Here is a 72,089-nt window from a genome sequence, read left to right as displayed (position 1 = left end):
TCTCCATTTTCACAGTCTCTATATCCCTTAGGACCATTTCATTGGCTTTCTTCAAAGTATCCAGCTCTGCCCCTAGCGATGCTCTTGTGGCATACAGCGTGGCCCTCAGTTCCTCATGCTGTTCTGTGGGGACATACTGGGTACTCAGCCGTTCCTGTAGCACTCGCTGCTTCTCCTTGGCTGCTTGCAGACTTGCATGTAGCTCTTGCAGCTGGCTCTGCCATAAGTGCGTTGCCTGTGTGTGCTGCTGCAGGGAGACACATTGTACTGTATCCTCTCTGCATTCTGCAGTGCTTCCTGCACCTCTAGCTTTTCCTGGATCAATTGCTTCTCCACTTTTCCTGCTTGGTGGAGCTTCTTATCACCTTTACTGATTTGGTCAGTCAAGTCTGAATTTTTCTGCGTCAGTCTTACATTCTCCTTCTTTACAGTCTCTAAATCCCTCAGGGCATTCTCATGGGTTTCCTTCAACATACCCAGCTCTGTGTTTAGACTGTGGCCCTCCTGGCGTGAGAGCTCCAGCTCTGTTTTGAGCGCGCTAGCTTCTTGGTGAGAAACTTCTAAGTCTTTGATGAAGTTTTGCACATCTCTCTGGGACATCTGATAGCATAGTCTCCAGTCAGGACTTGTTCTCTCTGATTCCATGTTAGCAATTGCGGTGTTGGCCTTATTCAAACTTGTCGTCAGCTCCTCCAACTCACTCCGCAAGAGATGCTCTGTTTTCTTTAATGCCGCATACTCTTGTATAGCTGGGAGTATACACCTCTGTACCTCGGCATTAGCTTCTCGCTCCCTATTCAATTGTTTCTGCAAGACATCATAATCACGCTGGGCAGTTTGGAGTGCAGAAATTAAGGCCTCTTTTCCCTGGATCAAGGATTCAGCTTCCCTTTGCTCCTCCTTTTCCTTTGCCACCGTTCCTGTGACAATTCTGCCCATCACTCCGGTCTGCAGCACATCTCGGTGGCTTGCTGACGCCTGTTGTCCTGATATCGCAGGCTCAAGTGGTTCGGTCACTTCCTCTGTGACTTGAGAAATATTTTTATTTTTCTTCTTTCTCTTTGTTTTATTAGTTCCAGAGACATCAGTGGTACTGGGCACACACACACTGGACACTTTTGCAGCTTTCATCTGCGGGTACGTCTCTCTTCTCGGGCCACATATGCGTCGCCATCATGATCATCATATGGCCTGAAGGGACACTGTTTTGTATGGTTATGTACATTGCAAAACTGACACTTGACAGCGGCCATTTTAAAACCCCATTTTTTGTTTGCTTTTTTTTCACACCCGACGAGGCAGACTTTGCACAACACACGTAAGTTGTACGAGCTTTACAATCTTTGAACCTTCTGGGTTCTTCTTAGGGCAACATCTTTGCCAAAATTCATTTTCACTTTCTTTTTTTTTTACCAGACAGGGCAAACTTTCCTCACAGCACTTGCTAGCTGCAAATTCACTCACTTCAGCAAAAGGCATTAGCTTTACACAGCAATCCTTTCATACCCAACGGGGCAAAATTTACACTCAGCGCTTGCTAGCTGTAACTTCCATGCTTCAGCAAAAAATCATTTTTTTTTTCCGCTTGAGTTCAGTGTCTCAACACATCTTCATCTACTGACCCCCAGAGGCATAGCATCCCACTTCTGACACCACCTGTGGCAGGACGGCCTCGCGGCGGGGTCAGTAAGACACTAGACACGATGGGAAACGGTAAACTATAGTGGTTTATTATCCACAGCAAAATAATTACGGGTGCACTGTCCCTTTAAGAAACTACTTTCTTGAAAATTAAAGCCTACACTGGCAACCAACTTTATTCTTACTTGGCTTGCTCCGCGAATTTCAGAAGATCCCAGTGATGTGCGGTTTTGTGTCGTTTTCTCCCGGGGTATATAGCGTTATTTTCGCGGCTGTGATTTAAGCATTTTATTCCTGCTGGCTGCAATACTGCAATGCCGTGTAAAAATGCATGGGGGCGTTTGCGAGCTGTTGTCTTTAAAGCCGTCCCCTATAACCCCTAACATACAGTACATTTTTATTCATAGTGTACATGTGCAGGGGGTCTCGGGAGCTGAACCGCATTGGTTTCAGGTCGGGGGACCCCCTGCTCCCCGAGATACGGCCCCCTTTATGAGGTGCCGGTAACCCTCTGCGTTTAAAGGGCCCGATCACGTGACCGCGGCCTGTAAAGCAAACAGAGGGATACTGGCACCCCCACGATTTGTAAATACCAACATCCTGACAAATACACTTTTTATTCACAAGTAACGAAGGAAGTTTTTAATATTGATGACTTTATTCTATGTACCTCTACACATATTGTATACCTATTGGAATGTGCGTGTGGGTATCAATATGTAGGCAGAACCAAACGCAGCCTTAAAGTTCGGATTCAGGAACATGTCAGAAATATTAAAAATGGTTTTGAAAAACATAGTGTATCTAGACACTTCCTGATACACCATAATAAAGACCCGTCAAGTCTCACTTTTAAGGGGATTCAGTTGATTCCTGTAAATAGAAGAGGAGGGGACAGAGTTAAAACATTGTCTTCTAAAGAGACATATTGGATACATAAGTTAGATACTATGTCCCCTAAGGGGTTAAATGAGGATGTGGATATTTGGGCACTTTATTGAATCTTTAGCTCACCACCCCTCTGTACCTAGGGGATGTATCATTTATCTCTGTATCTCTGTTTTCCTTTCTTTATCCTACGCTTTTTTCTAGTTACATCTTTTTATGCAAGTAATGATGGTGTCTATTTTAAGTCGACTAATATTGTGTTTCTTTTATTCCAGCATGTTTTTAATTATTTATGCTAGGTTTTGTCTATATGTAAGTTTATATTAAATAGGTATTGTTTTGTTTTTGTTTTTTTGTTAATAAAGTTGTTGTTTTAAAAGTAAACTACACATCTTCCCTATCACGCAGACCATTACCTATTATAGATGATTGGTCTATCCCTAATTGGTTGACAAATAAGGTATCTATGTGAGGTATTTAAGACCTCTGGGTAATGGCCTAATTATTCCCTGAAGAAGTAGTTAATTCTACGAAACTAGTTGGATGTAACATTCTATTGCCTTATATCTGCTTACATTGGCCTTTGTCTATGTGTTGGCCTGTCCTGTTTTTATTTCATCCTGTGTGCTGTTTTGAACACTTGTGAGAGACTCTGTAAGACTGTTCAAACTTCCCTATTGAATCCACCACTGCTGTGAAGACAGCAGCAAGCTGCGTTTTAACCTCTGTGCAGAGGATACACCTGCCGAGGTACAGGAGCAGCTTCATATCGGCTTGGAAGCAGGAGCGATTTCACCGAGCCCCAGTACCAGCTGCTGAACCTGGCTGCATGAAGGGAAATCCCCTTGGGAGTGAAAAGACTGACGTCCTGCCCCAGAATCAACTGAGCTGCAGCAGCAGAGGGAAGCAAGCACCTGAATCTACAGCTAACAGCCGAGTGGTAAACAGTGTGATACACACTACATGCCTTTTACCAACCTTTTTTCATGTACGCAGATATATTACCCCCTTTTTAATTCTATAATATATTGTTGAATTTGCTTCACTATTTGGCGTTGTGCGCTGTTTTCTTTTGTTTCCATTCGCTGGGAGAATGATCCTGCTCAGAGGCCGTGAAATGGCAGAGGATTGTGGAATGCCTGCAGCTCCCGACCGCCAATATTGTTACGCTGTACCGTGAATGTCATGCGGAGGCCAATGCCCAAGCCCTGATCCTGGCCTTGACTAATGGCACTAAGGATGATGCCATTGAACTGTTGGCACAATTCCATGCCCTGAAGCAAGAGGAGGGGGAGGACTTATCTGCTTTTATCCAACGACTACAGCTGGCCCTTTGGACGCTGACATCCAAGAAAGTCATTCTGTTATCTACAATAGACACCCAGGAGGATTCACAGTATCCTTCTAGAACACCTGACTGCACCCTGTCCAGCTGGATTTCAAACAAGAGCTGGGTAAAATATACCCTGTGACTGACTTGAAACACCTGGCCCATGTGAACGCGGTGTCCTTACAAGAGTCTGACCCGGTGCTACAATTCTAGTTTGGGGATTCATCCATTCTGGCAGAATGGAAGAAACACCTTCATATTAGGCTGATGAAAGGAAGGAAGTATTCTCCACCAGTGAGCTGGACGTGAGCTGTACTAAAAGTGCTCACCACACCATTCGATTGATACCACTCCCTTCCGTGAACGATCTAGGCAAATAGCCCCTAGGGATATGGACATTGTCCCGGATATCTTGAAAGCCATGAAGGCCGCTGGCATCATAGTCGAATCCAGTAGCCCCTATGCCTCACCCATAGTGGTTGTGTGGAAGAAAAGGGTCTGTACATCTATGTGTAGACTACCGCACTTTCAACTGCCGGATGTCCCGGATCAATATACCCTACCCAAGATTGAAGAGTTCCTCAGCGCATTGTCAGGAAGTCTGTGGTTCAGCGTACTGGATCTGCGGTCTGGGTACTACCAGGTCCCCATGAGCCCGTAGGATTAAGAGAAAATGGCATTCATCTGCTAGCTAGAATTCTATCAGTTCACCCGGATGCCCCAAGGCATCTGTGGAGCCCCTTCCACTTTTAAACAACTGATGGAAAAAACCATTGGTGACATGAACCCGAGAATGCCTAGTCTTCTTGGATGACATTATCGTCATTGGGTGAATGTTGGAAGAACATGAGGAGCGCCTCCTAATGGTCCTGGAACGGTTACAGCAGGATGGCTTGAAGCTGTCCCTCGTTAAGTGCAAATTCTGCCGGTCCTTAGTCACTTACATGGGTCTCATTGTGTCTGCAGAAGGAGTGACAACTGATCCTACCCCAGTAGAAGCAGTGGTAAACTGGCCCTGTCTAGAGAACGTGGTGGAGCTCCGCTCTTTTTAGGATTCTGCGGATACCACAGGAGATTTGTCGAAGGGTACTGTATGCGTGCATCTCCAAAGCTCTGAATAGCTTACTGAAGATCTATCTGGAGGCTCTCATCAGAAAGCTATGAACCCAAAAGCATCCTTTGGCGCAAAGTGGAACCCTGCCTGCGAGGAGTCGTTCCTGAAACTGAAGAAGAGCCTTACTGAAGCTCCTGTTTTGGCCTATGTCAACCAAGACCAACCATATGTGTTACACATGGATGTCAGTTTTGATTGATTAGGTGCGGTGCTACACCAGAAATACCCCACAGGACTCAGGCCTGTTGCGTATGTGAGTCACAGCTTGACGTTGAGTGAGAAGAACTACCCGGTACATAAATTGGAGTTCCTGGCTCTGAAGTGGGCCGCCGTGGACAAGCTACACGACTACCTCTATGAGGTATCGTTTGAAGTAAGGGCGGACAACAATCCCCTTACCTACATCTTACCCTCCGCCACATTTGATGCCACTGGCCACAGATAGTTGGCTGCACTGTCCAACTTCAGTTTCACGCTAAAATATAAGCCTGCTCCAAAGAACATTGGGGCCAATGCTCTGTCCAGAAGGCTGAGACTAAATCCAGTCCCAGAGGATGAAGAATGTGAAGAAATCCCTGGAAAGTGGCCTTGTCTGAACTTCGAGTGGTGAATTCTCTGGGATGTCGATCTGATGTGCTTCCGGCTGCATACTGTTATCCGGAGGCCTTGTCCATGGCACAGGGATTTGTAATTCGATAGAAAGATATCATTGAGGCTCAAATGGAAGTTCAAAAAAGAAATTCCACGTTGATTAAGGTTGCCCCTGGAAATATGATTGCTATCCTCATGAAGGAATGGGACAAATTTCAACTGGACAATGGCCTGCTATACCGAGTAGTCCCCTATCATAACCAACCGGATAGGAGACAGCTTGTGCTTCCCAGAAAACGGCAATATTCAGTGTTGAGGTCGTTGCATGGCGACCGTGGGCATCTGGGTATGGACAAAACATTCGTACTCCTAAGGGACTGGTTCTACTGGCCAAAAATGAGTCTGTGGAACAACATTGCCGAAGATGCTTGAGTTGCATTCAGAGAAAAATACTGCCTACACAAGCAGCCCCAATGGGCCATCTGAAAAGTTATGGTCCCATGACTTAGTGCTTATGGACTTCCTGTGTATAGAGCCAGATTCCAGATGCATTGGGAATGTGCTGGTGGTAACCGGTGACTATACCCGATATGCGCTGGCTTTCCCCACTAAAGATCAGAAGGCCATAAATGGTGGCTAAAGTGTTGTGGGAAAGGTACTTTATTCACTGCGGATTGCCTAATTGGATGCACTTGGACCAGGACCGCGACTTTGAGCAGACTCATCAAGAAGCTATTGAAGTTGCTAAAGATCAAGAAATCGCAGACGACTCTGTACCACCCTGAAGGTGATGCCTTGCCTGAATGGTTTAATCGGACTCTGCTTGATATGCTGGATACCTTACGAGACGTAGAGAAGGTCAGTTGGAGCAAGCATGTAGAACACCTGGTGCATGCCTACAATTGCAGCCGGCACGAGTCCATGGGCTTCTCCCCATAGTTCATGACATGCGGCAGAGAAGTAAGGCTACCGGTTGACATACGTCTGGGAATCTCTACTGATGGAGTGCCATCTCCAAAGAGCATATCAGTTAGCAGACAGGACCACTGCTAACCTGAATCAAAATAATAAAATATGATACGACTGCAAGGTAAGCTATCGGGAGCTTCGCCCGGGGGACTAGGTCCTTCTGAGAAATTCGGGAGTGCCAGAAAAACACAAACTGGCTGGCCGATGGAGAGATAGCCCTTTCGCGGTGGATTCCCACCTACCTGGGATTCCCGTATTCTGAATAAAGGATTCAGAAGGCTGGATAAAAGTTTGGCATAGGAACCATTCACTACCCATCTCGACAATGCTGGGATCCCCAGGGGTGGAGGCGCTGCACCCCACATCCCCAAGCTCCCGATCCGCTGTGGCACAGGACTTCTGTGAGCCTGCAGGTTAGGACCATAATGTAGCAACATGCAAATCTCCCTGAGGGGGGAGGGGGGAATAGGTGTTATACTTTTTACATTATAATACAGTAAAACTGTAATTCAGCATTTTAAAAAAAAATGCTTCAAGTATTTTCTCATAGTACAGAACTGATTTATTTAAAAAAACATACACTGGCGACACACTTTATTCGAGCTTGGCTAGTCCCACGAATTCGGGTATACCCGGGTGTATTGAGGTTTGTGACTGTTTTCTGCCTGAGTGCATTGAGTTATTTTCCGGCAGGGATTGAAGCATTTTATTCCCGCTGGCTGCAATACTGCACAGTACATATATATATACTGCATTACAATTCATGAATTTATGCCATCTGGTAGACACGCGAAGCATTGCAGCCTATTAAATCCTAATCATTATCATTTAACAGATCAGCCGCCCATCATCCAGGCATGAACCCAGGCTGGGAAGGCAAATGCAACGGGGCTTGTCAGAGGTGAGGAGCGGCGCATTCCAGGTATCTGCTAGGTACATACCGGGTATTTGCTCGAATAAAGTGTGTCGGTGCAGTACATGTAGGATATTGCTTGGTCTGCAGCTTTAAATGGGTCGCTATTTCATCTCATGGGACTTCTGGGAACTATTGTGTGATTAACGATTTTTTTATACACGTGTGCCCATATTTATTCAGTGGGGCTATTCAGACACCGTATGGCCCATGAACTTAAATGGGTGTTAAGGTGTATTCTAGGGGCAGATGTCTTATGGAATAGCACTGCTAACTAAATACAAACAAATAAACAAATGTTGTATACATTCTCACATAATGTGTAACATTATGGTAACAAATATTTTATCAGCCATTGATTCTTTGACATCTGTAATTAACATAGTAAAATATTTATTATAATATATCTATTAATGTAATAATTAGGCATTTACCAAGTAATTAAATATATACAATTTTTGGACCGAAGAAAGATTAGTGAATATGGCTCCATGAGAGCATATCTCCTCTACCCTGATAACTGTATCCACTCCCGCTAACAAGACCTCACCCAAGCTATGCCACACCTATGGAATTCCCTACTCCACCCTTTATACAGTAAAACATGACCTGAGATCTTACTTCGTCAAGGAAACTTTATTTATCCCCCTGAAATCGTCAATCTTCTACCTCCTGGCTCTACCATAATAACAGTCATCTGCAGTAAAGCTATGCGAATTCCAGCTGCTTACTTCATAGCAAGTGACTCTCAGAAGCACACCAACTTTTTTCTCACCCTGTATGTTTCCTCTCCTCCTTTCTTATTGAGCAGGGCTCTCATACCTACTGTACCAGTGCATGTTGATATTTTATTATTGTTTTGTGACACCATTACTCTGCTTTTCGGAATATTTTGGCAAGTTATGTATAAATCGTTTTAAAATTTGCATTATACTTAACATACTGAAACTGTTATGATAAGAGCATAACATATTAAGTATTTTAATCTGGCACATCAGAGGTTAATGTTAATCACAAATTGACTTAAACATGTACTAATTGTTTTTTATGGGGGGTCACTGACCCTGCCTGGTTCTGTGTAGATCTAAGAATAGGGTTATCTTGGTCAATGCCTGGGTTTTCAAATGGGGGGGGGGGGAGGGAGGGATACAAATATGGCATCACAATTCTTCATTTACTTTAGTAATAAACAAAAGCCTTTTCGTATAACTTAAAAGGGATGCCTTTGGTGTTCTGCAGAATACCACGGGGTGTGGCCAAAAAGACATTCCAGACGTGTAGATTTACTAAATATAAAGATATCAGGTATCTAACAACAATAATTACAGATGGAGTCAGAGCATGCCAAACACTTCATTTTTATGAGGTTCCAAAGGACAGATATCCACTTGTCACTCAAATTTAGGTGTAAGCCAGTCAAAAATAGTCTCTTTATATGCTTCAAACTGTATTATAGTAATACAGATATGGGACATTTTATATGTCCAGGCAGATTTTTAAAAGTCTTTTTTCCCCCATTATGTCGTAAAAATGTAATGGGCTGCAGATTCATGAGAGCGAGGGTTGTGGATATGCCCAGAGGGTGGGATTATGTTGTTTCAATGGAAAGCGTTTTAAAATAAAGACCCTGCAATTGAGATATAGGGGTCTATGCACTAAGCAGCGTTACATTGCATTCGCCAGGGTTTGAATTCGCCATGTTTTTGGCGTGTTAACCTCGCTGTATGCAGGAAGGGCCTAATCCCTGGCGAATGAATGCGCCACCAACATTTGAAATAATGGCGAGTAACCTGTGACAAGTCAGCTGCCTGTCGAGAAGCTGCCGAGAAGCCGTCCCCTGCCGAGATGTGTCTGCAGCAGAGAGAGATCTGACACTCTCTCTGCGCAAACATCGGCACATTAAAAATTATTGTAAATACATTTTTATTCATAGTGTACATGTGCAGGGGGTCTCCGGAGCTGGACCACATTGGTTTCAGGTCCGGGGACCCCTGCTTCCCGAGATACAGGCCCCTTTATGAGGTGCCGGTATCCCTCTGCATTTAAAGGTCCCGATCACGTGACCGCGGAATGTAAACAAAGCAGAGGGATACCGACACCCCCTAAAGGGGCCTGTATCTCTGGAAGCAGGGGGTCCCCGGACCTAAAACCAAAGCGGTTCAGCTCCGGAGACCCTCTGCACATCTACAGTATAAATAAAACACACATATCAATAAACACTCATTCCTTACCTTTGCGGCTATGTGCTATGGTAACGAAGCAGCATGAATGTATTTTTTAATAATAGTGTACAGTGAGCAGGGGGTCCCCTGAGGTGAACCACATTGCTTTGTGGACCAGGGACCCCCTGCTTCCCGAGTTACAGGCCCCGGTATATGTCATCGGGTGGCAGTGTAGCCGCCATCTTTATAGCGTCCCATACGCGCCGTGCCCGGTATAAATATGGCGGCGACACTGGCACCAATGCCCCAAACCGGGGCCTGTAACTCGGGAAGCAGGGGGTCCCTGAGCCAGAAATAAATGCGGTTCAGCTCAGGAGGCCCCCTGCTCCCGCACAATATTATTAAAATACATAAATGCTGCTTCATTACCATAGCGGATAGCCGCTAAGGCAATGAAGGGGTTAAGGCATAATAGCATGTTTATTGGGGACAATTGCCCCCAATAAACATTGCAATACACAACATACAATACAGTAATGGGCAAAATTACTATTATCCACAAATGGATAATAGTGCATTTGTCCATTTAAAATAAATAAAAAACAATAAATACATTAAATACATAGAGCACTCACCCTTGTCCGGCTGCCACGATGAAGTCCATCCTCATCTTCATCCTGCTAATGCCCCATCTGCTGCTGCAAAACAGAAACAAGAATAAAAACATAACCCCTTAATCACCATAGCGGTTATTAACCGCTACAGTCATTAAGGGGTTAACCCACCCTCATCCACCACTCGGGAGGCCTACATACCCTCCCCCACTAACCCCCCACCCGTGAGGCCTAACCACCCTCACCCACTACCCACAAGGTAGGCCTACCCACATACACGGGGCCAATACCCCCTCCCCCCACCCCAACACATACAGTACAATAATGTGCCAAATAACTATTATCCAGATATGGATAATAGATTATTTGCCCATTATTAAACACATTAACTAGCATAGTAAAATAAAGAAACTTCTACTGACCTCATCAATAAGAAGCCCCCTCGCCAGCATAATCCTTGTTGTCCGTTGCCAACAAAATACATAGCCAATACATTGCAATTACATTCAGATATCAATTAACCCCTTAATCACCTTATCGGATAATAACCGCAAAGGTAATTAAGGGGTTAAGGCACCCTGGCCCGATACCCACCCTTCACACATTCATTTGTACAGTGGCTTCATCATGCAAAAAAAAAAAAAAAAAATTAAAAAAAAAAAAAAAAAAAAAAAAAAAAAATATATATATATATATATATATATATATAAATACACATGATGAAACTATATACAAATAAATGTTTCAGGGTTAACAAAAACATGCTCTAATAAAAATACTACTTCTCCATATCATCCACAGTCAAATACAATCTTATTTCCTAAACAAATCAAATGTCATCTTCCAATCTAAAGCATCAAATGCCAATCAAAAGCCTCAAATGCCACTCAAAACATTGCATTTACATTGTATACATGATGCATACAATCTATGCACCATGCACATGCTGCAAATCAATGTTAACAATACAATATTCCAAAGAAAATACCATTACATCAAAAGAAGTATACTATTTAATCCAAGCAAGTCACCATAAATCAATTTGCATTAATTAATCACATCCCAAAACAATTACAATACCATCCATACCAATTACACAATAAACTATTGCAACCGTTAAAGAGATTTATTGGTGATTACAACAACCAGTGGGATGGTTTGTGGAGCATTTTCAAGACACATTGGCATATTCTAATGAACGACTCCGATCTTAGACAGGTGCTCCAGGAGAGACCGACCAGACCTGTAGAAGGGCGAGAAACATCAAAGACAGATTAGTTCACAGCCGTTTTTCAATACAGCAACAGAGAACATGGTTAGGTGATAGGCGACCGATGGGGTCTTACCCATGCGGTCGCTGTAAAGCATGCCCATTTATGAAGACAACCAAAAGTTTCACAGATCATTTGGAGACCAATGTATTTACTATCAAAGATTATATCAATTGTCTCACAGTTGGGGTGATATATCTTATCACCTGCAGATGTGGCGTGCGATATGTGGGCAAGACACATCGGGCATTGAAGGTGAGGATCCTTGAACATCTGGGATCCATTAGAAACACCTTGGATACCCCAGTCACATGCCACATCCATGCTGAACACAACGGTGATCCCCAGTATCTCACATTCTGCGGCATAGAGCATCTACCATGGGGGCCACGTAAAGGGGACTGGGATAAGCGTCTGATGCAACGTGAGTGCAGATGGATATTCACGCTTCAGACGCTTTCCCCTACAGGACTCAATGAGGGGTATATCTACTCCCCCTTTTTGTGATATTCCCATCCTCCCAATCCCCTCCACTGCCAGGCGTGAATCCTAATGTCATTACCACCACGGTCACTATTACATTTCCCGTGTCCCACTGAGTCTGACCATCAGGCGCTTTTGGGCTAATAGTATTATCATGGGGATCCGGGTATACAGTGGGGGTCTTATACTCCCTATGACCGTTTTGACTATTAGAGGCGGTTATCTAAGGTCCACACATTCCTACATCCCCATATATCCATTGGAATTGTTTTATTGAAATAAATGAGAGGATACTTACCTTAATCACAAGGGCACAAATATAATTGCCCTGTATACCAACTATTTCTAGGGGGTGACCTGCACCTGCACCCTGCAGGACCTTCATCATTTTCATGTCATAATGCCTTCGTTAACATTAATGAGATCAATATGAGTCTCATTGCAAAAACGCCCTCTATATGCTAACAGCAAGAGGGACGTGAGGGAATTAAAACGGTATTTTTACCCCATATATAAGGATCACTACAGGCACCTACAGGGTTAATCGTGGCCCGTTCATAGCCAGGATCCATTTAATTTATTCACCTCCCATGGTGGTGATTGGCCAATTTGCAAAGCCACTCCCCCGGCCGATCATCATAAAACACCAGGGAAGTGACTGTTTCCATACTCTTTTCTACCTTGACAAAGCGCAGGCGCGCGAAACGATCGTCGGTTTTACTGTATGACGTCACACCGGTGACGTCATCAGTGAGTGCGGAGCGGAGAGTATTGTGCGAGCAGCTTCTGCCCAAGATACCAGGTTGTATATGGCTGGGCTAAGACTGCAGCGGGGGATTGTAGATTTCTACACCGTACTGCAGAGCTGTTCTGTTGCTTTGCTGACAACGCTGTAAACGTATTGATTGATGGTTTGTCTCCTGCCTGGAGGCTTGTTTGTCAGGACTCCACATGAGGGGAATTTGAGATAACATAGGGAATACTTCCAAGGGAGACCCACAACACATTCCCTGATTTAGGAGGCAGCTGCTATGTAATTTAGAGACACTGGCAGAATCCAGCTCTTAACTACTGGTGCAGTACAGCACAATTTCCTTCGAGATAGGACACAAACGCTTACCACATACAGGTTGGGTGTGTTAGAGGTCCTTTCCATGACTATGGTACACAAACACCACTTGTAGCATGCAAGAACGTGTGCACAATAGGAGGGTTATGCATTAGTCTGTGAGGATATACCAATAGGTATTTGTTGCTGTTAGCTGCGTGCTGACTATACTAGGTCAGATTGAGCACTCCACTCTCTGCACCCATTCCCTGTTCTTTTTAACAATTTGTACTTGTCTTTGCATAACTGTTTAATAAACTATTTTTACTGTATATCACTAAATGGTATATGGGTTTTTTCTACCCAGGGATTGAATCTTTCCCAACCATTTAATAGTATAGGTGAGTGCAAATAGGAATTCTTTTGGGTTTTTCCTTTTAACCCTTCCCTGCCTTAACATATGTTGATAATTCCCGTATGCACCTCCTATCTATATGTATATATTTTGCGTAAATTTGGTGAGCGGCAATATCCTCTGTTTCAGTATAACCGTTAAAGAGAACAAGTTACCATCAGACGAAATAGAAGTACACAAAAAAATTAAATTTACAAAAGCAAGCCTCACCATGACCTAAAGTACAGCATACAAGCCCAAAAATTACATCTAACTAATTCTAAAATACATTACACACACATCTATGCATAGCAGCATAGCCAAAATCATTTTAAATACTGCAAAGCAAGCTTTTCAAACAAAATAATTTCTTACCCTGTATGTATATATCGATCAAGACATACATACATACATACATACATACAGTGGCAAGAAATGATGTACAAAAAACAAACAAACACATTTAAAAAGCAAAAAAACAAAAACAAAAAAAACCCAAGTTAAATAAAATACATTTCTTACATTCTTACATTACTTGACCCACTCACCGACTCCCGTTGAACAGCTTACTCTCGAACCAATCCACGCACAGGAACCCATAAAATAATAAACCATAAAATAATAAACATTAAAATAATAAACCAAAACAATCCATGGGTCTTCTATTTGTAATCCATCTTCATCTGTATTATTCTTTCTTGTATCTGCGGCTCTCCTCCGGGGTCTTCTTACCGTCTGCTGCCACGCCCTGGTCTTTTACTTCTTCCGGAGGTCCTTCCTCCTCGGCGTCTGCCTTCCAAATGAGACGCATAGGCTTTTAAAGGCCTATGACGTCACATTTTCATCATGGTTCCCACGGCCCTGATTGGGCCGTGAAAACCATGTGTTTTGGCCGAGAAAAAAATAAATGATGACGTCATTTAAAAGGCAATGCAAGCACAGCCAATCAGAATGGCTTTGCTTCAATTGCCTTTAAGATGACGTCATGAAAAGAAAGATGGCCGGCCTCACATGGTACGGTAGCCAATCAGAGCGTGGGAACTCGTTTGGCGTGAAACGGGCGAGAAGTGCCTTTCCGCCGCTTACTGCACGACCCCCATAGGCTTAGATTTTAACCAAGGGAGTGTTTTATGCCAACAAGACATGTGACATCTCATATTCTCAACTCTAGACCCTTTGAGGAATCTGATGGATATTATGTGGCAACAGAAGTTAGATTTTTTTTGTTTATCTTTTATTTTGAAGAAACTGTCTGCATTTATTTTACTGTATGTTTTTGTAATAATCTTTTTTTTTTCCTGGTAAACTAAGCACTTTACTATTTTGTATATTATATCTAAAATCTAATATGTAATTCTTTGACCTCTAATTTGAACTGTGCATGAATTGAAGGGAGTAAATTACGTTTTTCGGGTACATTTTCCAACAATAGAGTTTTGTGTGTTAAGTGCATATTTTCTTAGTAAACAGGGACCAAGGACTTTGCAAGTAAATTTGTATAAATTTGTGGTAGTGACAGCGATTAAAGATATATATTGTGACAAATTGAGGGTATTTATTACATATTTGAGAAGCCCAGCAGGGAGATTAATGTGTCAGCTGAATAGCTATGTGTATTAACCCTTGTCACATATACATGTCGTGCTCACAGGTGTGCCGTTCATGATAGACTTTACAGGTTTCTGTGCATAAATGTAATGTAATGATTTGAATGGAAAAAAAATAACACTGTTTTAGCGATTTATATTTCTAATCCCTTTTCCCTGCTCACAGGATAAATAAGTAGCATACTGATGACATTACAGTACCTATGTCTCAATAAGTTTTGTAATCCACTCTGTTCTGCACATTTCCCATTATTATACTACTATAAGTTCTTTCCTCGTTAGCCCTTAACTATTTCACTGCCAAGAGAGAACCTGTAAAATACACAAGATAGATATTTAAAATGCATCAGAATATGTTTTGGCTACAGCTGTACTTGTCTACTTCTATCTCCCTAAGCAGTCTTCTTTTGCACACTGTATTAACTCATTTAGTGTCAATATTTATTGAATCAACTGTCTCCATTCTAGCAATTAAAAAATATTGGCTGTGTTACTGGCCTAATAAGGTCAATATTTTATAAATCACTTGTTCTTTCCCTTTGTTATGTCTGACAGTATTTATAAGACATTAGGATGTTCAATTGTATTTATTGTTTATGTCTTATATTATTATTTTACATTAAAATTGATTTGTATTTCACATTATCAGACATTAAATTAGAGATGTGTAGTACTTTAGGACACTCACAAAAGTTAGCAAATGTTGGCAAATATTTCTGTATTCTTTCTCATTATATGTGTGACACTTGTCCTCATTAACTCTATGGGGTTTATTCTGTAAGCTCCGTTGGCGCTTTACCGTGCGTTCTGCACGGAAAGCCCCATTCAAGTCATTGGGGCTTGCCATGCAGATCGCGCAGTGCAGTGCTAACGAAGCTTACAGAATAAGCCCCTATGAGTCCGTCCATTCAGGAGAAGACAACTCACACACATTTCTTTACTCACAGAGCTGCTCAAACAATGTTTCATTCAATATGCTATGAGGCTGCATTAAACAAATGGGGCTAACATCTTTTCAGGCACAGGGAAACAGCTTCAGAGTTGAATAAGAGTCACAGGAAGAAATATGGGTTTCTGTCTATCCTAGTAGCTAGCTGCCCATGTCTGTGTTATGAGTGAGGGTCCAGTTCTGTTTTGATAGAATTATTGCTCGAGGGAGCTGAGCTTTATTTTATGACATATTGTTAAAGAACTACATTTATTAAAATAATTATTCTCCATTTCAGTTATTGCAGGAGTGTCCAGTTCCAGTCTTCAAGGGCCACCAACAGGTCAGGTTTTAACGATATCCCTGCTTCAACACAGGTGGCTCAATCAGTGGCTCAGTCGAAGACCAAATCAGTAATTCAGCCAACTGTGCTGAAACAGAGATATCTATCCTTAAATCCTGACCTGTTGGTGGCCTTTGAGGACTGAAGTTGGCTCCTCCCGAGTTATTGAATGTAAACATACTGTATACATTTCAAATTCAAAGTACAGTACTTGGTTGTGAGGATGCTATATAACATATTACTTTGTGCTAAAAATACCATATACAGTATGTTTTCTTTTTTCAGTTGAATGGAGCATGAAGATAGCGGTTAAAATCCTTTAACCTGACTCTCTAATATAACTTCCTTCATTTATACTGAACGCAGATGGCTTAATGAACTAAAATGCTGGCATAATCAAAACCTTACTCCTAAAAAAAGGTTGAACAAAGCAACAACATTATTTGTGCTTAGTGCATTCAATGTTGAAAACGGCTGAAGCAGGCATTTCACAGTGCCTCTGTAAAAGTGTTTTTTTTTTTAGGTTCAAGCAATAAATTAACATGGGTAGACTAAGGACCCAAATGCTATAGCCAGTTTCATAGTCACATTTAGCCCCCACCCACGTGTCAGCAGCCTTGCAAGAACCCCCCCACCCCCCAAGTTTTCTCTCACACACCTCCTCGTTCTCTAACCCCCTCTCACACTCACCCTTTCCTTCTCCTCCTCTGTCTCTCACTCTCCCCCTCACACACACCCCAACCTCTCCCCTCCCTCACAACCCAATCTCTCAAACTTCCCCCTCTCATCCTGTCTCCGCCCATACTGCACCGACACACTTTATTCGAGCAAATACCCAGTATGTACCTGGCAGATACCTGGAATGCGCCGCTCCTCACCTCTGACAAGCCCCGTTGCGTTTGCCTTCCCAGCCTGGGTTCATGCCTGGCTGACGGGCGGCTGATCTGTTAAATGATAATGATTAGGATTTAATAGGCTGCAATGCTTCGCGTGTCTACCAGATGGCATAAATTCATGAATTGTAATGCAGTATATATATATATACTGTGCAGTATTGCAGCCAGCGGGAATAAAATGCTTCAATCCCTGCCTGGAAAATAACCCAATGCACTCGGGCAGAAAACAGTCACAAACCTCAATACACCCGGGTATACCCGAATTCGTGGGACTAGCCGAGCTCGAATAAAGTGTGTCGCCAGTGTACCTCAGTTAATAACCCCCCTCTGCAATACACACACAGACAGACACAATAAACTCCCTTCCCCAAATACCACACACACACACACACACACACACACACACACACACACACACACACACACACACACACACACACACACACACACACACACACACACACACACACACACATACACACACACACACACACACACACACACACACACTTCCCCTCCCCATATACACACACACACACACACACACACACAGCTCCCCTCCCCATATACACACACACACACACAATAATCCCAACTCCCCAAATACGCACACACACACACAAAATAAGTCCCCTCCCCAAATTCAGACGAGCCAACGAGTATTCTAAAACTTGCCTTAAACGTGCATTAAACTAGCCAGGTACATGCTGGGTACATGCTGGGTACATGCTGGGCACATGCTGGGTACATGCTGGGTACATTTCAGTGACATTTCTGTGACATTTCTGCAGAGGCTAATGGCCCATCGGATTAACACAGCAGGGGTTCCTGGCAGTCCCATTCAGTTTGAATGGGACTGCCAGGGACCCCCGCTGTTAATCCGATGGGCCATTAGTCTGTCTGTGTGAAATGTGTGAAAAGTTGCAGCATGTACCCAGCATGCATCTGGGTCTTTTTGGAGATTGCCCCAGGTTTGTTTTAGAATAATCGTCGGCACTACAGTATATACACAAACACACAATATCCCCTTCCCCAAATATACAACAATAAGCCTCCCTCCCCATTTTAATGTTATTTTGGGAGTGCCGGGCAACTTGTTGCTTTGTATTTCTTCAGTTTTCTTTATTACCCTGGGGTTAGCGTAGCATCCTGGGCCACCATGAACTCAAATTAAAGTAACTACAGTATAGTGAGTTCCAGTTCATTTTGTTTGCCACACTTTGAACAAAACCTGTGTGAGGCACAAGGTTTCTGATGAGTGGAGAAGTAGGACTTTTCAACTCCCCCCCCCCCCTCATTTACGTATTGAGCATAACAATACCTGGATTAATAGAGGCTTTCATGATTATTTAAATTAGTCTGTGAATTAATGTAAAAAGTAGCATGCATTGTATTTTCTAATAACATATTCATTTCCCTTAAACAATATCTATGAATTGTGTCCAGGGGTATTATTATTAATCATTTGCTCAAACACCGAGCTAAGATAAAGAAATCACAAACAGCTGAAACATGTTCCAGGCAGAAAACCGTGAATCTGGCAGACTAATTTTCTTTCTGGATGTATTGAACAGTTATTTGGTAAATTAGATTTTCACAAGATTCCAAAAATTTTTTTTTACATTTTTTAATGCTGACAATGACATACATTTTATAACAATAGGAAGAGGCAATATGAGCAAAACCCATTAGTTCCAACAGCAAAGGCTATTGTACTGTACGCAGTGCCTGCAATTTGATTTGCCTTGCCTTTTCTTATGCTATATCCTAGAAACTGAATAGCCAACCGCGACGTATGTCATTTTTATTTTATCTGCATGTTTCCCTTGCCTAACTTATATTTGAATATTTTGAAACGTATTCTGGAAGAACTTGTACAGAAACCTTTAAAGCTGCAGTCCAAACAATATCCTACATGTGCGTTTTTTTTTTTAAAATAAATCAGTTCTGTACTAAGAGAAAATACTTGTAACATTTAAAAAACAAACATTTTTAATGTACAGTAGGGCCCCGCTCATATGGCGGGTTCCGTTCCAGACTGGCGCTATAAAGCGGCAATCGCCGTAAAGCGGTGCCCTACTGTACTGTATTGTATCCTTGAAAACAGAGATGCAGAGCTGTAAACCGACTGTTTCGCTGACAAATGGCATCTGACAAGGATGTGCTGCTGTGCACGTCATGCCAAAAATCGCTGAAAAAACGGAACAAGCACCAAATCTAATGAATATGGGTATGCGTTGGGAAACGCTGTATGAGCGGAACGCTGAAAAGCGGAGCGCTGTAAAGCGGGGCCTTGCTGTATTATAATGCAACGAGCATTTTTTATTTCTGTAGCAACCATTTACAAAGTCAGATCCCCTTTCTCTTGTGAAACAGGCTCTGGGACACCCCTTTTTGAGCCCTGCCCTCTCTCTAGCAGTGCACCAATTGTATCTAGTGACTGCCTGGTCTTCCCCACAGAACTTTGCATCTTGGGTCCTCTGCTGCTGCATTGACAGCCATTTACTGAACCCCCAAGCCAAATATTTGCCGGTCAATACAGAACGGGCTTGAACTGCTTCTTAAACATCACATTTTTTTCTACATATGTTAGGTTTATTTGGTATTTTCTGGATAGCGCTTTGTATTTCATCAGTATATATATATATATATATATATATATATATATATATTTTTTATATCTGCATTTACATTCTTATTAAAGCAGCAAAACGTGAAATCTTACTGTATATATATTTTTGTTTGTTTTTTAATAAATTGTTTCTGTAGTATTAGATAATAGTAACAGTTTTTTGTTGTTTTTTTATTATTCAACTCTTAATGACATTTTTAATGAGTTTTTAACATTCTTTGATTTCTATAGCAGGCTTTAGCACACCTCCCCAGCAGTGCAAGATCTTTGCAACACTTTCCTGTTTGTGATAATTTATTGCCAATATTCCCAGCAGTTTGAGCTCAATCTTAACAATAGATAATGTTACCTTAATAATATAAGGACACATTATAGCTGCTGAGTTACACTGACAGAAGGATTGATTGAAACTGAATGGTGGCCATTTTGTTAGGCACGCAATCAGGATTTTTACAGATTTATAACAAGAGCACCAAACGATTGCCAGCTTAGGTAAGAATGTAAAATTATACATTGCCACATAAGTGTGTAATTGTTAGCTAAACCTGCATTTATACTGTAAAGTTATAGCTCCACTGATCTCACCTTATCTATATATGCAGCCTTCTTCTATCTTGGTTTCATGCTTGTATTATAAAAGTATACCATTTATAGGTATGGGTATTGACAAAATCTGATATCTGTACCTGCTGGGATTTTCCTTTATAATCCTTTCATTGCTTAGGATGCATATGTTTTTGATTGCATGGTGATATTTTGGCAATTTAACCAGCTGCAACTACAGTAGTTACGATACATTAAAAAGGCAAACCATTCAATAATGGCATCTGTGCCGTACGCACTCGGCAAATAGAGGTTAAATGGGGGTTTTAATACAAGTTGAAATACTGTATATAAATGAGTGTTGTTATTCCTACAGGTAATACATAAATACAGCCCATGGAAATTAAAATCAATTGCTTTTATGTAGACTTTAAAAAAAAATCATTAACAGATCTTCTCTTTATAAATTTTAAATCAAGATAGTACAGGGAATTTCCCACAATGTATTGTGCATTGAACTTGCTAAAACACTGGAAAAGTCTCCAGTACTTCTGTAGGACTTTTTTTCAAATACGGTCCGAAACTCCACAGAGGATGAACAGCGATCGACCGAAAACTACCATGGACTTGAATGTCAGTTTTCGGCTAATCATAGTGTAACCCTCACTGCTCGGTTACATCAGTGTAGTGGTGTAGAAGGCATTCGCAATAATTTGTGAAAATAGTGATATCAAAAAAGGCGCAATTTTAACCAAGTGAAAAATTCTTAAATAAGAAAATCAGTGAAGTGAATAATTCAATTAGTGTAATATATAAGCCATTGGCTTCGTGATTTAGATTGAAAAAAATTAAAAAATAAACTAATCGTAAATTGCAGCTCAAACCCTAGTAGAGATTGCTTTTTTCAATCAAGTAGTTGTTTTACTCCAAGTCATGGGGAGCGCAAATATATAGAAAAAATAGAAAACACAAAAATAGTGCAATATGTCCATCAAATGTGTAAATCAAATTCTGAGTAATGGGGAGTCTATAGCAGGGGTGCACAAACTTTCTGTGTTGCGCCCCCCCTGTCCCCCAGGGGGCACGTCACCCACATTGCGCATCCCTGGTCTATAGGATACTCAGAATTTGATTTACACATTTGATGGACATATTGCACTACTTTTTCTATATATTTGCGCAACCCATGACTTGGACTACATCCACAATAATTTATCTTGTCTCATGGTCTGTCAGTGGTCTACTAGACCAGCGGTGTGCAAACTGGGAGGCGCGACCCTCAGGGGGGTGGAGGGGGGCGAGACTGCCTGCGGGGGTGTGTGCGCGGTTACAGAGGCCCCGCGCGCTTCCCGAAGGCACTTAAATAAAGTTGTTTCTTGGAGATGAGGAGGAGCGCAGGCAGGTGTAGCAAAATATGCAAAAGAGAATAACATATATAGTGCAGATGGTAAACACTGTGCTGATAGATGTAATCTATAGAATAGAACTCACATAGATCGCAGAAAATGTCACGTGTCAGAGATCCTTCTCTCTCTGACTGGAGCCCTTTGAATGGTAACAGGGAAATCCCTCAAGGCACGGATATGTATGGATAAGAAGAAAAGCCACAATAGTGCATACTATTCCAATATTGTATTAATCAGACAAATAACACGAGTATATTACACTCACATTCGCCATGTACAAATCAGGTGGAGGAGAGAACCGCAGCTCGTAATATGGTGGTGCAGGTATAGGCAGCTTCACAGCATTCAGGATTCTCTTCCGCGTATGTCACAGCCGTCGCGTCACTTCCGCTGTCGCGTCACGGCTGAGGGCGGAAGTTCCCAATGGAAGAGACCTTAGACCGAATTCTGCCAGTCCTTCAGAGCTTGTTCCCTCACTGCAAACTCTACGCGTTTCGCCAGATGCTTCGTCGCGACGGCTGTGACATACGCGGAAGAGAATCCTGAATGCTGTGAAGCTGCCTATACCTGCACCACCATATTACGAGCTGCGGTTCTCTCCTCCACCTGATTTGTACATGGCGAATGTGAGTGTAATATACTCGTGTTATTTGTCTGATTAATACAATATTGGAATAGTATGCACTATTGTGGCTTTTCTTCTTATCCATACATATCCGTGCCTTGAGGGATTTCCCTGTTACCATTCAAAGGGCTCCAGTCAGAGAGAGAAGGATCTCTGACACGTGACATTTTCTGCGATCTATGTGAGTTCTATTCTATAGATTACATCTATCTGCACAGTGTTTACCATCTGCACTATATATGTTATTCTCTTTTGCATATTTTGCTACACCTGCCTGCGCTCCTCCTCATCTCCAAGAAACAATCTACCCTTCTGGGACCCGGAACTGTCCCATCAGAGGAAGTTGAGCTGCTCTTTACACTTATATATTTATTCACTACTGGTGTTATATTGTGTGATATTAGTTGTATTCCCAACAACATTATTGGTTCACTTGGGAGCGCCCAATCCACTTCCCCACCCTTCCCCTTCCCTCACATCCCCTTGTTTTGCATTCACTTAAATTAAGTGCTGGGGGAGCTGCGGGGCCTCTGTAAACCTTTACTTACCTTGGCTCCCTGGGAGTAACTGGGAGAAGCTGCAGTCTGCAGGTAGAAAGTACCAGAGAAATCTCTTTAGGAAGGTCCCTCCACCCAGGTCTATAGGGTAACCCCAGTTTCCCAGTTGTAAATGTGTTTGTGTTGTACCTGTAAATAGTTGTGGAAATTTCTTTTTCCAATAAATTAATTTTATACACTCTGTTTCTGTCTGGCGAATTGATCCCTGGTGTGATAGTCCTGGTCTCCCGTGACCCTCACCACAGGGACATGCCTTCAAGAATGCTTCTCTATCAGAATAGTCCCAGAACTACGGATTGGGCAACTCTTAGGCTACGCTTATAGTGCCGGCGACGTCAGGCTGTGGTCGCTGGAAAAATCAAATTGAGATGACTTCCAGCGATCGCGACAAGCTGTCGCTCTGTCTCATCGTGCTTACTATAAGCGCGTGTGACGTGGCAATGCATTTGTTTTGACGTGATATCGCACCGCTGTCGCCGTTGCTGGCACAATAAGCTCAGCATTATGGGACAAAAGTCTCCCCACTGGAAGCCTGTACTGCTATGACCTACATTTCTAGGGAGCTTAATCTTCAACGGCACTTTCCTATCTATCAAAACAACTCAGGGGCTACTACTCTAATTACATAACCTTATTACATAACTGTGTACTTACATATTTACAGGTGAGATGATCTCCTCCTGGAATCTCAGAGTGGAGTTGTAATCCTCTCCTATTTATACCTACTAGTGACTAGTCACCATGCCTATAGGGGGAGTGGTGTGGATTCTAAAAAGTTATTCTATACTAGATGACAGGCTGGGCACCTTCTAGAACAGGGCTGCACAACATACGGCCCGCGGGCCGCATGCGGCCCGCCGGGAAACCCCGTGTGGCCCGCGACGGACGCCCTTCAACCCCCCCTTCTTCACCCCCCTCTTCTTCACCCCCCTCTTCTTCACCCCCTTCCCTGGTTGGGAAAGAAAGACGCGCTCCAGCAGTTTCTGTGCGCGCTCTCCCCTAACCTCCCTCCTCCCTCCTCCAGCACAGGGATGCGCTCAAGAAGTGTAGCGCGACCTGGAACTTCCGGGTCTGCTGCTAGAGCGCGCATCCCTCGCGCTTCCCTCACGCTTCATCACGCATCCTCACGCTTCCCTTATGCTTCCCTGCCGCCGCCATCACCATCACCAGGTAAGCATGGGGGTGGGGGGCTGCTGACATGGGAGGGGGGCTGCTGACATGGGAGGGGGGCTGCTGACATGGGAGGGGGGTGAGGGGCTGCTGACATGGGAGGGGGTGGGGGGCTGCTGACATGGGAGGGGGGTGGGGGTCTGCTGATTTGGATGGGGTCTGCTGACTTGGGTGTGGGTCTGCTGACTTGGGTGGGGGGCTGCCGACATGGGAGGGGGGTGGAGGGCTGCTGACATGGGAGGGGGGTGAGGGGCTGCTGACATGGAAGGGGGGTGGGGGGCTGCTGACATGGGTGGGGGGCTGCTGACATTGGAGGGGGGTGGGGGGCTGCTGACTTGGGTGGGGGGCTGCTGACATGGGAGGGGGTGGGGGCTGGTGACTTGGGTGGGGGGCTGCTGACATGGGAGGGGGGTGAGGGGCTGCTGACATGGGAGGGGGGTGGGAGGCTTCTGACATGGGGCTGCTGACTTGGGTGGGGGGCTGCTGACATGGGAGGGGGTCAGGGGCTGCTGACATGGAAGGGGGTGGGGGGCTGCTGACATGGGAGGGGGGTGGGGGGCTGCTGACATGGGAGGGGGTGGGGGGCTGCTGACATATGGGGGGGGCTGCTGAAATGGAATGGGCTGGGGGTCCTGCTGAAATGGAATGGGCTGGGGGGCTGCTGATATGGGCTGTGGGGGGCTACTGTGGGTGGCTGCTGAAATGAACTGGGGGACGCTGAATTGGGCTGTGGGGCCCGACTCTGTTTTCCTTGTGAGGGGGGAGAGTGGTGTGAGTTGCAGGAGGGGGGAGAGCGGTGTGAGTTGCAAGGGGGGGGAGAGTGGTGTGAGTTGCAGGGGGGGGGAGGAGAGTGGTGTGAGTTGCAGGGGGGGAGAGTGATGTGAGTTGCAGGGGGGAGAGTGATGTGAGTTGCAGGGGGGGAGAGTGATGTGAGTTGCAGGGGGGGAAAGTGATGTGAGGTGCAGGGGGGGAGATTGATGTGAGGTGCAGGGGGGAGATTGATTTGAGCTGCAGGGGGGGAGAGTGATGTGAGGTGCAGGGGGGGAGAATGATGTGAGGTGCAGGGGGGGAGAATGATCTGAGGTGCAGGGGGTGGGATGTGTGTGGTGTGCAGGCGGTTATTGTGTGTTTGATGTGGAGGCGGGTATTATGTGTATGGGTGAGGGGAGAGATGGGGGTATGAGAGATAGATGGGGAGTATCGCAAAGGTTGATAGTGAGGGGTTCTGGGGGAGATATGAGGATGATAATGAAGGGTGCTGGTGGAGATATGAGGATGATGATCAGGGGTGCTGGGGGAGAGATGATGATGATGATAGGTACTGGAGGAGAGATGATGATGATGATGATGATGATGATGATGATGATGATGATGATGATGATGATGATGATGATGATGATGATGATGATGATGATGATGATGATGATGATGATGATTTTATCCGTGCGGCCTAAAATTTTTTTCCTTGGAGCAGTTCGGCCCTTCTCACTTTACGAGTTGTGCAGGCCTGTTCTAGAAGGTGGATGATGCTACAGTAGAAGTATACTTAGTGTCCTATACTAATTGAAAGGATGAACACCTCGAAGGTGGGCGTGGCTAAGCTTCTGCTGAGCAACTTTGCAACAAATATGGGAAAGGGCGTGGTACTTGGCAACAATCCATACAGTTAACTCTTTAGGAGCCTTAACTCCTTAATTGCCCATAGTAATCCTAGAGGGGGGTTACAATAGCATCAGACCTTTTGAACGATGTCGGTCTAAGTGCTTATTGGTCAAATACTACAAACTAAAATTAATATTTCAATAATATAAAACTAAAATGCTGCTTGAATAATGTACATTATTGCCAACCCGATTCTGTGTCATCATAGAACTTTTCTTTACACTTTGCCAATTGTACATTCTAACTTATCATTTCCTTGCACTTTAATGGAAAATTGACTTGAAAAACAAGGACATATTTAAATTATCTGGAGCCAGGTTGGTAATAATGTAATATAGGAAATCTTAAAGAATATACAGTATAAAGTATGCCAAAAAACATGGCAAGCCTTTCTAAGACCGAATGATGTATACAACTTTACCTTTGTAAAGCAAATTAACATAATTTGTTAATATTAGTAATGATAAATATAATATATGCATAATTATGTACTGTATATTTAATAAAAATTTAATTTTTCTTGACAAATAGAATTGGTATAGTTGGTGGTGGTCTAATGGTGAAAAAAAAGAACTGGTATACTAGTAATACTTTTTTTTAGTGCAAATCATAATGGGTAAAGAATCGGAATTTAACGTTACATTTCCAAGAAGCTTTGCTAAAGTGCCTTTTCCCACGAGAGGAGACATTTCAGAAGATATAGAGCTGTTGAGAAGTAGAAGAAGGTACTAGAAAGTATTTGTGAAATTGGAGATTATAGACCAGCCAATAGGTAATGTCTAGGGAAACGTCAACATATCCATCCACATACTATTTTAGCACGCGTACAGATTAGATTGAAATGTAACCTGTGGTAGACAATCTTTATGATTAAAGCTATTACATTTGCTGAAAGTAGTAGCTCACAGAATCGTCCCCAAAAAAAGACAACACACACACTTGAAATCTACATTAATAGTCATTACTTGCTTCACTTGAATAAAGTAGCAATTATTAACTGCTAGTGTGGGATCCAGCATGAATATCTAATAGAATAATTCAGAATAATTAAACGCTACTTCATACACTGTAATCAGTGTTTTTTAGTGCCTACCTATGTTGCATATTTCTAAATGATTAGACATTTACATATAAATGACCCTATATATCAATATTCTTGCTCCAAAGAGTAGTATAATTAGCTCATATAGGAATTCATTATAATTTGGAGGTACAGTAATCATTTTAGAGTTAGGAGCCACCTGTATAATGAAACGTAAAGTTCAGTAAATAGTTAATAGCAAATGTTAGATGACTTACCTCCATACCTCTTGGAAATATTATATCATCGTTGTATCTAAAATATTATATTTGATAGGGGAAAAATTAAAGGGCAATTACTTAGGTGTCTAATTGTAGTGTAAATATATGAATGAATTTTCAGTTGTTTCGTATTTAGTGTTGTAAATATTTATGATATGATAGCTGGATAACTATTACTTCCATATACTTTAATATATGTCCATGCATTTTAATACAAGGTTGTCCTTTAGCAGACCAAAGGAGTTTGTCCATTTACATGTACTGTAAAGAAAACATTATTTTATTATGTGTGGTTTCTGTATAGGTGTTTTTCTTGACTACTTACATAACATTTATAGTTTTACCTCATGATGTGAATAGCCCCATTTCATTCATTTTTTAAATACTAAAAAACATTTTAACTGCGAGTCTTAATGTTCTCAACTACAGGCTGACTTATAACCTGCACTATACGTCAGCTGTGATTACTGCAGCTTTTGAATGACTATAACATAATTTTCTTATTATAACCCCCTAATTACACAACTTATTATACTTTTAAGAGCTAGACATTTGCCCCAACTTTACAAAGCTAATGGGCTAAAGGGTATAACATGCATTAGTTTTTTTTTTTTTTTATTCTATTGCACTTCACAAAATGCTGTTAATTGAGACTATACATTTAAAGAAGCAATCCACTCTAACTAACCTTGGTTGTTTTTTTCAAGAGCTATTTACTAGTGAAGTTAACGGTATTACTTCCTGTTTTTTAAAGGGGATTTAAATAGCTGTCCAATAGGAAGCCAAAACTGATATTGCAGCTTTCTTTCAGCATGAGACTTGGCAGCCATTTTGTTTCCCTGAGGGAAATGTATCCATGTAGCTTCACTGCTAAGTCTCAGGAACCAGGGAGTCCCCAGAGCTGAAAATAGTGGCATTTGGCTTGAGGGGACCACTGGTTCCCACCCTATAAAAAATGGGGGCTCAAAAAATGAGTCGGAGGAACTGCTCCTTTACTGTAAATATGTCCACAATCATTTTTTGTGAGTCCAAACTAGCTTCATTTAATCTGTATTCTACTGTATTCATAAACTTCACTTGAGCAAGTCCAATCACTAGAATTGCATTGTTACTACAATATGTATTATCAGAGTAATACTGTCTGGCACGTATACACGGTTATAAACAATAAACAAAGCCATCTGCATCCAATAAAATATGCAAATTATTAGGAATACAACAATAAATGCCAACATCTGTCTTTTCTTCAATAACCTTATAACTGTTGACCCCTGAGACATATCAAGCCAAACAATATTCAAACTATCCGAATACTGGGATTATGATGGAAATAAGCAGTTTTAAATCTCCAACATTGGGAACATTTTATTTTATCCAGTGGTGGAAGTGACTTGGAAAGAAAGTAATGGTACAGTACATGTCTGAATGAAAATATTCTGAATTTAATTAACATTGAGGAAAAGCCATCTTGACCATATTTCACAAATATTTATATACATGTATGCTTTGCTAGAGCAAATTGAGAGAGGGTTCCTTAAATAAATTAATTGTTTTTTAAAATAGAATAAGGAACCAGTAAAATAGTAGTGGTACACTGGGGTTGTAAATTAAAAAGTAGTGGGAGTGGAATTCCGTATTCCCTAGTGCCATCACACTATAACCTCTGATTATATTATGTCTTTCCATTGTAAGATTTCCAAGTGCACATTTCATTTTAAATGTGATGCTTAAATCACATTACTGATTATTAAAATAAAATAAAAAAATGTTTTCCTTTATGTCAAATGTGATTCTTTCAATATTCCTAGTCATAATTTCCCTAATTCGTTCTCAAGGGAAAAAAGTATCTTATAAAATTCCTGAAGCATGAAATAGAACAATATGGCAGAGAATAATCAGTATAATGGGCAGATGTAGCTTTTTTTCCAGCCAATAAACAGACAGGGGGATACAAGGAGGGAATTCTGGGAGAGGAAATAACAATGAACTATTATTATTAAATTGGGATAGTGCCGATCAGGGTACTGTCATATGGATCTCCCATTAAATAAAAAAAATGTAATACATTCACAAATGTAAGATAACAATATTAATTTATTATGATATGTTTTATTAAACAAATTGTTTTTCACTAATTATAAAATGTACTTAAGAATATAAATGAACTTTAGGATATAAATTGGTTTCATAAGACATTGGGTGTATTAAATTTATTAAGCACTTCATTAGATTGGATTTAGCATTCCTTGTTCAAATCAGAATATCCCTTTATGATTATACATAATTGTTCAATAAAAGTTAAATGTAGATGTATAGACATCACACACTAACCCCTGATGAAGTACATTTGATGTAGAAAATGAGCTGGGCTATGCCATCTGGCCTTACAAGCCTATGGTCTGGTCTCTCACGACGAACCCTGCCCACAAGGTCTTCACAGCAGGGACGCTGGCTGCAGGGGAGGGTCACTCTGCTATAATGTGGAGTTTCGACTACATGGCCAGTGAGATCAGCCTGTGTTAATACTTAACTGATTGTAAGGTTTTACTATTTGTGGTTCTTTTCTATATACATGTCATACTTACCGTTGGTGCGCTTCTCTTGTTTTCTTCTTTTAATCAGATGAAGCTATTATTCAACAAGGTGGAGCTTCTTTGAGAGTAAATAGCAATAGGGGGTTATTTATTAAACTGTGATAGTGCCAGTTGGGACACTGTCAAGTGAAAACCCCCATTGACTTGTACATAAGCTTTCAAGAACGCAGAAGTCTCTTTAGCAGATGTGATCACGGAGTATCCTCCTCTTTTGGGGACCAATATTACGACAAACACCCTCTTATAAATAAATGTTTCTTATTTGAAAATAATACTACTATCGGCATATAAGCATTGTATCAGGACTTCTATAAGCGCATTTTGACCAATAAATATATAAAAATGACCATATAATGTAAATATACTGTTTTCCCTTTTGTATCAATGTTGTCACCTTTATAGCATTTTAAATCAAGTAAACTCAGAGTATTTCTGTATTTAACCAACAAAATCCCATTGCCATTTTATTTCAGGCATGTTTCATATAAATTAACTGCCAAATAAAAGTGACTACTGTGTCTTTTCAGATAAAACAGACGACCAGGACATTCCTTCATAGAGGCAGATGAGCATGGCAAGATGTTTTTGTCAGGTTAAAAGACATCCACTTGTTTTGATCAGTTTACAGAGTTTGCTTAGATGCAAGATCATGCAAATGGGGAAACTTGGAGCAAAGTACATTGAAACCCTGCCTTCCTTTTTCACAGCTTTTCTCAACATGGCCGTGCCATATGAAATATATGTGCCATTAGATTTTCACATTTTCTTATCATTTCTAGTGTCCTTTCTGAAAAATATGTATTTGATTTCATCTGCCATTGTTTTGAAATACACAAAGAGCTGCTTTCCCTGTATTCAGTCATGCATGTTCAACCTTATCCTTGAGACAAACAGTATAACACAGTGTTTTTTAATGGAGATACTGCATTTCTCTAGTGATTAGAAGCATCTGCATTTTTGATAATTGGGCATTTCCTGATAAACTGCTGTTCTGGACCTTTTAACGCATTATATTTAACAGAGGTGAAAAGTTCATGTATTCCTCTGAATATTTATTATTATTGAAATCGGTGAGGATGTGAAATAATTTTGTATAGCATGGTTAAAAAATTCAGTGGTTCTGACAAGTTGTCCAATTTCTAATAATGTGGTTAATGATGAAATGTACATTTTTATCAGTGTTTTCCATGCACGGCATTGACATTTACTGTATACTATAGTTTTAGAATGGGCCCAGTTCCATAATATTTGCCATAAAACAATACTCGTGACTAGAAGATATTTAGCTGTTTATCCAAATTGTCAAACTTTAATTTCACACTGGAAAAGCTAGGATATGCTGTAGGATGTGATGCCTTGTAATTGTGGTAGGTGGGGAAAAGGGGGGGGAGGATGGGGGAAGGGAAGAGAAAATCCTGCTCAGCTCAAAACAATATTACTTACTAGAGAGGTGCTATCAGGGTTAAATATATGCGTAAGGGGGGAAAGGGACAAGAACCCTATGTGATGCACTCAACCCTACTGAATGAAAATAATAAACTTTTATTAATATAATGGAATAATATGTATCTCACCACCTGTTAGGATAAACGACTTCACATACTCACACCCTACAGGATTGTATTAAGTGTCTATCTAATGAGCTATTATGTTCCAAGTGCTGTGAGATACAATTGTATACCTATTCTAACCTATTCTAACGTGAATCACCCCAACAATTATTCAAATATATTACAATGCCAACTGGTCATCTAGAGTGATTACACATCAGGATTTTTTCAGTACACTACTTAGGTTTAAAATATATTTTTTATGTTTGCATTATTCCATTATATTAATAAAAGTTTATTATTTTCATGCCTTGTAATTGACTAGCATGGGAGTTGTTCATAGATAAAAAATATACAGCTGCGGCCCCCTTTATTCTAATGCGGCCGTAGCGGCGTAACTCTGATAACCGCGGGCAGATGCAGTATATTTTCTTTTTTTCCGGAATATCTTCCGGTATTTTACGGTATTTTAGCGCTCGTATTATTAGCGCTGTCTGTAATACTGCAATACCATCTAAAAACTCAGGTGGACGTTCGCGAGCTGTTGTCTTTAAAGTCTAATACTGTAGCAGTTCAACCTACGTCAGTACACAGTCTGTGTGTGCGCGTGCAGTAATTGTAAAATTGCATATTTATACATGCATGTATAGTACTGTATGTCTCATTTGAACATTGTTGAAACGCATAGGCGTGTACTGTAACAGTATCACATTTCGGCGTACACAGCGCTCTCCCCTCGCTCGCCCCCGCACAGACACAGGCTAATGTACTGCACTGCTGTATTTCAACTTCTTATCTACAGTACACCTCTCCCACACCATTCCTTTGAATGGATGGCTTTCTGTCTTCAATCACATTCCTGTCATCACATTCCTGCGTGTATAACGTACAGTGCAGTGCAGAACCTGGTTTGATTTATTCTTCTGTGTTGATTATTAATGCTCATTGGGGGAAAAAAAGTTCAAGACTGACCAAAAAAATAAAAAATTCTCGTCATTTTTTATTTTTATTTTCTCAACATGTGCCTGCCTAAACCATCTTGATATTACGATATTCAATAGGTGCTGTAGCTTTTGACTGCGACACTGTGCGTTTGACTGCACATGATTTGTGTGATTTGTATGTATTTGGGGGGTTTGGGAATCAAGTACCAGCAGGTACGAAACACGTAGGAGGGTTCTTACCTCCGTTTTTTTAATATGGATCAATAAAGATTATATTTTATTATTTTTGCCTGGGACCCACTCTATTTTTGGCTGTGTGTTGGAGTGCTTTTTCCTTTGGATTTCTACTCATTCTCCTGGTTGCACGCCTACCAAGATACACAGGACTGGGGCAACTATATGTGAGTACACTATTATCTTATGTTTATCCAGGACTCTCCCAATAAGGCTTTAGGTCTGATTTTTTTTCAATCTCAGCCTTTAACCTTCAGGGACAGAGATATCCTACTTATTGATTGTGTAGTCACCAAAGTGCTATGGTCATTGCTTATATACCTCACTAGCCCCAGTTACCTATACTTTGCATCTTTATAAAGGACTTATACTATTGAATCAAGACTGGATGCAAATGTTGGAGCGCATATCACTAACCTGTTATGCAGCTTTACCCCCCTCCCCCCACAGACACACACAAGGCTCGCCCAAGGATTTCAACCTCTTATCGACACCTCTTGAAAACCATTCATTTTCAAAAGCTTGTCTTTGTGCTTTTAATCGTCCCGAGCCGAGTGTCACCTCTCTGCGCCTGCATGTAATCCTCTATAGGAAGGGAGCTAGTTGATTATTACTGCGCATGCGTGTATAATTTCACCATTGCTTGCGAAGTTCAAGAGTTACCAAAAAATAAATAAAAATATTTTCTCGTCATTTTTTTATTTTTATTTTCTCAACATGTGCCTGCCTAAACCATCTTGATATTACGATATTCAATCGGTGCTGTAGCTTTTGACTGCGACACTGCGTTTGACTGCACACGATTTGTGTGATTTTTATGTATTTGGGGGATGTGGGAATCAAATCATTACACTGGCGACACACTTTATTCGAGCTCGGCTAGTCCCACGAATTCGGGTATACCCGGGTGTATTGAGGTTTGTGACTGTTTTCTGCCCGAGTGCATTGAGGTATTTTCCAGCCAGGGATTGAAGCATTTTATTCCCGCTGGCTGCAATACTGCACAGTATATATATATATATATATACTGCATTACAATTCATGAATTTATGCCATCTGGTAGACACGCGAAGCATTGCAGCCTATTAAATCCTAATCATTATCATTTAACAGATCAGCCGCCCATCAGCCAGGCATGAACCCAGGCTGGGAAGGCAAACGCAACGGGGCTTGTCAGAGGTGAGGAGCGGCGCATTCCAGGTATCTGCCAGGTACATACTGGGTATTTGCTCGAATAAAGTGTGTCAGTGCAGTATGTTGACATGTTGAAAATATGTCATGTCTTTGAACTACAGTACAGCAAATCCTTCATGCAGGTCTCCGGAGCTGAACCGCGTTGGTTTCAGGTCTGGGAACCCCCTGCTCCCCGAGATACAGCCCCCTTTTTTATTGTGGGTAGCGGGGGTGGGTGAATGGGGTATTAGCCCCAACGGTGCTTGTTTAGGGCCTGCGGGGGGGTAGCGGGAGGGCTTAACCCCTTCATGACGGTAGCGGTATTAACTGCTACGGTCGTGAAGGGGTTAAGTGCACCCGCAACCCCCCCCCGCAAGTCCTAAACTCACACCAAGAGCCAAATACCCCCTTCACCCACCCCCGCTACCCACAATAAAGCGGGCACGGTGGGTTAACCCCTTCATTGCCTTAGCGGCTATACGCTATGGCAATGAAGCAGCATTTCTGTACTTTTAATAATATTGTGCAGGAGCAGGGGGTCCCCTGAGTTTAGATTTCTGGCTCAGGGAACCCCCTGCTCACTGTACAATATTATTAAAAATACAGAAATGCTGCTTCTTTAGCATAGCCGCTAAGGTAAAGAACGAGTGTTTATTTACTGTATATACTGTATGTGTTTTATTTATACTGTACATGTGCAGAGGGTCTCCAGAGCAGAACCGCACTGGTTTCAGGTCTGGGGTCCCCCTGCTCCCCGAGATACAGGCCCCTTTAAGGGGTGCCGGTATCCCTCTGCTCTGCTTGGTTTACAGGCCGCGATCACGTGGTCGGGCCCTTTAAACCAAGCAGAGGGATACCGGCACCCCCTAAAGGGGGCTGTATCTCGGGGAGAAGGGGGTTCCCAGACCTGAAACCAACGCGGTTCAGCTCCCGAGACCCCCTGCAAATCTACACTAGAAATAAAAATGTATTTAAAATAATTTTTAATGTGTCGTTGTTTGCGCAGAGAGAGCAGCGGATCTCTTTCTGCTGCAAACACATCTCGCCCCCAGTATGTGCATATACAGTACTGTATGTGTACAGTAATGTATGTTAGGGGTTATAGGGGCTGTTGTTATACAGTATATATATATATATACAGTATATATACTGCATTACAATTCACTATAGGGGACGGCTTCAAGAGAACAGCTCGCAAGCGCCCTCATGTGTTTTTACACGGCATTGCAGTATTGTAGCTAGCCGGAATAAAATGCTTCAATCCCTGCCGGGAAAATAACGCAATGCACTCGGGCAGAAAACAGTCACAAACCTCAATACACCCGAGTATACCCGAATTCTCGGGACTAGCCGAGCTCAAATAAAGTGTGTCGCCAGTGTAACCAATTAATAAAAATGTAACCAAAGAATCCCCCCACACACATTCACAGTAAATTGAAAGTTCAAAGTTAAATAATCTGAATGTAATTAAATATGTATTTTATTTTATCAGGAAGGAAAAATACAAATAATCATTGAGAGAGGGGTGAGGGGGGAGATAAACTATTGAAGTATGCAGAAGAGAAATAACAAAATAGTACAGCACAGTTGAAAATTGAGGGCCGGTGGATAATCATGAATAATGCACATTGATAATAATAAAAACAGTAATACAATTTTTTGAATCTTCCTCATTCTGTGTAGTTCATTGAGAGAGGGGAGGTTTTGTGTAAATCATGACTGCACTCTAGATACACTTTACTGTACACACAATGTAGACATGATACCCTCCTCCCCCTTTCCATCCTTTTTTTCTCTGAAAAGACAGGAAAAGAAAAAATTAGTGCAGTTATGAGCATATTATGACATTGTGTACTGTATAGCTACTCCATATTGGACTACAGTATGCAGTTAGTACTGTCAAACTAGTCTATACTGGAACTACTGTATACTGGAACTACTGTTAAATACTTTGTAACCAGATGGCTAGTGCTGCTCTCTCAGGAAAGAAACATTTTGTGCAGTTATGTGCATATTATGGCATTGTGTAGTGTATAGCTACTCCATATTGGACTACAGTATGCAGTTAGTATTGTCAAACTAGTCTACACCTGTACCTCGTCGCCATGCATAAAAGGTGACACACTTTGCATAGACCACCACTCGATGATCTGTATCTGAACTTTCCCTTGTCCAGATACTGCATTATGACATGGATCAACCCCGATTCTATGGACGCAAGAACCCACTCGCCTCTGCCGTGCCTGTCGTGCAGAAAAAGCGAAAGGCGGAAGACATTTCCTAAGCCATGGCCAAAGCGAAAGGCTAAGGCTAATAAAGAAAACTTTTGCTGACCCCAAAGGCTAAGGGTTTAAATACATGTAAGCCTTATTATGTCAAGAAGAAATTCGGTGATGTACACTCAAATCTCCATTACGCTTCGACGACGCTGCCGCTTCTCTCCTGGAAATCCACAGGTCACTTTCTCCATCCCTCTTCGATGACGCTGCCGCTTCTCTCCAGGGAACCCCCATCTCATCCTCCATAGTCCCCATCCACCCAGATGTCCACAGCACCCCATGCACAAGATCCAGCTCGTTAGACCACATGCTGAATGGGTTAAGTGTCGATATCCCCAGGAACTCTACTATGCTGGTAAAGATTGATCTTCTATTAGAGACCATGCTAAATATTGATCAACGGATGGAGAAGATGGATCAACGGATGGAGAAGATGGATCAACGGATGGAGAAGATAGAGACTGACAGTGGGATACATACTTTGCTTGGAGTTCATGCCCCTATATCTCTGACGCCAGAGCAGGAGGGTAGCATGGATGGGATGAATGGGACCTTTGACCACCTTCCATCACCAAGTGCACCCCCTCCACCAGAAGAATATGTGTACATGTATGGCGTTGACGATGATGACATGACAACCCAGTCAAGACCCAGAAGAACACCTGCTTCCAGAATCCAACCCACATACGCTTGCATTGAGACGGTGCCCGACATCATCCTGTGCGATTTGCCCCAGCCACTCAAGGAGAAGTATCAGGTAATAAGTGCTGGTTTACCCCAGAAGTATGGCATGTTAATTTTCAAGCACCACGTGTCCTACTTGGTGTACTGCGGGTGGGCCAACAATGTAAACTACGAAGGAAATCACGAGAAAAGGGCGCTTCCTGAAAATTTAAGAAGGACTATTGTGAAGGAATTGCGGCGCTATTTTTCAATTACAGATCCTGTAATGAAAATCGTGCGAGACTCCATTAATGGCATTTTGTGTCATACAAGGCATCGGCCCTGGAAGGACAATCTGGTGGGGATCGAATTCTGTTCAAATGACTGTTCAAATGTTGTTTAATTTTTGACTTGTTGCTTGTTTTAAATTGTATTAATAAAGAAATGGTTTTAATTACACAAGACCTGCACAACTCCTGACCTCGATGGCCACAAACAGGCCCGGTTTTCATGAAAACTGGGCCTTTTTGCAGCCCTCGAGGACTGGAATTATGCAGGCCTGACTTACTGTATTCATAAATTGTATTCTTAATAACTTAACTTAATTGTATTCATAAAGAAATGTTTTTACTAACACCATACTTTACACCTGTGCTGTAAATGTTTTGACTTTCTGTACTTCAATAAAGGAAATGTTGCTTGTTTTAAATTGTATCATATAAATAAAGAAATGTTTTTACTTACACAAGACCTGCACAACTCCTGACCTCGAGGGCCGCAAACAGGCCCGGTTTTTAAGATGAAAACCGGGCCTGTTTGCGGCCCTCGAGGACTGAGTTGTGCAGGCCTGACTTGCTGTTCAGGACACCAACCTACTGTAAATGTTTTGACTTTCTGCACTTCAATAAAGGAAATTGAATAGTTTGAAATTGTATTCATACTGTACATAAATGTTTTTACTAGCAGTACACCATACACCCGTAAATGTTTTGAAGTGCTGTACACTTTAAATGTTTTTAAATTGTATTTTTAAATAAAAGGGTGGGAGGAGTTAGGATTCCGTGAGTGCAGTGCTGTCCCTGCGGCTTGTGAGGTGAGGAGTCTGCCATAACCGCTGGTCACAAACCGGAACGTGACCGAGTGGGGGGAGAGACACCAGTTACACCAAACCGGTCAGGAGAAGCTGTGAGAGAGCCCTTCTCTTCCGGTGCAAGCACAGGAGGCGCAGTACAAGCAGCGGACGGCATCCTTGTGTTGTTTTGTAACACATGTATTCATGTGAGTACATGTGAGTCATTGTTCATTTGTTTTTATGCAGGCTTATCAGCCGGTTTTACAGGGCTTATCAGTAGCCATTTTCAATAAATTTGTGACCCCCCTTCTTTCACTGTTCATTCCTCATTTGGGGGTTCGTGGAGTTCGAGGTATTTTGGATACTACGAAAATCCCAAGGCATTAAGGAAGTACCCTGGGGATTCGAGGTACATAAAGAACATAAAGGGAATAAAGCACAGATTGTCTCCACTGTACCATAAAAGAAACACTCCTGTAAGTGTATTCAGTCCACACTGGGGAAGTTGGAATAAGGGGCTAACATCAAATATCAGTGATACTGCGCAATGGTGTACCCTTTTATCAATTTCAGGTGTATTGAAGAACAATAACAAGAAAGAAACATCACAGCCATCTACTTCAAGTTTTGGACTTTGAAACACTCTTCAGAGACTGGTTTTGTTTCCCATGGACACAGTGACTCTTTAAGCGCCAGGTATCCCAATTTCACATTCACAGCTTTGTATGTAAATTGAGGTAATTTGCATTGTGGGAAGCCTACGGCAGCTTTGGCCTCTTGTCATTCACAATTGGCACACATTCACGTTTAGTTAACACTCAAATAGGTTTAGCGCTATAGTCAGGGTATTCACTTTATTTAATTCTTAATAACTTAACTTAATTGTATTCATAAAGAAATGTTTTTACTAACACCATACTTTACACCTGTGCTGTACAGTAAATGTTTTGACTTTCTGTACTTCAATAAAGGAAATGTTGCTTGTTTTAAATTGTATCATATAAATAAAGAAATGTTTTTACTTACACAAGACCTGCACAACTCCTGACCTCGAGGGCCGCAAACAGGCCCAGTTTTTAAGATGAAAACCGGGCCTGTTTGCGGCCCTCGAGGACTGAGTTGTGCAGGCCTGACTTGCTGTTCAGCACACCAACCTACTGTAAATGTTTTGACTTTCTGCACTTCAATAAAGGAAATTGAATAGTTTGAAATTGTATTCATACTGTACATAAATGTTTTTACTAGCAGTACACCATACACCCGTAAATGTTTTGAAGTGCTGTACACTTTAAATGTTTTTAAATTGTATTTTTAAATAAATGTTTTTACTTACTCCATAAATGTTTTTGTACTTACTCCACCAATAAAAGAAAACGTTGATTTGTTTTAAATTGTTCCATTGTCTCCTTTAATACTGTAACAACATACAGTACAGTGTTTCTAGAACATACAGTACAGTACTGTCCAGGCATACTGTACAGTGCTGTACTGTATACTGTAGGTATGCTCAGTACATCACAAGAGTATTAAAACAATGCATGTGTACGGGTATAGAATACACTTTCTGTGATAATTTTAGGCAAAAACATAAGGAAGACATTAGAAATGTACAGGATTACATAATTAACATTGTTCTTTTATCATGGGCAATGTAAACTTTGTCTGGGGTAAGTTCATTGTTAATTAACATGGTGTTATGTATTCACTTTTGCATGTAGGAAGCAGAAGTAATTGCACATACAATAATACATATTATGTACAATGCTGTACATGTTCACTTTGTTACTACCTTACTACATATGAGGTGATAATGATGCATCAGTGATAAATAGCACATTAAATTCTATAATAGCCAGTAGGAAAACATGAAAGTACATAATGAACATGTACAACGTGTAACGTCATGCCCACATGACACATGTTGATATTTGTTCATTTTGTCAAGGTTAGAATAAAGGACAGTGAGATTTACATACCATACACATGTGGCCACATACACACAGCGTATCTTGTATACACAAGGTGTTGAGCCAACACTATCCTATGTTTTGAAAAATTGGGTACAGGTTACACAAATAAACATGATAGACAGTATACAAAACATTTTACATGTAAAATGTTCATTACCTGAAAAATAGGTGGCAATCACTTTCCCTCCGTTTCTCCACCAACTGGCAGTCTGCTCATGATCCCCTGCAGCATGTAAAGGAGGCTCCTCCTCGGGACCCTCTCGTATGTTGCTTAGAATATTGTGATGTTATGCTATGTTATGCAGACTGCATCAACTCATCACTATGTCAGCTACCTTTTCAGGCTTGTACTGTAGGGCACCACCTAATCTATCCAGACATCTGAAACGACTATTTAACAGTGCAAACGTCCTCTCAATAACTGAGCGAGTGGATATGTGTGCTGCATTATAACGCTCATCGGCAGGGGATTGAGCGTTACCCAGTGGGGTTAGGAGCCACGGTCGGATCCCATATCCTGAATCACCTATAATACAGCGAGAGAAAATATGATTGTCAAACGGTATAACTATTGCGTGACAGTAATCTATATTTTCTGTGACATATCACAAGATACATTATACAGACAATTTGGTTGGACTACATGTGACCTATTTTAAAGGAAATGACATGTACAGCTAACATCCATATATGTAGTTTGGATATATAAATTCACAAAGTTAATTGGATACAAAGATGTGGGATGTTACAGGCATACATGTTGGGAATGATTACATTTTACCTATGTTGGCTATAGCTATGCTCTCTCCCCCCTCTCTCTCTTCCCCTCTCCCCTCTCTCTCCTCCCCTCTCTCTCTTCCCCTCTCCCCCCTCTCTCTCCTCCCCTCTCCCCCTCTCTCTCTTCCCCTCTCCCCCCTCTGTTCGCCTCTCGCCCCTCTCTCTCTTCCCCTCTCCCCCCTCTCTCTCTTCCCCTCTCCCCCCACTCTCTCTTCCGCTCTCCCCCCTCTCTCCCTTCCCATCTCCCCCCTCTCTCTCTTCCCCTCTCTCCTCCTCTCTCTCCTCCCCTCTCCCCTAAAGCCAATCTTCCTTTTGTACACATAATGAACCAAAAATCACTCTCTATATCGTAACTCGCCATCTCTACCTCGAAGTAAATTTGGCATTAGCTTTGGTTAAATATGGATCTAATTAAGTCACATGACTATAAATCATAACAGGTGTTAATCAAACGAATTAATTAACACAAATATCATACATGTTTTAGATTTGTAAATAATAATTGAGTTACAATTACAAAGTACCTGTAACATTAAAGTCGCTTCTATTTTTTTATATATGTTTATTTCTTTATGATACATAACAAAGTTTGTTGTTATCGCTCTTGAATAGATTTTCTATTTTGGAAAGCCTTACTATTGTGATAGGTCAGGGGGGCGCAAACTTTTTTCCCTGCGCCCCCCTACCAGCGGTCCCCTCACTCCCGCGCCCCCCCTAACCCCCACTCACCTGCGCTACGTGATGTCACATGACCTCGTGGCGTCATTTTGACGCCGCGTTGCCATGGCGACGCAGGAAGGAATCTGCCGGAGCCTAGGTAAGTGAAGGTTTACAGAGGCCCTGCAGCTCCCCTAGCACTTAATTTAAGTTCCTTCGGGAAGCGCTCTGGGCCTCTGTAAACCCCCCGCCCCCCCGCCGGCAGTCTCGCGCCTCCCCTGGGGTTCGCGCCCCCCAGTTTGCGCACCACTGTGATAGGTTGTCCCTCTTGATCCATGCACTCTCTGTAGCACTGTTATACCAGGCAGATCAAACATAGTATATAATTGGTGCACTGCTAGAGAGAGGACATTCCTCAATAACCAGAGACCATGAGAAAGGGTGTGTGAGTTAACATTTACAATCATCATTAACAAAAATAGATGTCATAATTGTCTCCCAAAATTATGTTGTTCCTCAAATGTATTTATGGTTCAAAACAGAATTTACTTGTTCGAAATAACCCCTTCATAACCTTAGGGGTTAATTCCAGTAATACAAGCCTTCATAACTGCAGTTCTCGATGGCTACAAACATGCCTGTTTTTCTGGATATCACTACTTGAGCATAGCTGAATAAATTAGTTGGTCATTCATACTGAGCAAATAATTGAGCCTGCATAAAGGTAATTAAGAGGTTACCCACATCAGGTAACAGCTAAAAGGTGTCAACACACACACGTGTAAATAATACCTGCTACTCACAATAAAACTAAAATAACAACAACGGACATAATATGTAGGTCATAAGCCCACAATAAACATTACAAAAGCTAAGACACACAAACACACAACACACATAAAAACATTATTTATTCCTTTAGACACAGAACTAATAACACATGCCAATGTGTGGCTGCTGGCACTCGGGTGGTCCCAGCATTTCCACGGCCCACACACAAACCAGGGAGAATGACATGGGGACACACAGACACCCGTGGGGAACACACGTTGACTCCATTGTGGACCGTGGGGACCACCTGTAGGCACACCAAGTAAAGCGGGTAACACAGACACCCGTACATAAACATTGAGACCACCCGGGGACACCCGTCGGACTCTGCTATTAATTGTGTTGTGTAAATAAATAAAGGTTTTATGTGGTGACTACTATATTACATATTGTAATGTTTATTGGGGGCTTAGGAGGTGAGTAGTTCGACTGTTGTGTGTGTTTCTGTTTTTATTGTGGTTACCGGAGGTGCGTGAAGGTAGTATTAGCCCCAAGAATGGATATTTAAGCCTACTGGGAATGTAGCAAGAGGGATTAACCCCTTCATTCCCTTAGCGGTTAGCCGCTAAAGTTATGAAGTGGCCTGTAAATGCATTTTTCATGCATTGGATGCATGCCGGGAAGCTCCAGGGCTGGTATTAATGGCTATCAGCTACGGAGACCCCCGGGCATCAATCTGAGGCAGGAGAAGGGCCTGATTTTTTCTAAGTCCAGACATATCGCAGCTCATCGAGGCATCTCCCCACCAATCTACCAAAATTTTGGGGTGGATTGGATTTGGGGAGAATATCGCCTTATAGAGCTGCGATAGCCTACGATAAGCTGCGATAGGCGAATCGCAGCTAATAAAATCGAGCGAGTTTATGATCCTTCCGAAAATGGTCGATAAGCGGCTGACTGCCGCTCGATTGGCGATTTTCTTTTGGTCATAAGATTTTGCGGCGATACAGGCTGTTATCGAGCACTTATCGAGGCTTACTGAATACGAGTAGCCATTTTGGTCGATAAGTGCTCGATAAGGGCCTTATCGAGGTTTTCTGAATGAGGCCCACAGTCTTTCCTTGTGAACGTAATAACCATAGAACAGGTGTGGCCAACTCCAATCCTCAAGGGTAACCAACAGGTCAAGTTTTAAGGATATCCCTGCTTCATCACAGGTGGCTCAATCAAAATGACTGAGCCACCTGTGTTGAAGCAGGGATATCCTTTAAACCTGACTTGTTGGTGACCCTTGAGGACTGGAGTTGGTCACCACTTAGAACATACCATAATAACCACTAAACATACCCCATCTCCTCCTATTCACCAATCTCCTCTTCCAAGCCCGACCTGCATTCGCTACTCTACAAGATTAACCCTTCTAGTACTACTATTCCTCAAGTCAAATGCAGAGCCAACAGCTTGCATGGACAAGGCCTTCCTTAATGTTTTCAGGGCTACACTTTTTAAGCATAAAAATACAGTGGTCTCTAATGACTGCTTCCCTTTCCACTCTTCATGTAAACAACAAACATTATTTCTAGAATTATTTTTAGTACCTTACAATTTCTCATGATATCCAGTTATTGCCCTGTCAGGTTTGAAAGGAGGGGGAAGCTAATATTCAATTTTCTATAAGGGATCCAGTCCTCCCCGTCAACCTTCAGTACATAAAAAGTAGTCCCATAAAGTACCACGGGGATTCACCTTTTTCTAATTACCGACAACAACAATCATACACTGGCGACACACTTTATTCGAGCTCGGCTAGTCCCACGAATTCGGGTATACCCGGGTGTATTGAGGTTTGTGACTGTTTTCTGCCCAAGTGCATTGAGGTATTTTCCTGGCAGGGATTGAAGCATTTTATTCCCGCTGGCTGCAATACTGCACAGTATATATATATATACTGCATTACAATTCATGAATTTATGCCATCTGGTAGACACGCGAAGCATTGCAGCCTATTAAATCCTAATCATTATCATTTAACAGATCAGCCGCCCATCAGCCAGGCATGAACCCAGGCTAGGAAGGCAAATGCAACGGGGCTTGTCAGAGGTGAGGAGCGGCGCATTCCAGGTATCTGCCAGGTACATACTGGGTATTTGCTCGAATAAAGTGTGTCGGTGCAGTATTTGTGGTTTGATACAAATGTCATAGAACTGCATACAGTATATAAAAGGATTTAGCTGCTACTCTTCAGAACAAGCAGATACTGACATTTCAAATACCGGAAAATCTTTTTTTGTTTTTTTAGATACATGTTCAAAAAAGAAGAATAGTATTCTGAGTTGGAAAGAAATCTATATCCAGTCTATTTCTATGCAGAGTTTTTTTGTTGTAGAGTTGATTAATCATTTTCCTTCAACACCTGAGTGTCTCTTTTTCCACGAAAAAAAAAATCTGACTTTAAAATATAAAGAAGCAAAGCAAACCTTACTGTCCTTGTATGACTTAGCTTTAGAAATCCTGAACCGTATGAGGTTATTTTGAAAGATTTCTTTTGTAAACTTCTTTGATGTATTCTCTCTCTTTTTTAACTAAAGTCTAGCCATACACAGTACAAGATTCTACAGTGCAAGTTGGTGAAAATGAATCACAATTTCCTTTACAAATTATTTATTTTGTGTCGTTCATGTTTTTAATATGGTAGCCCTTGATATCAAAAGGAAAGCTCAGGGAAATGATAAAATGATTCACAGCTTTCCATTTATAAATTGCTAGCTCAAATCTGGGGCATATTGGTACTAGGTGAAAGACATTACCATTTGAAAGTCCTTCGGAAGTCATTAAAATGGCTTTGGTATTGTGTGGCCATTGTTGAGTAAAGACATATATCAAGACATATATATATATATATAACAGAGCTAGTACTTGCAACCCAGAAAAAGAAGAGGATGTAAAGTTGTGGTCAAGCCTTTAGGTGGCTTATGTGGTATAGTACAGTATATCATTAAATCTTTAAGATTAGTCCAATGTTGCGCTACAGGTCTTTCTCACCCATGTCATTATTAAGAGTAAAATGTTTCAAGAAGCAATCTGTGCTGCTCAGATGTATTTTTCCTATACACCAATTCAGAACAGCGAAGTTACATAGTTGCATCGTAGATGAAGTTAAAAAAAGATGGAATGTCCATCAAGTTCAACTCCACCCGGGGACCCCCGCTGGCCTGGGGTATTAATTGTGTGTGTAAAAAAATGGTTTTATGGGAGGAGGATGGGCGGGAGGAGGATGGGCGGGAGGAGGATGGGCGGGGGGGGTGGTGGGGGTTAGGGGCACAGGGGGTGGGTTGTGTATTGTGCTTACTAAATATTTTTAAATTGAAGTTTTATGACTAATGTAGATGAGCAGGGGGTCTCTGGAGCTGAACTGTGTTGGTTTGAGGTCCGGGGACCCCCTGCTTCCTGAGATACAGACCCCGTTATGGCTCCTATGCATGTAAATGTCTCGTGTCACGTGATCGGGACTTTCCATGCATAGGAGATACCGGCACCCCATAACGGGGCCTGTATCTCAGGAAGCAGGTGGTACGCAGACCTGAAACCAATGCATTTCTGCTCCGGAGACCCCCTGCTCATCTACACAAGTATTAAAATGTATATTAATAAACATACATTTCGGGTGAGATTTTCGCTGAGAGAGGCTGCTCTCTCTGAGCAGCTCTCTCTGAGCAGAAAGGAATCGCCGGGTAAGGTCTTTTCAGAGAGGCAATCCTATCGTCGGTGGCATCTCGCCCGTTTCGGGAATTTTGTTATCACAGGTAATCAATGCTTTCTGAATACTGTGGTAGCAACACTCACAAAAACGGTGATATATATGGCCCAGCGATTTTTTTATGAACCTTTACTGCATAGGCCCCATAGTGAGAATCCCCCAGAGATGGGCATTTGACCTGGTATTCTGGTTTTGGTTCTAATTATAATGTTGGGGTTTTGGATCTAACATCTTACCCACGGTTCTTGTAGATTTTGATTTCATATACCTGGTTTTGCCCCACTAAATTCTCTATTTCATTTCATATGTGAAATATTTATATTATTTGATTTATCATTGTGTTATAAGGTGGATATTATTTAAGTTAAATTCTGTTAGCAAGATTTACAAAATGTAGCTATAAAATTATAAAGTTATTATTCTGTGATCAAAATTTAAAACAGAATTTGGACCCAGCATTTTATTGTGGCGCTTTTTCAATATTACATTCAAATGTCAAGTTTCTTTTACAAACATACATATTAATAAGTTTACTGTTATGTTCAGAAAGTATGATATTCCTTTGAGAAATTGAACTCTCTATTTTTAAATATTCAGAAGGCTATACCATATGCCAATACCCGCTAGATTTTTCCTGTTGAAAGCTTTATATATTTGTTGGTATTGTAATGAGTCACACCTCATCATAGTGCTCTGTATTTCACTTTATATATGTAGCCATGGCTGATCTAGACTACCTCTCTGCCTCCTGTCACGAAAGGCTGTGCTTAAAGTGCGCGCAACAGTGACGAGACGGATGACATCACCCGGCAATTTTACTTTCGGCGACGTCGCTGGCGACCTGGCCATTGATTGGTTCAGAGGCTGATAGCGACAGCCTCTGAAAAATCAAATTTTGTCTGCTTCCAAATTTTTGGTCGCCGCCGTCGCTGCCGTCATGCCGTCGTGTTGCACTTACTATAAGCGCTTGCGGCGGCGACAATGCTTTTGTTTTCAGGTGACGGCGTGTCACCAGCACTGTAAGCACAACCTAAGTCTTTAGTAGCTACAGGATGTGGCAGGCTATCCTAGGGCTTTGACCCCCTCATGCTGACACTCTGAGTGACAGAAGAGGTGTGCCACAAGGGTCTGTGTAAAGCCAATAGTGGTACAGACCTTGTGCCTTCCCCTTCTCGTGCATCAGAGAGGGAAGTACTAAATTATAGGAGTTCAGCTCCCATCCTCCTGGTGTGAGGAAGCAAGAAGCTCAGCTCATCCCGGCTGGGAGTGAGACATGCAGTCAGTCCCTCATGGGCTGACTGAGCAAGAGAGATTAGAGGCCTCAAGTCTACCAGAGAGCCAAGGCACCATCCAGAGGTTTGGGGTCCCAGATCAATCCTCATGCATACGCTGTACTGCAAGCAGTGGCTGCTACAATAAATCATCCCTTCTTATATACCCCTGCCTAAACTCTCAGTCTATTGGGTAGGGGTATGGATGGAATTTGTCATAGTGCGGGACTGACTCTGGAAATCCTGGAGCCCACTGGAGCTGGAGGCGCTGACATCCTGAGTGAACACTGAAGATCTATAAAAGCCTGTCTGTTCCCCACACAACGCAGACCACTCAGCTCTTCTGGACCCGCACAGGTATACACGCACCACAAACAGCAGCAACCAGTAGACTGTATGATACTCCTTGATAAAACACCACCTGGTGCGATACACGTAGGAGTGTCTCTGGTGCCTCCTTTTTATGTATGTCAGAATAAAGATCTTTGTATATTCATTTTTTTTTACCCTGATTCCCATGGCTGTGCACTGCTTCAACTTTGTTTGCTTAATCTGGATTTCTATCACTGGCGGCTGTTCACGCTGAGGCTGAGACTCCATGAGTGGGTGAAGAAGACAACATGTGAGTGTTTTGATTTATCCTCCTTTCTACTGTACATGTTTTTGGCGTATTACTGAAGATATTCACTTGTGCGTATTCCCAATAAGGATTTAGGGATGCAGATTCCAATATAGTCTATATACCTTCACCTTCAGGCGACAAGTAATTGCCTGTTTAGAAGAGTATAAAACCCATCTTTAAAAGACATTTTATTTATCACCCACTCAAAATGGAGGCCTCTATGGATGGGCTTTAAATATTTCAAACAATATTTTCCAATCCACTTCTCCTGAAAATACTTGAGCACTCATATACCACTTTGACTACGTGAATTTCAATGTGCACCTAAAACCCGTATTGATAAAATAGTGCTAGTCCTTTATGCGTGTTTAGTCCGATTAACCTGAATGGGGATTGAGGCATCAGGTGCACTACTAGGACTCAGCCCCTTTTAATGCAGTATTTCTCAACCCTCTTCTTGGGGAACACTGGCAAGGCTATGTTTTGGGGATAACAAACTAATCACACATTCACATATTAGCATACATTTGTGCTTGGTAATTCCTTGGTTATTGCTTAAATCTGGTCTGAATAGAGGTTATCAAAACATTGTTTTACCTGTACTTTCAGAAAAGACTCTAACATTTTAGATATTCAAATTGCTGAGGAGATGTATGTCACGGTAGCTAGTGATAGGTTATAATATACACAAAAATCTCTGGGTTGAATTGAACACGACTTAGATATAATAAATATAGTTTATTCCTTTAAGAAGGTGAACACACAAGATGGTACAAATAACAGACAAAATATAGCACTTACTTAGGGGTTGGACAATGAAGCAATCAGGTACAGGATTGGCAATTCATTCATCAATACAGGATACAAATGAAGACATCACGAAGACAATGGGAATAGGGTTTACACTGGTTTATATGGGATTCCAGTCCCATACCCTGACATTGAGTGCAAGACATTGGATGACAATTATCTGCACCCAATCCCTCCTTGCCACCTCATTTGAGAGGCAAAGTAATACCTGCCCACTGGGTGGGCATTATTCTAATCAGGGGCTTATTTCCCTAGACCCCCCTCCCACAAGACTGGCGTCGCCCAGTCTGCTTGGGACAGGAAATCCTTTGTCCCAAGGTGTGAAACACAACACTTATACCAAGTACCCACGTCCTGCTCTGCTTTGTTCTAGAATACACAAGCAGGGTGGTGGAGCCTTTGACCAGGGGGCTCATTGTAGACCACTTGTCTCCCCCCTAAGCATTAACATACCATACGGCCTCTGGTTTTCCCGGTCTTAGGAATACCAGACCCACAAGGTAATACATATCTTAATATCTACACATATTAAAATAATCCGTTCGGCTGGGCCGAACGGGCTGAAATTTGCCAGACCCTCATGCCGGAGGGAACTCTCCATAGTGGCAAAGTTTCAGCTTGCTGTGACCCACCGGACCGGAGTTACACAAATGCAGTTTTAAAAGCACGTTTGAACATGAGGCTTTTTTCTGCCATGCAAGTCAATGGCAGAAACCCAAACTTTACAATTACCCTGACTCCGTTCTGTTTCCCCGAGAGGGTCGGTATTTGCCATGCAATCCTGCCGGAACTAGGACTACATGGTGGCCGAATCTCAGCCCTCTAGGTTGAACAGAACCGGAGTTATGGGTTCCAGGTTTCTGCTCACTCTGACTTAGCCGTTTTCACTCGCGGCTTTTACCTCCGCCATTAGAGTCTATGGTGCAACCCTTATAACGAGCGTGACCCTTTACCGGGGTCATTAACTCTCGGACCCTGTTGGTGTCAAGTGAGGGGGTTCCTAGGTCTAGGGGAAAAAAGAACTTTATTCCTGGGTGCCCCAGAACCTAAGTTTCCCACGCCAATTGAATTTGAACTTGACCGGGGAGTGATCAAAGCTCTCGTCAAGACAATGTCTCCGCTCTTGCGGTCTGCGGTTTGGATGGCTGCCAACCCATTCCTGGAGGTCGGCGTTGAGGAATCCCCATTGAAATGAATGGCTCCATTGACTTACAATAGGGAACCGCCGCTCTCCTCTCGGGCGCCACCTGCAGGTCTTCTACGATATCAGGCCGAAATCGCTGGACCTCCATACGGTGACATGGGGCTGTAATGGCGACCTATGGAGAGACTGCAAAATTGAACCTGAAAAGGTGGAAAAAGGGACAAAGGGCCATAAACACCAAATTAATATTAACCCTTTCCTTCCCACTTGGATCCCAGTGTATGTTGTTGCTGCATACATTGCAAAGGTACAAACTCCAATAATTGTACCAATATACACATCTAGCAAATAAAACAGTTTGCCATGAGGCAGGGGAATAAAAATACATGAATTCTATCTAAATGTGGGAATAGGATAACCAAGGGACATAAGTTTTGGTTATGAAGCAGTGGAACATATGTATTATACGTACATTTCGGGTTAACCCTTCAGTTCCCAGACAGTGGAAGGGGGTGACTAATGGGGGTGACCCCTTTATTACTCTCTTGGTACCCCTCCCCCGTCACAATGTACAAAATTTAATTATTTGCAGATAGTGTAATCTTAACAGTAGTGAACCCGTTAACGTCTCCCCCAAACCTGCACTATAGACTTTCAGAATTTGATTTGCTCTTGGAGTATAAAATAAACTCCAAGAACATCAGTGGATCTTAATCTGACTCTAGCATACCATGAGGTTAAGCGTCTCCATCTGAATTTGAATTATAAATGGAAGGAATCCCACCTAAAATATCTGGGAATCTATTTGACAAAGTCCTATCAAACTCTATATGAATATGTAGCGCACTTTCCCCCACCCCCTGGGAGATGTATGGCTACGGTGTATGGGTGTGGTGCAATACCTGATGGTGCCCAGGAGATCTGATCCTCCGCTGCTGGGAACCTGGGGTGCACCTGAGTGGTGCTCGGTAGCACCTCCACCAGTACGGGATTTTAGCATGCAGAATTCCCCCATTTCAGGACACATAAAGAATACACACTTGGTAAAGCAGAACAGTTTTACAATATGTAGCTAATATAGTTACAGCCTACCCACCAGGCCCCGCACAGCCGTATCTTCCAATACTCCCCCTTCTCAATGGAGTCACCATCCCCCAATGTACGTGGGGCCCTTGGGCTCCCAACCAACCCGCTGTCCACAAGGTCAATCCCCCCACCCAATGTGTGGTACCGCACTGCCCAATAAAGTGTTGTTGGTGCACGTGAGGAGTTGGGTACCTGCTGGGTATGTCCACACCCAGGCGCAGATGCTGTAACTGATAATGGGATCCACGGATCGGTTGCCATAACCCGCGATGCCTCCGCCTCTACGTTGTGTGGTATCCCACCTGGACTGTGCCACCTTTGATGAGAGTCTCTACATGACGGGTGATCTGGTCCCAAACCACCTATGGACAGGATGCAGCCACTCCTGTCTCTATCCCTCACTCTGAAGCTACATGGCAGTGTCCCTATACTATGGACCTTTCCCTGCAGCAACCACAAGCTGAGGGGAGTCGGGGCCTAATGGGGTCTCTGGCCTAGTGCAGGTGTCACAGACACCTGCACACACACCCTACCCTGATGGCGTCCCAGCTCCGACTGGCGTGGCTTGCAGCACACCTAATGTATCCATCTCTGAGCAGGAGATTCTGGTAGTCCTATTGGCTAAGCATAGCCAGGTGATCTTAAGCCCCAGGGACTGCTGGGTGTTGTTGTTCCCCTCAGAGCCCTGTGTTCTTCCACTGCGCCTATCTGGCACTCGCGAACCCCACAAAGGTAAAGGGACCCAAGGGGCAGGGGCCCTGCTATAAATATATCTACCCTAAGTTATTCTCATAAATCAGAAAAGATCTACTGGACTGGGGAAATATCAGATCTTGTGGTTTGATCAAATCTGCTTTATAGAAATGTATATTCTACTCAGACTCCTATTTTACTTCCAGATGGTCCTGATTTTTCAATTTATATGACAAGAGGCCAAGATTGGCTATATCCATTTTGTTGGCTCCAATGTCAGGCGCTGGTCTTGCAGTGCCTGACTTAAGAAGATATTTCCTAGCAACTCACCTAAAACAAATGAATTACTGACGGAAAATGTTTCAGATGGGTAGATATAGAAGAGGCATTATCTAAGCAAGCCTCGTTACCTGCTTGGCTCTGGATATCTAAACAACACCTTTTAAAATATTATTCCCTCCAAGTATAAAACTTACACTGCTTATAATTGATTTGGCTAGAACATTTTTTAGAATCCTCAATAAAATATCAATAAATAATGCTGATGGAAAGTGACTGCATTCCTAAAACACAACACAAAATCTTTTAATAAAATTTGTGACCCCTGGATTAACTCTTAATTCTTGGTATACCTAGTGGATTCTCTGGTGTCTTGAGTGGATGATCTCCTCAATGGGTCTTCCATCTCTGGGTGTGAACTCCTCATAGTTTCTATAACATACACTACTGTAGGATTAGCTACTCTGAATTTTGAAATATAGCGTTTTGTTTTGTGGACTAAAGCAAGAGTGCTCAAGCCTGCCTCCCTCCCTCCCCCAACAGGTTATGTTTTCAGGATATTCCTGCTTCAGCATAGGTGGCTCAATTAGTCCCTGCTTCAGCACAAGAGGCTCAATCAGAGGCTCACTTTGACTGAGCCTCTGAGCCACATGATGTTAATCCTAAATAGATCTCTGTTATCCCACTGTGATGTATGTTGTGGTTACCTGATTAGCTTTTATTTCCTTCTGAAATATTATCCTGTTCTTGTACTGAGGCTCTTGCTTTGCATTTTGTATATTAGTTTGTATGATTTCTTTTTCCACTGCATGTTCGACAAATACAGCTCTCAAAAACTTTCTTTAGCTACACATATTATTATAGCGATATTTTTCACAAGCGGAATCCACAAGCACTGAAATTCTCTGTTCAATATAATAATGAAAGTGCATAATGTGCAGATTTGAATAATTTAAAGTATGTCATACTGACTAAAGTGATTGCATATGCTGTAGTACGGATCAAGTTACAAAGCTTCTGTGTTGAAATATTTAACTTACTATACTTTTCCTGCATATTTCATGAATATAGAAATCTCTGTTTAATTGCTCATCTGGTTTAATTGTTTTTCACAGATGTTGTCTTTATAATTCACTAGTTAATTAAAATGATTTACCTGCTGAGCTAAGGATAATTCAACTAGTAAAGCAATATTTAGCCAAAGTGAATTTTTAATATACAATATTGAATGGCATTTAGTATTATTTAAGCTTTTAACCCTTTGAGTGATGGAGGGTCAAGGTGCCTGAGAGCAGGACCGCAGACTAGAGCTCTCCCTGATCAACCGATGTGCGATGGAAGGTGGGTGTACTTGGAAGTCAGGCTCAGCTTCCGGTGTGCAACAGTTGGGGGGAGAGAAAGGCCCAGAGTTGGAAGAGGCATAAGCTGGGGAGATCCAGAAGTTGGGGCCCTGCGGCGGAAACCAGAGGCCCAACTTCCAGCACCGACATGTCCCAGTTCTCCCCCCCTGTCGATGGCCCTGCCTGAATGCCACAGCCTTTCCAGCACATTGCGGTCCCGTAACCACTTTCAATAGAGGCTATGGCATTAGGTTTAATCTTTCCAGAAGACATACTATATCTGGTTATTCTTGTATGGAGGCGTGGGCAGTTCCTTATCAGATATGACATCAGCTTGGCTGCAGGACCTTCTCTGGTAATATAATTAGTGATAGTAAGAGCTGACTAAGGCTGCACTTATAGTGCTGGCGACAGCGACGCGATGTTGCAGAAAAACAAATGCATTGCCGCCATCGCGTGTTCTTATAGTAAGCGCCACACGATGGTGCGACGGAGTGACGGATTGGTCTCGATCGTTGGAAGTCATCTCTATTTGATTTTCCAGTGACCATCGCCGGCACTATAAGCATAGCCTAAGGGTTATTATCTGAAAATATATCTAGCACGGGGTGGTAGGACAGAGGGATTACACCAGAAGATGTGAGAGGGTTAATACCGAGATGAAGGAGAAGCTTACAAATTATGATACTAAGTTCAAATACAAGGATTCCACTCAGGAACAGAGTATTATGCCACATTCTTTGGGGATAATATGACTTATTTGAAACACCACCATTTTGTACTATTTTTGAATGTGAGTATTTATCTTCCAAATAAGCGTTTCTTTTTATGTACTGAGACCAGAATGCTGAGTACTGTGGTGCTAGGTTAATCGATCGAAAGAGAAATAAGGACCTTTTACACAGTCACTAAGTCATGTGACCTCCAGAGTGACAGTCCCTGTAATGTAGTGACTACATCCTGGGGCACCAAAAGGGTTAAGATCTTAAGCAGCAATGTAGATCCTTGTAGACGGACGTTCACAGAGGTACACAATTAGGAGGCTTTATAATGTGAAATTATAATAGGCTTTATTGTGCCTGTCCCTTTTCATCAGGAAATTATCCAAACACAGGGGGGGGGGACACAAAGCTTCCATTCACTTGGGAGTATTTCTAGTGAAATCCTATGCAATTAGTTCACATCTCCATTAGTTAATCCTGTCTCGCAGCCCCAAAACATATAGCATGAAAATAAGCAGATATAAGCAGTCTCTTAAGAATAAAAGTCTTATCTGTTCCTTGTGGTTTGGAGGGAAAATCTTCACTGTCCCTGCTTCAGCTCCCTTGTCTCCAGGGTTGGTCAGCATACAGGTTTAGAAGTTTTCCCTGTGTCTTGAAAACAGCTCTGCTATCTTTTGGCAGAGCTCAAGACAAGTGTGTCTCCAAGTTCAGCTCAGGTGCCAGCTAAAGAGTTTACTTCCTGTCTCAAAGGCAGGTTTTTTGTAAACAATCTAATCAGGCAGGTGGTGTTTAGTAATTAACTACCACACTGCTAGATTAAAGGAACATTACTGAACAGGGATAAGTCCCCTGTTACAATCCTATTGAAGTAACTTGGGTGGTTTCTCACTGCAAGGTCTTCATAGGCCCAGATTCACTAAATGATACTACACTTTAGCAAAACCAAACTCCCATTGAAATGAATGGTAATTAAGATGTGCTAAAGCTTAGCATCCTTCAGTGAACATGGGCCTTCCGGTCCAGCGGAGCCCTATCCACAGCCCCCTCCTGCGAGGGAACCCTCTCCATGTTCCGCCTGCGGAGAGCAAGGCCATCGGCATGTGGACTGTCCACAGATGGATTGTTCCTTCAGCAGGACCGTCACCTCAGCCTTCACTGGAGAAACATACAAGCCCTGGCTACTTCCAACCCTGATTGGGGGAAAAACCGTCCAGGCCCTTGTAGATTCGGGCTCTGGGAAAACTCTGGTCCTCCAGGAACTGTTACCGCCTAACGTGTGTTCTTTTGACTCCCCATGGAGTATAGAATGTATACAAGGTGATGTAAAGCGGCATCCGACGGCCAAAATCTGGCTACAGGTAAAAAGCCAGGAGGCCTACCTCGAAGTAGGAGTCGCTCCTTGGCTCCCTGCCCCCGTTGTTCTCGGCTGGGACTGGCCTTTCTTTTCGGACCTAATGGCTCCAGTCTCTCACGAGGAGCCTCCTTCTCTGGCTCAGGAGAACCCTGTCAAACTGTTCCCCTTCTCGGCAGACCTTTTTCCCAGTCGACACTGGGTTCAAAAGACTCGGAAGCAAAGACGCTCTGACAAACAGGACTGGTTGCATAAATCTGGGTCTCAAGGTGACCAGTCTAATAGCCAGAAAGCACAAGTGATGACTGGGGATGGCCAGATGGAGGGGGATATAAGCCTTGCGGACTTACCAGACCTATACCTCCCTGATTTTCGCCAGAGGCAAAGGGAAGACCCAGTCCTTGCTAGACAGTATGACAAGTGGTAAAAATTGATGAACAAATTTTGAATGTACAGGGGGTGATAGTATTCCCCCATTTTGAGCTATCAAATGATATCCTGTATAGGGTGAATAGGCAGACACAAACAGGGGAGGTCACCAGACAGATATTGGTTCCCAAGGCGTTTGTTAAATCTGTGTTCACTCTAGCCTATACTGTCCCTTGGGGTGGTCACCTGGGCAGGGATAAAACATTGCACCGTATTTCGTCCCGATTCTATTGGCCAGGGATGTATAGCGATATTGCTAAGTTATGTGCGGCATGTCCGGAGTGCCAGCTAACTAGTCCAAAGGGACAAAAAACAGCCCCTTTGGTTCCTCTACCCTTGGTGTCAGTTCCCTTTGAGAGGATTGGGGTAGACTTGGTAGGACCTCTAGAACCTTCTTCGAAAGGGCACAGGTTTATTCTTGTAATTGTTGATTATGCAACAAGATATCCTGAGGCGTTTCCCCTGAGAACAGCAACGGCGAAGCAAGTAGCCAACAAGTTGTTGGAGCTGTTCTCACGGGTTGGACTTCCCCAGGTTATGTTGACAGGCCAAGGTATCAAATTTTATGGCTAAATTGATGCAGGATGTCTTAAAATTACTAGAGGTCAAGTCTGTTCGGACATCGGTCTATTATCCACAGACTGACGGATTGGTGGAAAGATTTAACCGAACTCTAAAAGGGATGCTGAGGAAATTTGTAGATTCAGAGAAGAGAGCCTGGGATGAACTTCTCCCTTTTCTGCTATTTGCAGTGCGGGAAGTTCCTCAGGCCTCCACAGGATTCTCTCCATTTGAACTGCTCTATGGCCGCCAACCCCGGGGTATCCTAGACCTCCTAAAGGAGTCCTGGGAGGAACAGTGGTCTCCTTCTAAAAATACCCTGCAATATGTACTAGACCTTAGGAAGTGCCTAGATGTGGTCGGCCATTTTGCTAGGGAGAATCTTAGATCAGCCCAGGACAGTCAGGAGAGACATTACAATCAGAATGCTCGCATGAGAGTTTTTCACCCGGGAGACCAGGTGATGTTATTATTACCCAGTTGCGAGAGTAAACTCCTGGGCAAATGGCAGGGCCAATTCGAAGTACTCCGCCGCACGGGTGATGTGAATTACAAGATCGCTCAACCAGGATCCAGGAAGGGTAAACAAATTTACCATGTGAACTTGCTGAAATCCTGGAAGAGGCAGCAGGCTCTATTCATCCACCCGGTGGAGGAGGAAACTGACTTGGGTCCTCAACCCCCACAGGAGAACATCGTGGGTGATGATAAAATCCCAATGGGTAAACAGTTGTCCTCTGAACAAAAAGGGGACTTGTTAGCAATAATTACACAATTCCATGATGTTTTTTCTAATTTACCAGGACAAACTAACTTAATTTCACATGCAATCGAGACAGCACTTGGGGTAAAAGTACGTTCCCGTCCTTATAGGTTGCCTGAAAGTCGTAGAACCCTGGTAGAGAAGGAGGTACAAGAAATGTTACACTTAGGAGTGATTGAGGAATCATGCAGTGAGTGGTGTAGTCCACTAGTTATGGTCCCTAAACCCAACTATTCGGAAGTGGCAGCCCCTTTAACAGACCTCATAAAAAAGTGTGCCCCTACACAAGTGGTATGGTCAAGGGATTGTCAGAGAGCCTTTGAGGACATAAAAAGGTGTCTATCAGATGGTCCCATCCTTAGAAGCCCAGACTTCAACAGCCCTTTTATAGTGCAAACAGATGCATCGGAGATAGGGCTAGGGGCAGTGTTGTCACAACAGTTTGAGGGAGTTGAACACCCTATCCTTTTCCTGATTAGGAAATTGTTCCCGAGGGAAAAAAACTACTCAGTGATTGAGAAGGAGTGCCTCGCAGTAAAGTGGGCAATCAAGGCTTTGAGGCATTACCTGGCAGGAGTCCATTTTACTCTGGTGACGGACCATGCTCCACTGAAGTGGCTAAATAGTATGAAGGATTCCAATGCTAGATTGACTAGGTGGTATATGGCCCTCCAACCCTTCTCATTTGAGATTCAGCACAGGCCGGGAAAAGAGAACGCAAATGCTGACTTCTTTTCTAGAGAAGGGGTGGATGGTCGGGCTTCAGCCGTGCGTAGCCCCAGCCACACACTAACAGGGGAGGAATGTGACAGGGTAAATAAAAGCCACCAGCTATATGCCTGGCAGACATATGTTTAGCCTGCAATGCAGCAGTGACTAGGTTAACTTTTCATGGCAATTAGTTGACTCCCAGCTGCCTAATTAAGGTGTGTTAAAAACCCCAGGATGTGCACACATGCCTGGCTGGTCAGCAGACAGGAGTGAGTTAGTGGAGAGATTACTGAATCAAGGTCTGTCTTCTTGTATCCTGTCTGAAGCCTGGGAAATACCCTGAAAACTCTGGAGAGAGAACAGCTTGATTTAAGGTCTGTTTGCAAAGTACATTTTGATGAACTGTTGTGTCTTGCACGCTGAAGAAAAACTGTTTTGTTTACATGCTTAAGATAAGCCTTTTTTTTCCTTTTGTTTGCTGAGAAGAAGCTATTTGTTTTTGTGTGCTGTGTGTTTTAAGGCTAAAATAAATAAGCCTTATTCAAAGAACCCTTGTGTGTAGTTGCATCTACGCTGCAACAGATGGTGTCAGAGGTGCTGGAATTTTCAAAAGGCTCCCGCAGTTAAAGGGCCACACACACACACACACAAGAATGGAAGAATTTTTTTAAGAGTTTCTGTGCGAGCAGACCAGACAGCAGGGACAGTTAATGCAGGAACAGGCCCGGCTGCAAGCAGAGAGAGATGAAAGACTACAGGCAGCACAGGATGAGCGGATTGCCAAGCTGCTGACCCAATTCCTAGGGTCTGCCAGTCCAGAACTTGCAAATAGCAAATAGCAGGAACCAGCACACCATAGGTTAAAAAATTACTTTATTAAGCGACTAGGAGAGACACCATAAAAGGAGCAACCACCCACTCTGACGCGTTTCGGGCTAAGCCCTTTGTCAAAGAGTATGCCCCCGATACAAAAAACACACACTTACATACACAATTGTCTAATTACCAAATTGATCGCGTATTTAGGCACAGGTGACGTCAGCGGAACCAACCGAGAATCTCGCAAGGCTTACCAGTCTAGCCAGTCTAGCCGGAGTCCCAGGAGACAAATCGCTTAGCCCGAAACGCATCAGAGTGGGTGGTTGCTCCTTTTATGGTGTCTCCCCTAGTCGCTTAATAAAGTAATTTTTTAACCTATGGTGTGCTGGTTCCTGCTATTTGTCCTAGCGCTGAGCTCCACTTTCCTCCCCAGAGACTGTTTTTTCCTGATCTTCAATCAAGTTGGATGCACGCTTATAGGGAGTTCTTGCTGTTCGTTTTCACTCCACACAAACAGTGAGTGTACTGTGGTATTACTTGGCTGGCTTTTGACTGTGTCGTCTATATGTTCTGTGACCTTATCTGAGTGTGGTTGGTTAAAAGGGGACCGTCTGCCATTGGTATTTGTGTCCCCCTAGTACCCTATAAATCCCATTCTATGATTTAAGCCATTATTATTGGCGGTCACATGTTCATGAACTATAGATTTGGATGACAACCCATGTCATTTCTTCTATCAAATACATTGGAGCAGCTTCACTAAGACTTTTATACCCAAGATCAAGACTACTGATATCCGTTACATATGGGACTTATTATATGATATACCTGCAAAATATTTCTGTTGCACCATGATTGGACTTCAAGTCCTGTCTTTGTCCCCTGTTATTAGGTGATTTGGGGGTACGTTTGAGAGAATTTTGGTGGCGGTGGGTGCTATATTTGGCGAGTTATCAGCGAGGGTGTTCAGGAGCTCCTCTAGAACACGACCATGCTCTGTGACGTCACCGGAAGTCTCTAAACACAGCTTTTAAGCAAGGGCTTGGGAGATGCAAAGCCAGTAAACCCACTCACAGATATGTTTCAACCTTGATGGGTATCATCAGTGTGAGGCTGGTTGCTGGCTAAGGGTTGCTCATGTAATGTGAGCATGAGATAAAAGGTGGCACTGTGTGCTCATTTGCATGTAATTTCCCAGAATCCCTTGCTGCAGTGGAAGTGCTGTGTGCTGGGTGATAATGGTGAAAGGCAGGGTTGCAGACCTGTCTAAGACATGCAAATGAATATACAGGAATATTTACAGTTGATATATATATATAATGAATCTATTATGGTTCTTCCCCCTCATGCAGAGGTATTGGGAACAAATGCAGTGTAGTGTAGGACTTGCACTTATTATGGTTTACCTTGACGTTTGGTGTGCAAGCTTATGATGTTTTGGCCAAAATTTCTAACTAAAAAACCATATTTTATTATTAGCATTAGCAATGTTATTAGTATTGAAGCATCATTTCTTGTAATTATTACCATGTATGTTTTGTCATTAAGATGTAGCACTGGGCACCCCCTGTGTTTTCCTATATATATATATATATATATATATATATATATATATATATATATATATATATATATATATATATATATATATATATATATATATATATATATATTGTGACATAGTCCAAAGATGTTAGGCAGCTTTCTGCCCCGTTTTAGGTCAGAAAGTGCAGGAATTGTGCAAAATTATTCATTCCACAGCTTCACATTAACTCAGGCTGGTGGTTGGAAAATCCAGACCACAGATTACAATGTGTCTAGTTCTCCATCACCTGCTCTCCTAATCACTAGCACAGGTATTTAGAGCAGAGAGGGTTGCTTTTCACTCTCTCTTCTTAGAGCCTGGAGACTGGGGGTTTCGCTGCTTCCATGCATCCAGTTCGGGGTGGACGGCCCCTTCAAGTATCACAGTACCAGAGGATTTGCCTGGACACTTGGGACCGATTTCCCACCACGAACAGATAAGACAAACACATGTTTATTGCCGTATCTAAAAGACTATATGCTTTATCTAGTGACCTTAAATGAGAGGGCATTATTTTATGCTGGGGAACCAGGTTAGTTGGCCCAGCAGCAGTTAGAGAGGCTGATTCTGCTGTGTAGTTAGATCCCTGAATGGGATAGGATTTCTTTATATGATTTGGTTTTTATTTCTTAAAAGTGACCGTGTGTGAAATGTTATAACGGTGATATGAGTAAACCTCTGAAGGTTCATGTCTGAGTGCATCCTGCCTACACCTGTTCAAGCTGCAGTCCCTTACTGGGATGAAAATAAAGCAAGCAGAAGCCTGAGTTAAGCAACGTAATACTTTGCATGTTCCTGTTTTTTGTATAATTAACCCTAGAAGACTGTGTCGGGAAGAACCCAGACAGACGTCAGCGCTACAAAAGAGGGACGTTTGTCACTATATATATATATACAGTGTTCGACAAACCTATACATTTGCTCGCCCCGGGTGAGTGGATTTAACCCCCGGGTGAGTAAATATTGGCCCAAGCAGCACACGTTTGGTACTAGGTGGCGAGTAGATTTTTTTGTGTGGCGAGTAGATTTTTTGGTGATTTGTCAACCACTGTATATATATATATATTTATTTTATATATATATATATATATATATATATATATATATATACTGAAGAAGATCCCCCTGTGGGATCGAAACGTTGGACTTTTGTGCTTTGTGTTTTAATACACTTACTTAACTTACCTGTCTGAGTGCTGTCTCCTTTTTGCCAGTTTCTGGTAATGTATGCTTTTGTTATCTTTATGGGATATACACCAGCCCATTCAGGATACTATATTGGAGTGCCTGTGAAAATGTTTTTTCAACTACAGTATATATGTGTATATGTATATATGTATATATATATTTGTAGGGGGTCCATGTCATATGGTTTTGAAGCAAAAGGTGGCACTGTGTGTTCATTTGCATATCATTTCCAAGAATCCCTTGCTGCATGTGAAGCACTGTGTGCTGGGTGATAATGGTGAAAGGCAGGGTTGCAGACCTGTCTAAGACATGCAAATGAGCACACAGTAATATTTCCATTTGCTATATGCTTTACTGTGGACGTTTTTTGTCACTCTTTTTACCCACCATAACTTAACTAAGTCTATATCTATATCTATGTGTAGCCCTGTGTAATTTTGGGGTTACATGCCTCTCTCCTTCTGTGCAGTAATTCCTGGTAAGAGGGCAGGTTTGCCAGAAGTTATCATGAGGTTTTGCCCTCAACCCCATGTGAGGTGTAATATGTAGCAAAGGAAGTGACAGCATGTCTGTGTCCACGGACAGTGACACAGGGGTGGGTCTTCTGGAGCTATATAATACGAATCACTTCCTAAAGTTAGCATGTTCAAGTTGGATCTGAGTCTGTGCAGTTCAAGTGTCAGTTGCAGAGTGTGGCAATCTGACCCCCCACTGTGTCAGGACTCTGGCACAGATTGTGGCCCTCCCTTAGGGGAGAGGATACAGACTATTCCCCTTTCTCTATTAGAGAGTCAGGGAAGAGCAAGGACAGCTACTAGGGCCCTGACTAGGAGTGCTGTCCAGGGACTTCCTTGAAGTGGGCAACCTGGAAATGTGCGGCTAGGGACCGGCCGCTATGATGGGCAGTCTGCCATGGAGGATGTTAATAAAGAGTGCCTTGATTAAAAGAACCTTCTCGCCTGAGCCTGGAGTCATTCAGGGAGAAGCTGCACCCAAGGGTTCTCTTCCAGAGACTCCTCCATGCTGTCGTGGTGACCTGGAAGAGATGGAGGCGCTGTACCAACTGTGAGTATGATCTCAGCACTACCTCACGAGCCAGTACTGGTGAATTCCCCAATACAATCAAGCGGGTCACTCAGGAGTCCTGTAAGCCAGCAGGTGCACCACACGACATGACATGTAACTGGGGGCAGATTCTGCACATAGGGGCCCAATATGAGATTGGGTAGGGGTCTGACCGTTGATTTTTGGAGGCGCTGCTGAGATCCTCAGGACAGGCTTTAGCTGGGCTAATGAGAGGATATGTATGCTACCAGTAATGTGCTGCAGAATGGAAGGAAGCCTAGGGATAGTCAGGAGTACCATGGTCGCTCGCAAAGCACACCCTAGGGCCTGATATGGAGTAAGGTAGATCTGGAGACAGGACTATTGCTGTTCTAGTCACCTTGCGGCAGCTAGTCGTAGGATGCCATGCTCATGTGGTAGCCTGTTAACGCAGGTCAGGAACTCCTGGGAGGGTCTGCGCTAGGTTAGACAACAGTAGGTGACGCCCTAAGTACTGCATGGAGAAGCCAGTAACCAGACTACTAACCACAGAGCACATACTGGAGGATATTGTGTACAGCATACAGAGAGAGAGTTAGCCTAGCCTGAGGTAGTGCATACATCTGAGAGAGACACACATGAGATACATGTAGAGGTGCACTGGCATACTTTATTGCGATTGCAACAGAAGTGTAAAGATGGCGACTTGTAAGGATATCCCGCGCGGTGCGGAGAATCCAAGATGGCGGCTCGCACCTGATGGAGAAAGTGCACGTGGTGTGTGTACCACGGAGGTACAAAATACAAAAATGACTTTCGCCAGTTTTCTGTGGAGTGGTGCGAAAGCTGTGACTGCGCCGTTCTTGTCCTGCCTAAATTTCCGGGGTGCAACCCTGGAGGATAGCTGTGAGGACATTGTGATTATGTGCAAAACTAATGAAGGAGTATCTGATTGCCAGGCGGTGATCACTACTCAAATTGCCACTGCTGCTAATGTGGATTGCAGTGTGATCCAAAATGGCAGCTCCCACTTCCCTGGGAGACCGCGTGGGTTGTGTGCAGAAGAGACTTTTGCAATAAAGTGGCGCGAAAGTCGTGGCCGCGCCCTCTTGGACTGTGACAGGCTCAGAGCCAATTCTGGGTCATGACGTGAAGCTGTGGTACCCTCCTCTTGTCTCCACCAGAGGGAGGGGTCCTTGCATCTGCCAATGGAAGATGGAGCTGACTGAGTGAGGAGCTGGATGTGCGCTTCCTGTCCCTCAGTTTTGAAGAGCTGGTGAGCAAAAGAGACTGCTGTGCCGTGAGTCTCCTTTGCCAAACACCACTACTAATTGTGTCATGACGGACATTGCCATACACCCCTACCAACTGCCAGGAGGATTCCTGGTAGTGAAGACGGTGGAAGAGAAGTACTGCGGTGCCTGTGTATGCATTGCAGGCTGCCGGGCGGAGAAGCCAGCACCACTGCAAGATGCCCCCAATTTGGTATCCATTATTTGTGGGCCGTGGAGCCGTTCGTGCCTGTGCAAGCCACGGAGGCGGGACGAGATACAGCAATGCTGACGGCTGGAGCCTCGCCCAGAGTAAAGAGAGAGGAGGTCGATCCCGGAGAATGGGGATCGCTGCTAATGACGGTACCTAAAACGGATGGCGCAGAGCCCTGCAACCGCAGCGAGAACTTGGAACCTCGCTGTCGGTCCCCTGCGGAGGTACCCTTACCATCATCGGCATCTGCCTCGTCAGACGACGAGCATGGGAGTCCTACATCGGTGGTGAAGCGCCTACCGGCGGGCCACTACAGCGGTGCTGAAAGTAAAGAGAAGCTACTCACCGGTGGTCTTGAAAGCTGGGCATCGAGTATTCGTATTCTTAATAAGATTCTACAAATCTGTCCTCGGATTGTATCCAATGGTGGATGTTGATGAATACGCGCAGATTAAAACCGATCAAATCTGCCTAAGGATTTTACACCGCGATAGGGATTATGGGTGTAAAATGCGAGAAAATCTGGAAAACATACGGTATTTGGGCGGATTCGCCCATCTCTAGCGCTAACTTCACATGGCATTAAGCCTATCCTAATGAGACCACTAAGCTATATAGGTAATGTCACGCTAGTAGCCCAGATTTAATGGACCTCTGAAGATCTACCCCATGAAGTCAGTACTAAAAATTTAATTAAATGGAAATAGCCAGGTTAGTCCAGCTGCGATAGTGCAGAGTTCATGAGAGTTCCTTCGGTATTAGGTGATACTTTTTTTTTTTTTTTGGACTAACATATTGCACTCCAGTGGAACACCACTTCTCACAGCCAGATCATTCCATAAATGATTTAAACATCACAATCCTCTATGAAATGTTTAAAAGCACTCAAGAACAAAAAACATTTGAACTAAAAATGATAATACACTTTGACACTAAAACAAAAGGACAATGCTGATATGGGGTTTTTAACCCACTACCATAATTTTTATGTAATATTTCCCCCTGCCTCTCTCTGAATTTTACAATTCACCCCCTCCCCTTTGCATCCACCCCCCCCCCCCCACTCTGCTGATGGATGTAGGGTCCTCTGTCTCACTGTCCTTTTCTCTGCATCATCTGCCTTAGATGGCTATCTTGTTTTTCTTTTTTTTAAATCTGTGTTAAGCTCATGGAATCTTTGGACGTTAGTATTGAGACCTGAGGAAGAAAGTAGAACTATTAAATAATAACAAGTGTAGCTTTATTTTTATGTTGCGTCGTTGACATACAGTATAGGTATGTTCACCACAATAAAACATTTTGGTTTTCAATTATCTCTGTCTCAGAAAAACAGGTGATCCTCGGTATTCGTCAGTCCACTTACCATCAAACGGCTTATCCAAGGCAGCATAATGCAGTCCGCTGGACGCATTAACCTACGTTGAAACCGCTTATCCAAATCTCACCGCCGTGGATTAACATGGACCCGCAATCTGATGGTCCATTATCTGACGGCTGTTTGTGGGATGGATTCCGTTGGATAAGCGAGGACCGCCTGTAGTAGTATACCAAACAGTGTATTGAAGGGGGGGTTTATTTTCGGGTCAGCTTCTAGATACTACATATACATACTACATGCCTGCCAAATTCCAACCTTAATAAATGAAAACCACAGTGCGATAGTTATAAAATAAAACATGGAAAACTCACCTCCCAGTATCTGTGACGGTGCTCGTCTCAAATCAGGAAGCGGACCCGCAGGGCTGAGGTAGGGATGCAAATAAACTGACCACAGCCCTGGGACAGAGTCCTGTAAGAGTATCCATAGTCGGTATGGAAGCAGGGGCCAGGGCTGGCAGCAGTGATTCAAAGTCCAGGCAACAGGCAAAAGGTCAGGGAAGGCAGAAAGCAGCGAGGTCGGGGTCACGGTCCAGGGTCAGCAACAGGGAATCCAAACGGGTAACAGGAAAGGGCGACAGCAAAGACCAACAGGAGCTGCAAAAACACAGAACTTTGCCCGGCAACTCCAACCAGTAAGTGCAACCTTATATAGCAGGCTGCCAGTAACCAAAATGGCCAAATTGAGGAGAAAGGGCAGGAAAACACATACTGGCAGCAAAACCTGGAACAGATCGAGCTGAATCCTTACAGTATCCCTGTATATACTATCAACGATCATAGTGAGAGTGAGAAGAAGCATAACATTTTACAAACTGTGAGACAGTGTGACAAGTCGGTATATACTGTATGCAGATGCTGTACAATGTCCCTCTCTCCCCAACACTCAATATATCCCAGCATAATGACAGTGTTATTACCACCATGATACATGTCTCTCTATTGTCTCCTGCATTTTGACTCTAAACTCCTTAAACGCCTTGTATTCTCTCGCTTGCTCCATTTTTTCACCTCCTATTCTCTCATAGATACTCTACAATCTGGCTTCCACACTGCCCATTGAAACAGCCCTCCCTAATATAACTTATGACCTCCATGCTACCAAAGACAAACATCATTACACTGTGCTCATATTGCTCAACTTCTTTGCAGCCTTTGATCCTGTGGACCATTATCTTCTACTTCACATTCTCCATACTCTTGGTATCTGTAACAGAGCTTTATCCTGGATCACCTCTTCCCTCTCCCAACGTATATTCAGTTTCTCATTTGCTAACAACTTCTCCTCTTCTGTCGACCTCTCTGTGGGTGTACCCTAGGGGTCTGTCCTGGGACCTCTTCTCTTGTCTCTCTACACACTCTCTCTAGGTGACCTTATCACATCTCAATGAAAGAGAAAAAATGACTGAGGAGCTCAAAGGTAACACCTCATGGCGTCTGCCAATGCCTTCTGTAGCAGTGCAAATAGGGAGATTCTGGGGGAGAGATAAAGAGAACAATACTGCTGTGTGTGACAAAAGGTCCAAGTAATATCATGCAGAAAGATAGGATAAGCCTGGAGTAACACTTAACTCACGATACAGCCATCCTCTGTGTGTCCATGAGTCTCACTCCCTCTCTCCTGATGTCAGTGTGTGCGCACACAGATGACGTCACTCACCGGCGCTTGCTCGATCCGGAGCATTGGAGAAAGAAAAAGATCGATGCCGCTGCCTCCAAGAAGCACAGGGACTCACCAGGTAAAAATAAAACTGAAGTTTATTCGAACAACATTAAAAATGAACAGTCAGGACGAACAAAAATAGAACAACCTCCTCCCACGCATTTCGGGCATGCACTGCCCTTTCTCAAGGAGTATAAGGTAAGTCATGGGTAGGGACTATTTAAACCCCCCTCACAGGCTAATGAAACAGATGAAAAACACCTGATGAATTCAATACATGATTGAATTGCATTGGAAATCTAGGATTTATAGAACATAATTGAAATAGTTATTAGTGTGAAACAACCATTTGTAAAGTTGTCTTATCATGATTGCACAAAAAGGATTTATACTGCATATAAATAATCAATTGAGTATCACCAAAGTAGTTGCCCATAATGGTATATAACAACAAAAGGGTAAATACTTTATATAAATGGTGATGTATAAACCAATTGGTTAGTTACTATTTGGTTAGCATTATGAAATTTTAATAAATTTCTATGAGTGGATGTTATGATGTAAGCATAAATTGAGCTGTATTTTCATTATTGCAGTGACAATCAGAATCTAAATATAGATCTGTAATGCAAATCACATCTCAAGTTCAAATATCAACTGTATGCTGATGACACAAATTTACTTTTTGATCCCTGACCTTATACCTCCTGTACAGACCAAAGTCTCTGAATGTCTCAGCTATGGCATCCTGGAAAGCCCACTGCCACCTCAAGCTGAACATGTAAAAGACAGAGCGCCACACACTTCCTCCAAAGTTTGGCCCTACTGCCCTTTCTACATTACTGTTGGCAGCATGATCATACACCCAGTATCACAAGCACACTGCCTCACATTCTTCTCTCATATTCACAATGTAGCTAAAACCTATAGTTTTTTCCTCCGTAACATTTAGGGTATACACCCTTTCCTCTGTTGCTCTACTGTTAAAAACTGTAATGCAGGCATGCATTTTCTCCCGTCTCGAGTATTGTAATGTTCTATTGTCCAGTCTTCCTGCCTCTCACCTTTCTCTCCTACAATCTATCCTAAACGCTGCTGCTAGAATCACGTTACTCTCTCCTAAATCTGTCTCAGTGTCTCTCTTGTCGAAATCCTCTTCTGGCTTCATATCAAATCTCGTATTACACGCTTTTAAGGCTACAATCTTCTGCCCCTCCTTACATCTGAGCCCAAATTTCTCGCTATACACTGTCCCGACTCTGGCGTTCTGCTCAAAGATGTCTTCTGTCTACCCTTTTTGTAGCTAAAGCCCTCTCCTGGCTATAACCTTTCTCACTTACTGCCCCCCACCTCTGGAATGGCCTTCCTCTCAATGTCCGACTAGTCCCTCGCTATCCACCTTTAAGACCCATCTTAAAACACACCTCTTTAACGAAACATATGGGCATCTCCGTGGCTGATACTGTGCACCTCATACATCGACCATTCATATGCACTTACCAGAACACCTTCCTACTGGCGCTGTACATTCTTCCTACTTACCACTTAGATTGTAAGCTCTTTGGGGCAGTGACTCCTTTTCCTAATGTTACTTTGATGCCTCAAGCGCTTATTCCCATTATGTGTTATATTATCATGTCACGTGTATTACTGATTTGAAGCGGTACGAACATTGATGGCACTATATAAATAAGGATATACATACATACATACATACATACATACATACATTTAAGATGACACATGGGAGTCTTAAAGGGAAGAAACAAATGGTTCATCAACCAATCAAATTGGTTCATGTAACATATGATTCCCTAAATTTTGCCTAAGAGGTCAATTTCAGTAAAAAGTGAGAGGGTCACATGGTACATCAACTAATCGGATTGGTTGAGTACCATGTGACTGGTCATCTGTGACATCAGAGGCCTTATATAAGGCCTGGGACAGCTCAGAAGACTGGAAGAAGACGACGAGGCAACATCCTGGATGAAGAAAGAAGTGAAGAAAGAAGACTGCTTTCAAGAAATCCAGAAAAGAAGCAGAAATAAAGATCTACTGACCAGAAACTACTCTTCTATTGACAGAGGATCTAGGACTTTGGCTGAAATTGAGGATCCCCCAACGTCCATCAGATTGTAAGAAGGCCGCTGGGCCTGGATTTATTTTACTTGATTTTGTTTATTTTTGTGACATCAGGCAGGGATTCATTTGTTTATGCTTATCTATTTTTTTATTTTTAACTGTGCCATTGGGCTGGGATTATTTTTGATCAATTGTTTAAAAAAAAAGTAATCCATTTATTTATTTAGGGTGTACATTGACAATCAGTGTGGATACATAGGCCTAGGTAGCTACAGTGACAATCAATTTATTAAAATGTCAGTCTTTATATGGTGTGTATTTTTTTTATTAATACATGTATTTCTAGGTTATGTATTTTGTGCAATGGTTTTCTATGTCCAAAATCCCTTAGCCAATTTGGCTTATTAGCCATTATTGTAAGGTGTGTTGTAATGTTGGGGGGTGGATTATGGGGGTAGGTTAGGATGCCCAGAGCAGTAACAGGGGGGAGGGGGATGTTAACCCGTTGTATGCCATAGCAGTTGTACCACTATAACATACAATGTGTCGTATAGTAGTTAGGGTGTTTATATTAACCCATTGGTTATCTTAGTTGCCATGAAGGCAAGCATAATGCATGACTTCATGCTACTATAGCTTCCAAGGGGTGAATTTGAGAAAAAATGATCATTTGGAAAGAATATGCCTAGTATATAGTGCATTGCATTGCAATATATACCTGGGATCTTTCTTATCCTATGGCTAATGCTATGTTATCTGGTTAACGCACCGGTAACCATATGCAAATGAGCAGACTAACGGATGTACATTTTCCATCTCATTAGCTTTGAGAATACGGTTAAACTTAGGAACAATAACGCATGTTCCCATCTTCAGGAACGATCTTTCTTACCGCAAAAGTGGCGGACTTCTGAGGACCTACCCCTAAGTGTTTTTACTTTGTTATTTTTTCATATTTGCCAGTGGGCTGCGTGGCAGGGAAGTACTGTACCATATATATGGTGTGGGAATGGACTTGAGGGTCTATTAACAGAGGATTTAGGACTTCGGGTGAAATTGAGGCTCCCCAACGTCCATCAGATTGTAAGAAGGCCGCTGGACCTGGATTTATTTTACTTGATTTTGTTTTTGTTTATTTTTGTGAAATCAGGAAGGGATTAATTTTTTATGCTTATCTGTTTTTTTATTTTTAACTGTGCTATTGGGCTGGGATTATTTTTCATGAATAGTTTTTTAAAAAGTAATCCATTTAATCCATCCGTGGAGCTTGAAATGCAGCCTTCCTTATACTTTAAAATAGTTGTTTTTACTTCTGGCATTTTGGTTAAGATGAGTGTTTTTTTTTTGTTATACTGTCTGTTTGTTTTAGTCTAGTTTATTTGTCTCTGGGTTCATGTCTCTCCAATAGGTATATTAGATACTGAGCGTTCCAGCGTAGTCTGGTTCAACTCAGATCAGTTCACTTAGATATAATTCAGATAGCTGTGTTTTTACTTCTGGTCATTTCATTTAGACAGGGTCTTATATGTTGGGGGATGGTATGTGTAGTTTTATATTATTTGCATTAACTCATATATTGCGTGAGAGAACATGATGTTTCCATTGTGATATTTTCCAATACATAAATAATTTACTCTTCATATGTTCTCTGGTTTTATACATGGGAGTGCTGGGGGTCTATTCTATTTGGGATATTATAGAAAACAGTTATCTAAAACACAAGACTATATAGCATGTTTCATTATTTGATGACTGACCCCTATATGCATTTTATAAAATGTACAATTCAGAAGAAATGCTTACTCATGTATTATTTATTGTGTTTAATAAAACAAGATTATTATCACGCAATATTCACATTAATTTTTTATTCAACACCCAAAGGAGCTTCATTGTTGCAGGGACTGGCAACATAGTACTTAGTAATGCATTTCTGTCCTTTATCAACTAAGCAGTTAAAATAGATCCCACTAATTTCAAATTTTTTAATTCGTTTACAGCATTAATTTATTTTCAGCAAATATCAATGATTGCTTTGGGAAAAGACTGCAAGAGTATAAAAAATATTTGACTTATACCTTTCATTATGTGATATCTAACACCAAAGCACCAGACACATTAAGGCTCACTGGGGTATGTATGTATGTATGTATGTCTTTATTTGTATAGCGCCATAAAATGTACACAGCGCTTCACAGTAGTAATACATGTCATATAAATAACAAATATAAATAACAGATCATGGGAATAAGTGCTTCAGACATACTGTAAAAGTAACATTAAGGAAGGAGTCCCTGCTCCGAGGAGCTTACAATCTAATTGGTAGGTAGGGAGAACGTACAGAGACAGTAGGAGGGAACACTAGTAAGTGTGTCTGCAGGGGGCCAAGCTTTGTGTCATGTGTCCATGATTATCCAGTGCTACTCATATGCTTCTTTAAGCAGATGTGTCTTAAGGTGGGTCTTAAAGGTGGATAGCGAGGGGGCTAGTCAGGTATTGAGGGGAAGGGCATTCCAGAGGTGTGGGGCAGAAAGTGAGAAAGGATTAAGGCGGGAGAGAGCTTTAGATACAAAGGGGGTAGAAAGAAGACATCCTTGAGAAGAACGCAAGAGTCGTGATGGTGCATAGCGAGAAATTAGGGCTGAGATGTAATGAGGGGCAGAAGAGTGTAAAGCTTTAAAAGTGAGCAGTAGAATTGAGTGTGAGATACGTGATTTAATCGGAAGCCAGGAGAGGGATTTCAGGAGGGGAGATGGGAGACAGATTTAGGAAAGAGTAGAGTGATTCTGGCAGCAGTGTTTAGGATAGATTGTAGGGGAGACAGGTGAGAGGTAGGAAGGCCGGACAGCAGGAGGTTGCAGTAATCGAGACGTGAGAGAATGAGGGCCTGAGTCAGAGTTTTGGCAGTTGAGTAACAGAGGAAAGGGCGTATCTTTGTGATATTGCGGAGGAAAAAGCGACAAGTTTTAGAAACGTTTTGAATATGAGAGGAGAATGAGAGAGAGGAATCAAGTGTGACCCCTAGGCAGCGTGCTTGGGCTACTGGGTGAATGATCGTATTTCCAATAGCAATGTGGAAGGATGTAGTAGGGCCAGGTTTGGCAGGTAGTATAAGGAGCTCTGTTTTTGCCATGTTAAGTTTCAGTCGGCGGATGACCATCCAGGATAATATTCCAGAGAGGCATTCAGAAACTTTGGTCTGTATATCAGGTGTAAGGTCAGGGGTTGAAAGGTAAATTTGTGTGTCGTCAGCATAGAGGTGATATTTAAACCCAAAAGATGTGATTAGGTCACCTAGAGAGAGTGTGTAGAGAGAAAAGAGAAGGGGTCCCAGGACAGAGCCCTGGGGTACCCCCACAGAGAGATCAATAGAGGAGGAGGAGGTGTTAGCAAAAGAGACACTGAAGGTACGATGGGAGAGGTAAGAGGAGATCCAGGATAAAGCTTTGTTCCGAATACCAAGAGTATGGAGAATGTGAAGGAGAAGAGGGAGGTCCACGGTGTCGAATGCTGCAGAGAGGTCGAGTAATATGA

The sequence above is a fragment of the Ascaphus truei genome, chromosome 7, assembly GCF_040206685.1.
Source record: "Ascaphus truei isolate aAscTru1 chromosome 7, aAscTru1.hap1, whole genome shotgun sequence".
NCBI lineage: Eukaryota > Metazoa > Chordata > Amphibia > Anura > Ascaphidae > Ascaphus > Ascaphus truei.
This window is presented reverse-complemented; position numbering follows the sequence as displayed.